This window comes from Hemicordylus capensis, chromosome 5 (genome assembly GCF_027244095.1).
Source record: "Hemicordylus capensis ecotype Gifberg chromosome 5, rHemCap1.1.pri, whole genome shotgun sequence".
Classification (NCBI taxonomy): Eukaryota; Metazoa; Chordata; class Lepidosauria; order Squamata; family Cordylidae; genus Hemicordylus; species Hemicordylus capensis.
In genome coordinates, this window is record NC_069661.1 from 169,832,891 (window position 1) to 169,902,951 (window position 70,061).

Consider the following 70,061-nt stretch of genomic DNA (forward strand, 5'->3'; position numbering starts at 1 on the left):
ATTCCCACTGAGCAACAAGAAAACATCATTCTGGTGTAGACTGCTCTTGAACATGGATATATATTATTGTTGAAATTGTATTCTAAACATATTGAGCACACCCCAGGGGGTGCTTGGGTGACACAGAGTGAGTGGTGGTGTATTGCACAGAGGGTGCCAACCACCCCCACTGGTTGCTAACCCACGGGGTATTGGGTTTTGTTGTTTCTGAGGTGTTCTGAGTGTAGATCCTCTAGTCGCATATGAGATTTTCAATGACAAACCATAAATCCTCTCTCATATGCTACCAGAGAATCTACATTCATAACACCTCAGAAACAACCAAACCTTGTACCCCACGGGCTTGTGGGTATGGGGTGGTTGGCACCACTCACTCCGAGCCACCCCAGTGCCCCCCAGCTGGAGTTATGGGGCTGCTGAAATCTCCATTATTCCTTATGGGGGGAAACCTTAAAGATGTGTGAACTTCAAAAAATCACCAAAACCAGCCCTTTGCCCAATTCCTTTGAAAAAATTGTGGTAGCTTCCTTGCCCCCACTGGGTACTACCACCCACCCTACTCTGCTCTGGGCCACTCCTTCTCCCCCACAACGTGAAGCTATACTTTTGCTGAAACAAAGATCAGTGTTGTAGCAGTGGAGCGTGGGGTCTGGGGATGCAGCAGTGGAGCGTGGGGTCTGGGGTTGCAGCAGTGGAGCATGGGGTCTGGGGATGCAGCAGTGGAGTGTGGGGTCTGGGGTTGCAGCAGTGGAGCGTGGGCTTCTGGGTTGCAGCAGTGGAGCGTGGGCTTGGAGGAGTGAGGGCTTATTGAAGTTTGCGTGTCTTTGTGGCAGATTTGGGGCAGAGCAGTGGGCTGGGCATTAGCACCCCAAGGGGTGCCTGCCCACCGCCCAGATTGCAAAGGAGTTAGCCAAAGGCCTGATTTTAAATTGATTTCTGAAGTGTATGTGTCTTTAAGGTTTTATCCCAAAGGGAACAATGGAGGTTTCAGCAGCCCCATAACTGCATTGGGGAGGGGAGTACTGGGGTGGCCCAGAGTGAGTGGTGGTGCACTGCACAGAGGATACCAATTACCCCCATGGGTTGCTAACCCATGGAGTACTGGGTTTTGTTGTTTCTGAGGTATTCTGAATGTAGATTCTCTGGCAGCATATGAGATTTTCAATGACAAAACATGAATCCTCTCTCATATGCTACCAGAGAATATATATTCAGAACACCTCAGAAACAACCAAACCCTGTACCCCACGGGCTTGTGGGTATGGAGGTGGTTGGCACCCTATGTGGACTACACCACCGCTCACTCCGGGCCACCTCAGTGCCCCCCAGCTGGACTTATGGGGCTACTAAAACCTCCATTATTCCCTATGAGGAAAAACCTTTAAAAGGCATAAACTTCAAAAAAAATAACCAAAAATCAGCCCTTTGCCCAATTCCTTTGAAAAAAATTGTGGTAGCTTCCTTGCCCCCACTGGGCACTACCACCCACCCTACTTTGCTCTGGGATACCCCTTCCCCCCCACCGACGTGAAGCTATACTTTTGCTGAAACCTCCATTATTCCCTAAGGGAAAAATCTTAAACTTCAAAAATTCACCAAAACCCAGCCCTTTGCCCAGTTCCTCTGAAATTGGGTGGTAGCTTTCACCCTTTGGGCACTACCACCCCCACCCACTAGTATTGTCCCAGGGCCATTTTTTAAAATACAAAATGTTTCTGATTTGGATTTTGCAATTTCGAACAAAGAACGACATGGGGGTGTTTCGGATTCGGGGAGAAAAAAACCCAGAAAAAAAACCCCAACCCTAGATTCTACCTACTATGTGACAACCTAGCCTATACCTATATTCCTCCTAATAGCTTCGGGGGCCCATGTGCCCTCGGATGCTGAACATCTCTGGCCGCCCTACCCTCAAAGGAGTACCTTAATCAGACCCTCACTCAGCCCCACAGGGCTCAAAGGGTTCTGAAGGCTGAGGAATGTGAGGATACTATTGCATACACACTCCAACTACTAGCTCCTGCTGAATATATTGCATTAGCTTCCTCTCTGTTAGGAATCCCTGGGTCCACTATTCGCTTGCACCAACTTGTAAATGGACTAGCCTGTCTTTTGCAGCAGACTGTCAACAGAACTTCTGAGGCTATATCACTTTTACTGGAAGAACTGGACCAGGTTAGAACTGGCGTGTTACAAAACAGAGTGGCCACTGATTATCTGCTGTTAAAGAACAACTACGGTTGTGAACATTTTCAAGGATTGTGCTGTTTTAACATTACAGATAATAAGGTCCCCATAGAAAGAAAATTGCAGGAGCTGAAAGACATTACCAAGCAGTTATCCACACATAAGTAGAGCTGGTGGGATAACCTTTGGTCTTGGTTGCCAGACCTCGCTTGGATCAGAAATCTTGTAGTTAGTATTATAATGATTATGTCCCTTGTAATAGGAGGATGCTGTTGTTTTCAGTGTTACTGTCATCTGATGACGATGTTATGCACACAGGTAGATCGCCCAGTTCCTAGCATTGTCACATTTCACCCCCAAGACATACAAGAAGTTAAACACAGGCTGGACGCCAAATACCAGGAAAGCGAGCCCTTAAAACAAATTGTTTGAAGGGGGGATTGTGGAAAAAATTTGAAAATGTGCTTAAGCAGCGAAAAGAAGTAGTCTGAATAAGTAGCAAGCTAGCTGAGATAGGTGGTGCTTTTCATATCTGGTACATTCTGTTCCTTACCTTGAAGGTGCTTGATTATGTCTGTGTGGATGAGAGAAGTCACACCTGAAACCATATGGGACCTTTTGAGTTATGAAATGCGCAAGTGTGGAATGTACTGTTATCTCAATATAAAAGAGACGTAGAAACTGCTAGAAGGCGCAGCCACCCCAATGAGCTTTGATTGCTAGCAAAAACTTTAATACAGCTCTGTTTGAAATGGTGATAGTGGTGCCTGGTGTAAATTACCCAACCAAAGAACAAACGTGGGTAGAATCTCTGACTCCCAACAGCGAGTTTATTATATTTGGTTTAATCTGTGATGGTGTAACTTCTCTCTCCTCCACAACTTTTCAAACTCAGGCCCTTACCCCTTTGGTAAAATAAATCACCTTTTGATTTTGTAACTGCTTAACATTCCATTCCACAATGAAGATTTGATGCTATTGGGTGGGAATGGCATGGGCGGAACTACCATTAGGCAAGGGGAGACAGTTGTCTGGGGGACCCACTGCCTTGGGGGCCCCCCAGAGACACCTCACATGACTCCCCATTGCCCCCTGCCCAGCCCCAGGTCCCCTCAGCCACTTGCCCAGTTCGCCCTCTCTCCTGTCTGTCCTCCTGGCCGGCAATATAAGCAGCAGGTGAACTGTAAAGAGCTCCTTTTCTCCCCGCCTCTCAGCTGATCGGTGAGTGGGTGGAGCTTCCAGGAAGGCCTCCCTGTAAAGCCTGAACTGGAGCCGGCTTGCAGGGAGGTCGCAAGCAAGCAAGCAAGGAGGCAGGCAGGCAGGCAGGCAGAGTGGCCCCCCACAGCTCTCTGCAGCAGACCCTCTGCCCAGCCCAGCCCAGCCCAGCATTTGCCAGGTAGAATGTGAACTCCTTTTTGTGGTCACCCCCCCCCCATATATAGGGATCTGCTTGCCATAGGGCTTTGATATGGGGGGAGGGAGAGACTGAGAAGTCTCTGAATATTTAATTTAAAACAGACTGGAAAATGTGCTGGCTTTAAAAACAAAAACTATCTAAAAAGCCCTATAAGTGGCTTGTTTCATGGCAGAAAATTATAAAAACTCCTGGAACAAACAATATTATATTTATTTTATTCATTCATTCATTCATTGATAAATGCATTTATGTTCAAGTTGTTTTGCAACCCAGAAGGTCTGAGTGAGAACTGTGAAGCATGTGTGGTGCTTTTATTTTATTTTATTTTTCTTGTGTGTGAACTGCTCCCCAATAAACTCGCTGACTTCAGGGTCAATCTGGCCATCCTGTGAATGCAGCACCTCCATTCCAGAGGAGAGGTGTGTTAAAGGGCTTTAAAAGCCTGGTGTGAAAAACCTCCTGGAATCAAACTTTACTAAATTGGTTCAGAATTCTGAGAAAACACACATAGGCTCACACTGCATGGTTGCAAGTCTCTGCTAATCTGCAGCGAGGCTCCCATTTTAATAATTAGTGTTTCTAGTGTGTTCTAGGCATTAAAGAAGCTCAAATATATAGTACTCAATGTATATCACTATATATTGTGAAGTGTGCGTGTGTGTATTCAGTGAAATGTATTTCCAGGCAGCATACTTATTTTGAAATATCAGACTTAAATCCTCGGGAGGCTGGGGTGTGTGGAGGCCCTGGACGGGGGGGGGGGGGGGGGCATTTTAAAATCTGGTCTCTGGGCCCACTCCAACCTTGCTACACCCCAGGGGAATGGTTTCTGGGATTTCCTTGCTGCACTTTTTTGGAGTTTTCTGGAAGCATGTAGCTGAAAAGAGGATGCTGGGATAGAGCAGAAATTCCCTTTCCAGTAGCATTTTTGATAATTGAATCTGCAATTCTATGTGCACATCTAGAAGGAAGTAAATTCTATTCAGTTCAGTGGTACTTGCTTCCAAATACATTAACAAATCTTATCCATTGTGGGATGCTGTGGCTAATGTCTGATTCCTTCAGAACAATCTGTGTGCTGGATGGGGTGGTGGTGAATTTATCTCACAGGATTTCAAAATTGTTTTCTGCTCACATTTTTAAAAGGACCTTACAATTATTCTCCCCTCCCCCAACACCATTGGGGGAGGGGAGAATAATTGAAGGAATGCCTAGTGCCTTTTTAATTTCAATGAGGCTACTTTGAGTAAGCCATTATCCTGTCAGCCATTAACCATTAGGTGGAGGCCTGAGGCTTAAGGGGAAGAAATCTACTCCGTCTAAGCTCAGAGGCAACATCACTTGTGTAGAACTTTTAAAATGTACTACTTTCTAGACAGAAGGAAAAGGGACAGACTCTAATAAGTATCATTCAAACAAACCACAGCTTTATTAAAAGAGGAAGCAGAGCAAAGGCCAGAAGAGCTCATATCAGCTCCTCAGGGCCCAAGTGCAGCCAGAGAACAGGCCCTGGCCTGGAAAGATGGGAGAAGGGCCATCTCCTGAAAGGCCTGTGTGGGAAGGAGAACAGGAAAAAGATGTGAGGCCTTCTTTAGGTTCCCATCCCATAAAAGAGTTTCAAGAATTGGGGCTGGGGGGCTTTTGTTCTCTAGGGGTCATAAAGCAGAATATGAGTAACTACATATGGTACAAAGGCACAATTCAGAGGGTTAAAGCCTACTATTTCAGTCAGATTGGTTTAAGGCCTACCACTGTTTCAGGAGACCGCATTGCTGGTATCACCATCCTGAAGGAAATTAAAATAAGCAGGAAAACTCAGGTTTGTGGGAAATATCTGGGAAGGGAATCTGTAGTTTTGGACATAGTCTAAAACAGTTGTTATTTATAATGATTGGTGTGTGTGTGTGTGTGTGTGTTTAAGAAAAAGTAAAGAAAAAATGAAGTACAGATTTAAAGTGAACACAAATTACATGCTTCTTGTTGTATCCTACTGAAGCTATCCCACTACTGAATAATCATAAGTTAGGATCACACACACTGCCACTATTATTGAATCCACTAATTTCATTTAATTGTGGGGGTTTCTTCAGGCGGAGGGAGCGTGACATAATCTTTATTGAAGGTGATACAAAATTTTTGGTGATCAACATCCAGAAGTTCTACCTTGTTGTTTGAACTCACATTATTTTATTTAGTAGGTAATTTACAGAACTTCAGTACTATCTGCTCTCAGATTAGAAGTAACAATTAAAGCTGCTAAGTTTTGTGAGGCAGCTAAGAATGCTAGACAACAGATGGTAAACCAGATTATGTAAACTGGAAACTGCTGATTAGGATGAGATAATATTGGATCTCTCTCTATTTATATTACTATTATATAATATGTGTATTATTATGTATGCCTTAAATTTTGGTCTATGACCGTAAATAAACATGACTGACTGACAGAACTTCAGTGAAAAGAGAACTTTTGAAAACTTTACAATTTGGATCCTGATCGTTCTGTTGGGCTGAGTGGAGTGTTGCAAAGTGAGGAGGCTTAAAATATCCTTTAATAACCGAGTTTGAAGATCAGTTCTGTGCCCTGCCCAGTTATTGTGGCCTGCAATGCTTTTAGTCTGGAGAAACATGGGTAGTAACTTCTGTCAAATCTTAGATACTACAGACCTTACAAAGAATACTGATCAAAATCAAAAGTTTTTCAACAGAAAGGAAATTTTATCCTCCAATTGTAGAGGGAGCTTCTATGGTGGAGAAAACCCCTTCCTAAGAACCTGAGTTGTTTCAGCATTCTAACATTATAAGCCCTGTATATTGTCTTGGTGATAAAATCTAAATTGTCTGCCCAATCTGCCTGAAAGTTTGCAGGCACTAGGGGACACCACCCCTTCAGATCTGGTTCAGAAAGTGGCTAAGATGCAGCAGTTAAAAATTAACCCTTAAACTCTAGAAAACAAGCGTTGGGTACTAGGACTGTTAATTGGCCACTGTAATCCCAATGAATCTGTATCCCCCTGGCACTGCTTTCACTGTGGCCATTTATTCCCAGTATGGGGAGTGTCTCTTCTGTGGAAGCAGAGCCCTTGGGGCTGGCTAAGAATTCACTCAGATACTTTGGGAAAGCACATGGAGAAATCTGGTAAATGTACTTCCTCCCAGTGCTTTTCCATGGCTGCAATAGAGTGGTGTATGAACTTGTGAGGAAATGCAAGGAGGTGGCAATGAGTTGGGGAAGCGAACTCCAGGTAGGGTGAATGCTCATGAGAATGCATAAGCTAGTGGCAAGGCAACAGGGGTCCTTTTCCTGGTTGTCCATGGTATCCTCGAAAGTCTTCTCCAGCACCAAAGTTCAAAAGCAACAATACTTTTTCTGTCTTGCTTCTTCAAAGTCCAGCTTTCTCATCCATAGAGTATCATGGGGAAAACCATTGTCTCAATGATTCTAATGTTGTAGAATCTCTACCTCTTGTCCTTCTAGGTATCTTTAATATGCATCATATATTCATGGTCCAGTTTTCAAAAGTGTTCCCTGTTTTGCAGGGAAATGTACAGTGAGTGGAAGTTATCAGAAAGTACTGTGCAGCCCAAGGCTAAATTCAGAAGCAGTGCAAGACCATGGTTTATTTTGAGCCTGTCCACAAACCATCGTTTGCTTGGGGAAAACAAACCACAATCTCAAACAATGGTTCAAATATATTTAGTACAACTCTGGCTTGCTGTTATGTCTGAATTCATAGACTTTAGGAAAACCACAGTTAGGGACCTTGCTCTGTCTTCTCCAAAAGGCTGCTGCACCATTGAAACTGGAGTTACTTTTCCTCAAGAGGCTGCTGTACCATGGTGACAGGCATTAACTGTGTCTGCAGCAGATGAGAAAGAGCAGCTGACAAGCAGCTCTAAATCATGGTTTGTGTGTTTCATATTTTGAAGTGCAAACATAAGAGTCCTGCTGGATTAGGCCAAGATCAATGTAATCCATCGTCCTGTTTCCCACAATAGCCGACTAGGTTCCTCTAGGAAGTCTACTAGAAGGAGATGAAGGTATATCCCTCCCCCACCATTGCTCCCTTCCAGCTGGTATTCAAAGGCATATTGCCTCTGAACCTAGAGGTAGCATGTAGCCATCATGATTAAGTAGCTATTGATAGAATTGTCCTCCATGAACTTGTCTCAACCCCCTTTGAAGCCACGAAGGCTCACAACCAGCACCACATTCCATAGATTAATGATGAATTATATGGGAAAGTACTTCATTTTGTCTGACCTAAATCTCCTGTCAATCAGTTTCATTGGATAACCCGATTCTAGTGTTGTGTATGTGTGAGGGGGTGGGCGGGACTTCTCTCTGTCCACACTTTTCATGCCAGCATAATTTTATAAGTATCAGTCGTGCCTCTTAATACTAACTTTCCTAAACTAAAATGTACCCCAAATGTACTTCTCATAAGTTAGGTGCTTCAGATCCCTGATCACTTTGGTTGCCACTATGGTTCACACAAACCATGGTTTTGTGTTAGGTCTAACCCAGCCCTAGACTCTCCGGTTCTCTCCTAAAATGTGAGTAAAGACTTGTGTGAGGCATGCTGAATAGTCATGTGCACGGACCGGTTCGGAGGCCATTCTAAAGGCCTCCAGACCGGTCCGGTCACGGGGTGGTTTTGGTTCGGGTGGGGGGTTCCAATTTAAAAAGGGGGAGCTTTACTCACCCCTTCCAGTTAAAAAGCGTATTTCTTGTAGTAATTGGGCGGCAGGGTGCCGCCCGCTTCAATCTCCGAGTCTGGCCGGCCGCGGGCTCCTCCTTGGTAGGCATAATCGGGCGGCAGGATCGCTCCAAGTCCCTGCCGCCCGCCCTCTTCATGCTGAGCAAGCCCCCCCCCGTCAGCTGGCGGCCGCCCCCTGTGCATATTAGGGGGTTCCCCCCTCCCCTCCACCCCCTTCTTGCCAAGTATCCCCCCCCCTCCATTACAGGAGGACGGCAGGAGAACTCCCTGCCGTCCCCCTTCTCCTTTGCCGGCTGGGCTGCAAATGGTTCCTAGGAAGCCTTTCGCGCGCGTGCGCGAAAGGCTTCCTAGGAGCCATTTGCAGCCCAGCCGGCAAGGCAAGCGGACGGCAGGGAGTTCTCCCGCCGCCCGCTCGCTAAAGTTAACGTTAACTTTAGCGAGCGGGCGGCAGGAGAACTCCCTGCCGTCTGCTTGCCTTGCCGGCTGGGCTGCAAATGGCTCCTAGGAAGCCTTTCGCACACGCGCGCGAAAGGCTTCCTAGGAACCATTTGCAGCCCAGCCGGCAAAGGAGAAGGGGGACGGCAGGGAGTTCTCCTGCCGTCCTCCTGTAATGGAGGGGGGGGGATACTTGGCAAGAAGGGGGTGGAGGGGAGGGGGGAACCCCCTAATATGCACAGGGGGCGGCCGCCAGCTGACGGGGGGGGGCTTGCTCAGCATGAAGAGGGCGGGCGGCAGGGACTTGGAGCGATCCTGCCGCCCGATTATGCCTACCAAGGAGGAGCCCGCGGCCGGCCAGACTCGGAGATTGAAGCGGGCGGCACCCTGCCGCCCAATTACTACAAGAAATACGCTTTTTAACTGGAAGGGGTGAGTAAAGCTCCCCCTTTTTAAATTGGAACCCCCCACCCCAGTGCCGGACCAGTTCCGTGCACACCCCTAATGCTGAAAACTGGAAAATGTGAATTGATATCAAAATAGAGCTGAAACATTTGACCCAACATGAAATTTTGCTGTGGTCTTTATATACTGTATTATAATTTGATAACATACCTGTGTATGTTTTGTTTCATATCTAATAAAAAGTCAGCCATAATCTAAATGTAATTTCAGATGCAAACACAACTAGAAAAAAACATAACCAAGGAACTAGACCAAGGTATGTTAGTAAATTGCAGATTAGCATTGTATAACTTACCCTGTTGTGCAATACTTATTAGAAGGCACTAATGAAGGTTAAAGAAACATAAGATTGACACCAGCAACAACCCTGGAGGCATGCTGTGCTGGGGATGGATAGGGTGTTGCTTCCCCCCTGCTAAATAAAGGGAGTCATCACTTTTAAAAGGTGCCTCTTTGCTCAGTTAGAAGAGGACTGGGGTATATTCAGCCTCAAAACCCTATGCAGTAGAACACGAGGATTGTTATTTTTAGAGGGGGAAGCTGAAGATCCAAGGCTACATATGGTGCCATAGCTCAAGTGGGATTTGAATGTAGTATATCCACTCTTTAGGTAATATTTTTATCTGTAGCTACCAGCCTGCATCAGAATTGCCATTCTGTTTCAGGTTAAAAAGTTGCCAATTAGCTGTCTTCTCTCCCATTCATAGATATAGATATAGATGCATGCACGCATGCAAACTTTTGAGACTGACATGTTTCCATAAACTAATAATTGTTTTCATGTTGGATTGATCACATGTTAAATTGCAGTATATACTGCACGTTTCTTACTACCAATTACCAAGTTCCAAAGGTTTTTGATATATATATTTGATATATATTTTTGATATACCAGGAGAGCTGGTCTTGTGGTAGCAAGCATGACTTGTCCCCATAGCTAAGCAGGGTCTGCCCTGGTTGCATATGAATGGGAGACTTGATGTGTGAGCACTGTAAGATATTCCCCTCAGGGGATGAAGCCGCTCTGGGAAGAGCAGAAGGTTTCAAGTTCCCTCCCTGGCTTCTCCAAGATAGGGCTGAGAGAGATTCCTGCCTGCAACCTTGGAGAAGCCGCTGCCAGTCTGTGAAGACAATACTGAGCTAGATAGACCAGTGGTCTGACTCAGTATATGGCAGTTTCCTATGTTCCTATTCTGCCAGTCTGCTCTGCTATATACAGTTTCTAGGAAATCCTGTTTAATATGAGAGAGACTGTATAGACCAGGCCTGCTCAACTTAGGCCCCCCAGCTGTTTTTTAATTACAACTCCCATAATCCCCAGCCACAGTGGCCAATAGCCAGGAATTATGGGTGTTTTAGGCTAACATCTGCAGGTGGGCCAAAGCTGAGCAGGCCTGGTATAGACCAACACACATACAGATGTGTGCACATAGTTTGCACAGTGTGATAAAAGCCTGTACAGTAGTACTTCCTGTTGTACTGCCCTACATTTGAAGGCCTGTACTCAGATTCACTCTTAAATGAATACATGTTCAATCATTCAAAAACAAGTACATGCCTACAGAATGTATATGCATGATCTAATGGCTGAATAGGGCTTTTGTGACTCGCAGATATTGGAAATTTTAACTGGAATTCATTTCTTCTGTACAGTTGTAGAACTGGAGTATCCTTGAAGGCCATCTAGTCCAACCCCTACTCAGTGTTAGGATAGCCATCTGGGAATGTTCTGCCTTTTGATTTCCTGCACTGAGTAGTAGTAAGTTTATTGCAGTCACAAACCAGATTAACAAACAATAACAATTAATAGCATTAATAAGAAAATTCACAAAATTTCAAAGTTTACAAAATCACAAACTATTCAAATTACTAATACCGTCTTTACGGAGCGTCGATGCCATGAAACAGAACTTTGTCACATTATCTGAAATCACAGGTTTAAAATTGGTCAGCATAATTTCCAAATAAAATTGGTCTGTGTGACCAGGATAAATGGCTAAAATAGGAGCAATAAATTTGGTGCGAGCATCCTTATAAAACTGGCAATAAAGAATAACATGGGTGATTATATCCCCTGAGCCGCAGGGGCAACAGCGCTGATAATAAGGAAGTTGTTTGCATTTACCATCAAGTACTGCCGAAGGGAGAACATTCAATCATGCAATTTAGAAATCTCCTAAATTTTGGTACCAAGATCTGGTCTAAATATTCAGCTGGTTTATAGTTAAAAGTTTGAGAACCTAAGTATATTCCCTTGGGTAGCCGTGCAGACTCCTCCTGCCAATCTATATCTCTGAGCTGTTGCTACACAAAGCAAAGCTCCTGCTCTAATCCTCGGCCAATAAGATCTTCTTGAGATGTGCCCAAGTGATGCAATTTTAATTTCAGAGCTGATTTCCATTTTGAAACAAAACTGTCTAATAACACTAAAGGGGCAAGACCAGCCAGAAGGAAGAGCAGGCTTTTTTTTTTTTTTTTTTGCATTTTAAATTTTTATTGGATTTTACAATAGCTTTTGCATTCAAATTACATTCATTTATCTAATTCTACACATAAGTAAATATTGACTTCCCACTTGCCTATCTGCGCAGTTCACAATAACTATACCTATAAACCATTGCTATAATAATTCAAAACATACATGCTCCACGATACTACTCGATTTTACTCAACCTGCTGTTATTACTATATTTCAAACCAGGCTTAACCAAAATTTAATTATGCAAAACCATACTTTTGCTTTCAGAGTGGTGATCCCTGCTTCCCTACAAAGGACGGCATTTGCTGTATCTCTGGGTACTTGAAAAATAGCCCTCAGGAATTTAGTTTGCACTGTTTCAAGCTGAGAGAAATTTTCCAGAGGACCGATCTACGCCCCATAAAGAATTTGGGGATATATCTTGGCCTTCAACAATTTTATAGCCCCTAGTATGAAAAAGGCACCCCTAGAGTAATAGAAGGACTTAATCACATTTACCGTCTGTTGAGCACCTTGGGAAATAGAATCAAGATGGGATTTACATGTTCCAGTTTGAACCCCCAAATACTTAAAAACTTTTAACCTGTTCAATACTATGTCTGTTTATTGTCCATATAAAGATTTTGGGGTGCTTTGAAAACACCATTATCTTGGTCTTAGAATAATTGATCTCTAAAGTCTCCTCCTCAGTATACTTACCTAAGGAGGTCAAAGCACTGACTGAGACCTATCCTCCTGGTTTGAGATAAAAGGGCTCCTGCACTGAGAAAGGGGTTGGACAAGAAGGCCTTCAAGACCCCTCTGATTCAATGACAGATTATCCTACTCCAATTAAAATTGCCAGATACGCCAGACATATTGCCTTTATCAAATTAAACTAGGATTGCTTTAAACTGTATATAGGAAAAGACTCCAACAAAGCACAGTAAACAATCAAAATTGCTTCATAGGTGGCAGCAAGGTGCTTCATCTCGTAACAGGAGCGAACGTTTTGCAAACAAGTTACTAGAACATTCTCAAAGATCTCTTATATTCTTTCACAGCAAGATAGGCAGTAATATTTTTTCATATTTGTTCAGATGACTTAGTTAATTTGAGAACTTCATTCTTATTGTTTTGGTGCCCTCAGTGTCAGATGAGTGGTTTCTATAAAACGAATATTTTTCATAATGGAAGCTTTTTTGTCTTTCAGCTACTGTAGAACTTGATTGATCAATTGATGAATCTTCAAAAACCTAAATGTGGGACAAGATCAAGTGTCAAGGCAATGCAGTTGTATCTTTTAAATAATGTATAATTTGAATACATTTGTAAATATGACTCCATTACATAACTTTACAATGGTTTAGTCAAGTCAAGTCAAGTTTTATTTACGGTCCTAGACCAAACAAGATGGTTTAAATATATGTTATTGTTGAAGTTGTATTCTAAACATATTGGGCATTTGTCTCTGGAGAAACTCTGCATATAGTGTCTTTATATAAGTTATGAAAGCCATATTTCTTTGATACGCTTGCCTTTTTATTTGCATGCTGCTCATATGTTAGCTGCTAGAGATGGCTCAAGTTCTGTCCTGTTATAGGCGGGTGTAATACCAAAGTATTTTCTGAAATATTTTTAACACATTTGTACTTTTGATGGACTTGTATGTTTTCAGGTAATGGTGAAAAGTCTCCTTGTAGTTCTCTTGCCCGTTTGTGTATTTTGAAACAACGGCACTGAACAAGGCTTTATTTTGGCTGAGATGCATCTGGCAATTCATCAGGACAGCAACTCCAGAATTGGAACAGGAGTGCACCATTGGATTCTTTATGGAATTGACTGATACCAGGATATCTGATTATGTCCTAGGCATGGACTAACTATTGGTGGAACTGTGAAGTATACATATTTACACTTTTTATTTTGTGGTGATTTTTTGCATCATCATTATTCAGTTGTCTGTTTCTCAACTGATGCCAGATGAGTGAGCAGTGTGGAACTTAGTCCCTTTTGTAATCAACTGTATGATTGTTTGTCTTTTCAGAGAGAGATATCTCAGCTCTCCTTTAGGGCTGAAAGCAGCAAAATTAAACTTTAGAACAGCTAAAGATCAGACTCATCATGGTAGGTAAGAAATTGTGCCATTAGATTAAAGGGTCATGGTAGTGCCTCTCTAGCTGAGGTGAGTGGCAAAAAAAAAATAATAAAAAGATTCAGCAGGGCTGGTCTTGTATTCTGAAGATCGAAAGTATCACTCTGTTAGATGTGACTATGCTTGGCATTCGGAGTCTGTCCTAGAATGTGACTGATGTCTCCCCATATGGACCCCTGACTCTTCTTTCTTGTCTATGGGGGTCTTTGCTTGCCTTCTGCCAGTTTGCTGTAGGATCTGCAACATGATAAATACAAACATTTCCATTAGATGTGGCTATACCTGCCATTAGTGTGAAGTATAGGACCTGTACAAGTGATCTCTTAATCAGGAATAAGAGAGACATTGCCAACAATGGGGGATGCCTACATATGTTATTTAATTGCTGGATGCACTGTTACTTCAAGAAACTCTGGATATTTTGTTTATTTAATAAATTTATATGCCAACTACTACAGAAGTCTCAATGCAGTTTACAAAAACCAAAAATTTTTAAAACAACATTAGAACATATATAAAATTCAAATTAAATAAAAAAATCAGTAAAATTCAACCAAAACCTTGGCTGAAGAAATGTGTCTTCAGTTGTCTCCTAAAAGCCTTCAGGGATGGAGCAGTTCTAATTTCAACAGGGAGTACATTCCACAGTCCCGGGACAATTGGTGGCCCCAGAACTGGGGGGGCACCCTCAGATGAACCTCCAACAGGTGACAGGGTTCATAATGAAGAAGGTGTTCTTAAATACCCTGGATAGCCTTCAGCTTTGATCTGGACACATCCATAAACTATTACAACATCTGCAAGTGCTGCACAAGAAATCACCCATGCAGGGGCTCAGTTAGTGGCAGTGGGGAGCCTGTTTGTAGCAGAAATGCAAGATATGAAGGTCGTTATCATGACTGTTAATGGAGGCAGGGATGGCGGGCAGTGGGGAAGGCAGGGTTGAACCTACTTTCCCCTCAGATGATTGGTTGTCCTCTGTGTGGCTAACATGCTCAAACGATCCATGCTGCTCTCAGTGGCGTGGATCTCTGGAGGTCAGGAAAATGAAGCCTGGCCTCTAGGTATCCCTACATGCACTGTGTGGGGAGTGCAGTGCATTGAGAGATTTCCCCTCAAGCCAGATGCTCTAGGCAACCGGCTCTGCATCTGCTCGGGCTGTGTGCAGCCGGCGCATACACATGTCCCTGTACCTGGGCAAAAGGGTGCCAGGATCGGCCTCGAAGGCAGCACCAGGTTTGGCCTCAATCCTGGTGCTTCACATGAGCAGCCCTACCCAGGTAGGGCTGCTCATGTGAACAACCTCATTGCCTCTTGGAAAAGATCAGGTATGTTTTACAGTGCGTTTGACACATTTCCAGTACCAGGGACTTTTACACACAAGGCTTTTAGCTCACATCCCCTGCGGAATGGAGGTTGTGAGTCTACACATCAGCTGGATTTATCCCACGAACTATCAGGGACCAGTACACCTGATTCTGCTTTCCCCCGAATTTCTGCTGCGCATTCTAGCTTGGCCTGAATTATGTCTGGTGGTTAAAAAAAATCCTCTATTTGCAGCAGCATTTGGGGGGGAAACCAAGCTTTCTGGTATGCCTTGCCACTTCTCCCATGATGTGTGTAGGGGCCATTGCCAGTAATTCAGCCCCCCCCAAAAAACCCCTTGCACTTTCACGTCTAAATGAAGGGGAATTTGACAGCTATGTTGGGTATGGTCTGCTCTGAGTAATTTTCAATTACGAGTGTTGGGTGGGGGGCAGGGAGTTGTGGCAGATTGGTTAAATTATTTGGAGGGAGTCTAGAAGGGAAGGGGGAGGAAGAAATTCCTGAGTTAAACTCCAGCCTTGCTACTGCTGCTACTCCAGTCTTTATGAGTCTCTGGCTTCATCTTATTGAATCCTGGTCACCATAGGAACAGAGGCTTTACATATACAGATGTTGTTGGAGGATGCCTGGAACTTAACAATAAAGACTCTTCAATGTAACCTGAGCCCTTTGTGTCTGAGCTGGTTCCATGAGGTTGCATTTTTCATTGCAGAGAGAAAGCAATGATTTCTACTTTAAACTTCCATGGCCTCTTAAATGGTTGTGGGGAGGTGGGGATGAGGTGATGAAGGTAGTCACAAAGGCAAGTTCATTATAAAAATCAGCAAAGATTTGGGTCAGATTCGGCAAGTTTCGGTTAAATGTTCTGTTGTTTGATCCGGCTGCTTGGCAACTTGTCTCACTGGTCTTCTACAACTAGCTGTCAAAATAACTAACTAACAACAACAACAATGGTCTCTTGCTTCCTCCTCTGAGATGTGATTGGTTGGAGAAAAAACCCAGAGGAAGCACACAGGAAAGAGATCCACAAGGAATGCTGACAAGAACCGACCCTATGTGAACGGCCCATCTAGTCACCCAAATTAAACAGCTGAGAATCTATTCCAAAGTAGATTCTCTCTGGATACCCTGAAGCATGAAGCCATGTCTAAATATCTCCCTGTCCATGTAAATGGTAAGTGTTCTTCCTTGGAAAATCCAGTTTTCTTTGTAGGTAGCAGCAGAACGAAAAGTGGGGAAAGAGATCAACTGTCCTGAAACTATTTCTCTCTCTATTGCTTTGCAACTGAAATGTTTTTAAGTGTGGAGTGCAAAACCGTGCTGTCTCCATGGTCCTACTGACATCTGCTCAGGAAAGTGGTCCACCAACAGAAGACTTATTCCTGGACTTCCTAAGACCCATTAAGCCAAGCAGCAAAGACCTAACTGCTCTTCCTAAAGTAGAAGAGCAGTAGAAGTCATGGCAGGGCAGAGTCAGTCAGTCCAGAAGCAGGTCCAAAGCAGCACGTGGCTGAGCAGGCTTTCAGGAGCAGGATAGGGATAAGGGTGTTGCCTGTAGAATCTATATATATATATTTCTCCTGGGTGTGCCCAGGAAAAATGCATCCCGGCAGCCCAGCTGATTGGCTGGGCTGCGGGGGCGCCTGATTGGTCCTGGCGCACCCAGGAGAATTGCCTGGCTGGGCGGCTGCGGAGGCAAGGTGGCGGGCCTGGCCGCGGTGGGCCAGGTGGCGGCGGCGGGCCCGGCCGTGGCGCAGGCCGCGGCGGCAAGGCGGCGGGCCAGACCGCGGCGGCGGGCCAGCTAGAGGCACAGATGCTCTGTGCCCGGACCCACTAATACCTTTATAATTGTTCTAGCTAGAGTTGGCATGAACTATGCCATCATAGATGTTACAAATGCAGAGAATTAGGGCCTGAGTCCTATGCCTGACCTGGTTCTCTGCATAAACACTTCTTTCATCACTTTCTCATGAGAACAGGCTCTTTCATGAGCAATTCGACTCTCTTTGATCTAAGTGGCAATATACTGTCTCTGGAATGTAAGGGTGGTAACAATGTCATCTGCTGTTTTCTTCTGACTATGGATTATTGTGATGTATCACAAGACTGCTTCCTCGCCTTTGATTCGTCAAAGGTGTGAAACTTGAAACGTTTTTGTATAAATGCTTTGTCAGCCTCCATTTTGGGGCTCTACCTTTTGACTGGAACTTGATTCCATGAGCCATGCTCTTTTTCACTCTGCAGAGGTAAATAAAGTTTTGAAATCCTGATCTCCTCTTGGAGTGATCAATTGCGCGCCTTGCACCAGGTAAAATAATCCGTTGGAATTATCAAGGGGTATGGAAACCTTTTGAGGACTACAGATCTATATCTGTATTTGCCATAGTAATAGGTACTCACCCTGTTCCTGTGAACTACAGTGAACATCTGAACTCTCTTGAACTGAGTAGTTGAGCCATTGGATTCGAATGACAATTGAGGCCATCAGTTGTTCTATTTTCCTTCAATTAATTGGATTGGGGCCACTCTACATAGAAAAATGAATAGTTCAAGCAATGGACAAAGTGCAACTTCTTGATTGTTCATCCTCATTGTTAGTTCAGCCCTTTAGCACATTCTTCTCCTGAAGAGAATTTCCACCAGTTGACATCATATGACCTCAGAAGATCCCTTGAAGCCAAGAAAAACAAGAAGGGGTGTGTGTGTGTGTGTGTGTGTGTGTGTGTGTGTGTGTGTGTGAGAGAGAGAGAGAGAGAGAGAGAGAGAGAGAGAGAGAGAGAGAGAGAGAGAGAATGAGCATCCATCCATCCAGTTTAAATCCTGCAGTTTATTATGGTGAATTGCTTTGAGACTGCTTTGGAGAGGAGGGTGGCTAGTTGGCCCCAGAGCTATCTCCTCTTTACAACAATGTGCCCTGAACAGCTAGGCCATGGGAGGGACTGGGGATTAGACATGCTAAACACAGAGCAGCAGTTACAAAATCAAAAGGTAATTTATTTTGCCAAAGGGGTAAGGGCCTGGGTTTGAAAAGGAGTGGAGGAGAGAGAAGTTCCACCATCACAGATTAAACCAAATATAATTAAGTAGCTGAACCCACACAGAGCATCTGTGCGCTAGGACTTTGCTGCTCTTCATGCCCCCCGCCACAGCCTACTTTATTGCTCAGTCAGTGGCCCCCTCCCTGCCTCTCACCTGCCTGCTCACCCCCTCCCCGTTGCTCACTCACCGGCTCACCCCCTCCCAGCCGCTCGGTTACCTGCCCTATTTACCTATTCAACATCGGCTGACCATTCTGGTGGAGGCTCACGTCAAGGTGCACACACACACACACACACACGCACAACCAGAATATCAAGGAGACTGAACGAGGCAGCCATATCTGTAAACGTGTATGAATGAGGCTGCCATATCTAACAAGTGTTTTGGGTTTTTTTAAGTGGAGGGAATGTTAGAAGAGGCATCTATCACGCGAGCTCTCACCTGCAGTCTGCGACCTGGAGAGATGCAAACTGAGGATACATCAAGAATAGGAAAGGAGGGTCTCAAGGCAGATGGTGCAGGGACCTCGCTCAAACTATGCCCTGCATGAGAACTGAGTGCCGGCACATTAAACAGTTGAGATATAAATGTACTAAATAATAATAATTGCAGTTATACAGTGGAGTTTTTTTTAGGGCATTTAAAACATTTCACACAGACTGTCTTGTTGTAATCCTTACAACTTTTGTAGGAACATAGGCAGCTGCCATATACTGAGTCAGATCATTGGTCCCTCTAGCTCAGTATTGTCTACACAGACTGACAGTGGCTTTTCCAAGGTTGCAGGCAGGAATCTCTCTCAGTTATCCTGGCGATTCTAGGGAGGGAACTTGTGTTGGAAGTTAAGGACTTTGCGCTGTCTCTTGTCTCAGTGACATAGGAGGACAGACTAGTGAGTCAGAGGGCTAGAGGGTCAAGATATTGGTCATCCCTTCTCTATTGCTCTGACACTATCCCTTTGGAATGTAGATTGCTACTCTCAGGGACTAACTAACTTCCTTCCTGCTTTGCACTTCCTCTCTCTCTTTCTCTCCCTGTTCCTTCTCCCTTGCAACATGCAAACTCCTCTCCCTGCACCATGTATAAAGAGATGCAGAATCCATCTGCATCCAGCTAGTTAGATAGATTAGAGATCCTAACTCCTCACTTTCCTATCTAGAATGGAGTTAATAAATGCCATATATATTGATCTGAAACTATGAACTGGCTCCAAGTTACTTTACCCTCAGCATACACGCATACCTAGCCAAATTCCAGTGTGTTGTGCCTCTGTGCACTCTGCTATAATGAAAAAGGGATTATCTTACCAGAGAGAATTCCCAACAACTTGGAACCTAGATGCTCTTCCCAGAGCAGCTCCATCCCCTAAGGGGAATGTATTACTAGTCTCACATTCATATGCAACCAGGGTAGACCCTGCTTAGCTAAGGGGACAAGTTATGCCTGCGACCACAAGACCGGCTCTCCTCCCACAGTCCTGAAAGGTAGGCTGGTATTCTGACTACCATATTGTGGATGGGGCTGAAAGTGAGGGAATAGCTAACTGTAAGTCATTAACTGAGCCGATAGCAAAAGTAAGATTTGAACGCAGAACTTCACTTCTTGGGTAATGTATTGCACCACTGCTCTTATGAGTGCCCTCTCACTTTCTGCAACACAGGAATAAAAAGGTGCCAGGCATAATAGTAAGAGGACCACAGGCTCCTAGATCCTGCGAGAGCTTGAGCCTTCCATTCAACAGTGGTTGGCTCTCACTAATGAGATACAGTGCTGGCAATTATGAATCCTGAAAGCCTAGCATCTTGGGCTTCCATTCAAACCCTGAAGAGATGTCAAATGGCCAGCTGGATTTGAACATGATTCTTGGGATTTTGCAATAGGTTTCTGCTTCTGAAAGTCATGATGGTTTGATGGATGGTAGGGAGTCTATGAAGATTGGTTGTCTACCAGACTGCATGAACTGAGTTTCCTTTCACTAACTTTCACTAACAGGAGTTGTGGCTCCTGCTCTGCTCTGCTGCTTTCTGTCATGATGTCATCTTATGGCCCCTACATCACAATCTCCAGGTTGCCATAGGACTGCAACTCATTTTTTGGCATCATCGCTATTCAGTTGTCCATTTCTCAACTGGTATCACAGCTGATAACAGTTTGGGAGTGTGTCTCTGAGACATTATATATCAGTTTGATATTTGAGAGTTTGAGAGAGTTCGTGTCTCATCATGGCAGGTAAGAACTTATACCGTTAGATTGAGTGGGCATGGTAGCGCTCCTTTAGTTCAGGTGAGTGGCCAAAGGGAGAAAAAAAGGTTCTGCCATCATGACCCTCAAAATTCTATTGCTTATAAACATGACAGCTGTTGAACTAATAACTTGAAACATGGCCTGTGTGGTCTGCTTGATGAGGTCTAATTAGATTCTGTTGCAGGCGCAGTGTCTGTCTCTTTAATGATGGAAAGTGACCCTTTAGGGAAGCGGGGGAGAGGGGAGACATATTGGGAAAGCCGATGGCTCTTTAGAGCAATGTGAGGAAGAAGCCGTGTGTGGGGTTATTTCGGAGTCGGCCTGTAGCGTCCTTCCCTTCCGCCTCCCAATCTTCTCTTGTCTGTCAGGCCGAGAATTCCCTGACACTGCTCTCAGTGGACAGTGCCCGGCTGCTCTCACTCCCCCCGGTCAGGATGGGAGGGACAGCAACTTCCAACACATTTAACTTCCTTAAATGTGTTAACAGTTAACACTGTTAACTTCCAACACATTTGACATCTCTTCAGGGTTTGAATGGAAGCCCAAGATGCTAGATGTAGTTTGCGGGAGAAACACAAATGCAACATAAATGAAGAAACGCTAACACAGATGCAAAGCACAAATGCACACAGACACAATACAAAAACATATGCAACAGCCTACACACACAGAGTCACACCACTGCTTGCCACACACAAACACAGAAACACACGCATAACACAGAGACGTGCAAATTCATAAGCACATGCACACAACAAACAAATGCATAAAAACACTCACAGAGTACCTAAACGTGCGCACATGAAAACAAGCACATCCACATACACATGCAACACATGCAGATGTATCCACACAGAAACATAAACACATGGATATTGAACACAAGCATACACACAGAAACTTGTAAATACAGTATATTTTTGAGAATGTTGTGTATTTATGGGGGGGAAATGGTCTTGCCGGTTTGTTTTTTTGTCCCGGTGGTCTTTGTTCTAATTCTTATAGCAGTCTTTTTGTTAGTTAAGAAGTTGATTAATGTACTGTGTTATGAAAGGAAATGCAAACAGCCCTGAGCTATTTTTGGAGAGGTGGTATAAAAATAAAATTAATTAATTAATTAATTAATTAATTAAATATTGTGGATGGGGCTAAGAGTGAGGGAGTAGCTTACCGTAGATCATTAACTGAGCCGATAGCAAAAGTAAGATTTGAACGCAGAACTTCACTTCTTGGGTAATGTATTGCACCACTGCTCTTAAGAGTGCCCTCTCACTTTCTGCAACACAGGAATAAAAAGGTGCCAGGCATAATAGTAAGAGGACCACAGGCTCCTAGATCCTGCGAGAGCTTGAGCCTTCCATTCAACAGTGGTTGGCTCTCACTAATGAGATACAGTGCTGGCAATTATGAATCCTGAAAGCCTAGCATCTTGGGCTTCCATTCAAACCCTGAAGAGATGTCAAATGGCCAGCTGGATTTGAACATGATTCTTGGGATTTTGCAATAGGTTTCTGCTTCTGAAAGTCATGATGGTTTGATGGATGGTAGGGAGTCTATGAAGATTGGTTGTCTACCAGACTGCATGAACTGAGTTTCCTTTCACTAACTTTCACTAACAGGAGTTGTGGCTCCTGCTCTGCTCTGCTGCTTTCTGTCATGATGTCATCTTATGGCCCCTACATCACAATCTCCAGGTTGCCATAGGACTGCAACCCATTTTTTGGCATCATCGCTATTCAGTTGTCCATTTCTCAACTGGTATCACAGCTGATAACAGTTTGGGAGTGTGTCTCTGAGACATTATATATCAGTTTGATATTTGAGAGTTTGAGAGAGTTCGTGTCTCATCATGGCAGGTAAGAACTTATACCGTTAGATTGAGTGGGCATGGTAGCGCTCCTTTAGTTCAGGTGAGTGGCCAAAGGGAGAAAAAAAGGTTCTGCCATCATGACCCTCAAAATTCTATTGCTTATAAACATGACAGCTGTTGAACTAATAACTTGAAACATGGCCTGTGTGGTCTGCTTGATGAGGTCTAATTAGATTCTGTTGCAGGCGCAGTGTCTGTCTCTTTAATGATGGAAAGTGACCCTTTAGGGAAGCGGGGGAGAGGGGAGACATATTGGGAAAGCCGATGGCTCTTTAGAGCAATGTGAGGAAGAAGCCGTGTGTGGGGTTATTTCGGAGTCGGCCTGTAGCGTCCTTCCCTTCCGCCTCCCAATCTTCTCTTGTCTGTCAGGCCGAGAATTCCCTGACACTGCTCTCAGTGGACGGTGCCCGGCTGCTCTCACTCCCCCCGGTCAGGATGGGAGGGACAGCAACTTCCAACACATTTAACTTCCTTAAATGTGTTAACAGTTAACACTGTTAACTTCCAACACATTTGACATCTCTTCAGGGTTTGAATGGAAGCCCAAGATGCTAGATGTAGTTTGCGGGAGAAACACAAATGCAACATAAATGAAGAAACGCTAACACAGATGCAAAGCACAAATGCACACAGACACAATACAAAAACATATGCAACAGCCTACACACACAGAGTCACACCACTGCTTGCCACACACAAACACAGAAACACACGCATAACACAGAGACGTGCAAATTCATAAGCACATGCACACAACAAACAAATGCATAAAAACACTCACAGAGTACCTAAACGTGCGCACATGAAAACAAGCACATCCACATACACATGCAACACATGCAGATGTATCCACACAGAAACATAAACACATGGATATTGAACACAAGCATACACACAGAAACTTGTAAATACAGTATATTTTTGAGAATGTTGTGTATTTATGGGGGGGAAATGGTCTTGCCAGTTTGTTTTTTTGTCCCGGTGGTCTTTGTTCTAATTCTTATAGCAGTCTTTTTGTTAGTTAAGAAGTTGATTAATGTACTGTGTTATGAAAGGAAATGCAAACAGCCCTGAGCTATTTTTGGAGAGGTGGTATAAAAATTAAATTTAATTAATTAATTAATTAATTAATTATTGTGGGTGGGGCTAAGAGTGAGGGAGTAGCTTACCGTAGATCATTAACTGAGCCGATAGCAAAAGTATGATTTGAACCCAGGACTTCACGGCTTCTTGAGTAATGTATTGCACCACTGCTCTTAAGAGTGCCCTCTCACTTTCTGCAACACAGGAATAAAAAGGTGCCAGGCATAATAGTAAGAGGATCACAGGCTCCTAGATCCTGCGAGCACTTGAGCCTTCCATTCAACAGTGGATGGCTCTCACTAATGAGATACAGTACTGGCAATTGAGTACCAGTTGCAGGCGAGTAACAGCAGAAGAGAGGGCATGCTCTCAACTCCTGCCTGTGGCTTCCAGCGGCATCTGGTGGGCCACTGTGTGAAACAGGATGCTGAACTAGATGGTCCTTGGCCCTGATCCAGCCGGACTGTTCTTATGTTCAGTTATGAAGCCTGAAAGCCTAGCATCTTGGGCTTCCATTCCAACCCTGAAGATATGTCAAATAGCCAGCTGGATTTGAACACGATTCTTGGGATTTGGGGACAGGTTTCCCCTTCTGAAAGTCAAGATAGTTTGATGGATGGTAGGGAGCCTATGAAGATTGGTTGTCTACCAGACTGCATGAACTGAGTTTCCTTTCACTAACTCTTTTGTGAGTTGTGGCTCTTGCTCTGCTCTGCTGCTTTCTGTCATGATGTCATCTTATGGCCCCTACATCACAATCTCCAGGTTGCCATAGGACTGTAAGCCATTTTTTGGCATCATCGCTATTCAGTTGTCCATTTCTCAACTGGTATCACAGCTGAGAGCAGTTTGGGAGTGTGTCTCTAGCAGTTTATCTCTTTGAGAGTTTTAGTGTTTATAATTCAGAGTTTGTGTCTCATCATGGCAGGTAAGAACTTATACCATTAGATTATGTGGGTATGGTAGTTCACGCGAGTGGCCAAAAAAAACAAAGGGGGGGGGGTTCTGCCATCATAACCCTCAAAATTCTATTGCTTATGAACATGACAACAGTTGAACTAATAACTTGAAACACGGCTTGTGTGATCTGCTTGATGAGGTCTAATTAGATTCTATTGCAGGCGCAGTGTCTGTCTCTTTAATGATGGAAAGTGACCCTTTAGGGAAGCGGGGGAGAGGGGAGACATATTGGGAAAGCCGATGGCTCTTTAGAGCAATGTGAGGAAGAAGCTGTGTGGGGGTTTTTTCCGGAGTCAGCCTGTAGCATCCTTCCCTTCCGCCTCCCCATCCTCTCTTGTCTGTCAGGCCGAGAGTGGCTGCTTCAGAATTACCTCACACTGCCCGGCTGCCGCCCCTCCCCCCGGTCAGGATGCTGACAGGAAAACTGCCCTTGACTTCTGCGATAGGAAGGTCTCCTGGGCTTCAATGGGCAGGGCTATGTTTCCTACACCTCTTTTCTATTTTAAAAAACACTGAGGCGATTTCATCGACATTTAACCTATTGTCTGCATATCCATCCCCAGCACAGCATCCCTCCAGTGGCCGTTGCTGGTGTCTATCTTATGTTTCTTTTTTACATTGTGAGCCCTTTGGGGACAGGGAGCCATTTTACTTATTTATTTATATCTATGTAAACCACTTTGGGAACTTTTGGTGAAAAGTGATCTATAAGTATTTGTTTTATTTGTATTCAGACCAGAAACGCACAAAAGTACACACACGACACTCACACACGACAGAAAGGCACACATGTAACCCAAATTGCACGCACAAAATACAAAACATGCAGAAACACACATAAACTCACAACGAAACAGCACACAAATACACAAATGAACAAACACAGATGCAACTAAACTATTTAGGGTAGTGAAATTCAAAACAAATTGTGAGGAGCTCCAAAGGGATCTTTCCAAATTGTGTGAGTGTGTGACAAAATGGCAAATCTGGTACAAATGTAATGCCATGTATATTTTATTTTATTTATTTATTGTTACATTTAGATACCACCTTTCGTTAAAGGACAACCCCAAGGCGGTTGTGTATGGCAAGCACTTGTGTGACTCTACGTGTGTAGGCTGTTGCATATGTTTTTGTACTGTGCCTGTGTGCATTTGTGCTTTGCATCTGTGTTTGTGTTTTTTCATTAATGTTGCATTTGTATTTGTTCCGCATATTGGGGCAAAACCCACTAACTTCACATATATTTGTATATATACTGATGGGGTCCGAGCTGTCCCTACGATCCATCAAATCATCTTTACTTTCAGAAAGGGAAACCTCTCCCCAAATCCCAAGAATCATGTTCAAATCTAGCTGACCATTTGACATCTCTTCAGGTTTGAATGGAATTCCAAGATGCTAGATGTAATATGCGGAACAAATACAAATGCAACATTAATGAAAAAACACAAACACAGATGCAAAGCACAAATGCACACAGACACAGTACAAAAACATATGCAACAGCCTACACACATAGAGTCACGCAAGTGCTTGCCATACACTAACGCAGAAACAGAGAAATACACACATAACACAGAGACATGCAAATGCAAAAGCACATGCACACAACAAATGCATAAAAACACTCATAGAGATACATAAACATATACACATGAAAACAAGCACATCCACAAACACATGCAACACAAGCAGATGTATCCACACAAAAGCACAACCACATGGATATTGAACACAAGCATACACACCCAAACATGTCTAAATACATAATGTATTTTGAGAATGTTGTCTATTTATAGGGAAATCTGGTCTTGCTGGGTTTTTTTGTGTGTGTGCTGGTGGTCTTCGCTCTAATTCTTATAGCAGTCTTTTTGTTAGTTAAGAAGTTGATTAATATACAGTGGCATGAAAGGAAATGTTTGATGCAAAAGTCTGAACTTTTAAATGCTTGTATCAAAGAAAGAGATGCCCTTAGCGCTGATCTTAAAGTATCTGTTAACATTGGCAAGGAACTTACCGAATCACATATTTGAGCAATCGTGTTCAGGAACTAGAAACTGTTAGATACCTTTTAACTAGTGAAAATAGTGCCTTTAAAGAAAAGTTTTCAGAGTCTAAAACTTACACCCAACTTTTAAAAACTCGATGCAGTCAGATGCTTGATTATGTAACTCAGAGAGAGAAAGGGACGCGAATAAGCATGCTGCTGTGTACTTTCTCAATCAGACCCACCTCACTGCTAGCATTGAGCATGCAAGTAATATATCAGCAATCTCTAATCAGCTAGAGGCCAAGCCTGAGTCTCTCCTGGCATTTGAACCTCCAGTTTCCCCTTCACCCCCATCCAATTCAACCCTCCTCCTTTGCCCAGGATTAACGCAGGGAAGGAGGCCCCTAGCAAAAGCAACTCACAGTCCAGTCTAACTTTTGCCCTCTCCCTCTTGTATTGGTCATGTACCAGGGTGCTGTGCCAACAGGGGCAATGCAACAGGGGACACATTGTTGCATCCTGTGGTGACAATAGATCCAGCCTTGCCAGCAGGAGTGGAGGAAGTACCTAGCTACCAAGTAGAAGAAGTAAACATTCCCAAAGTGGCTAACCCAATAGTGCCTGTGGTCTATAGCCACACAGAAACCATAGTTAATGGTGGCCAGCCTAATGTAGCAGAATCTGCTAAAACAAGAGCCTGTACGGCAACCAAAGTCCAATGGAAGTCTTTAACAAGGAGGACATGGTGTCCTGGTTCGCTGCTTTCATGTCCCTCAATCCCCAATCCACAGGGGCTGGCATAGATCAAATAGGCACGCTAGCTGCCAAAGGAGCAGACAAGTTGACTTTAAGACATGGCATCAGCCAAGCTACCAGGTTTAGTATGTCTCCAATTATCTGGATGAGAGAAGCCCTGCACATCCTTCGCCCAGGGGACACATATACCAAATCGACCACAATGAAAAACAAGGTCCCACAGAACCATTGGATGCTTATGGCCTTGAAAGCACTTCAGGAGGGCAATAAGCCTGGCTCTCTGGCTAGATCCAGGTCAGGGGTCTCTGGGTGTTCCTCTCCTGGATCAAAATCTCCAAGGCTAGCTAGTCCTGGGGAACTCCGAGCAATGGGTCCCCCACATCATTCAAAGTTAACATTAATATAATAGCAATGTAAACCTCTGAGACTTGCCTTTGACCAAAAATGTATTTAAAATGTGTAAAAAAAAAATTTAAAAATGAAATCAAGAATTCTTTCTTTCTTTCCTTCCAGGGGCAGAAGACGCAAGAACAAACAAGAGCAGGCCCACCAGCTCCAGCAGCCACTTGGGGGACCGGAAGCTGCTGCTGTCCGCCCTGCTGCAGCAGCCTGGGGCTGGTTCTGAGAAAACCACCCTTTTCTTGGGTGATCCCGCACCTGTGGCGGGATCACCCAAGAAAAGGGTGAAGTATCCAAAAATATCTACCAGCCAGCCCCAGGCAGCAAGCTGCAGCGAGGGGAAGCCGCCACAGGAGGGCAGACCACCAGCCCTCCTGGGGAAGATCCCCCAAGCCGGTCTTCGTCTGGGCAATGCCCGGGCCGGGAGTGTGCCTTCTGGGGTGAAACCCCTTCCCCACCTGGGGGAGGGGAGACACCCCAGAAGGTTGCTGGAGACCACGGTGGACCCTGAAAAAGGATTGATATCTATCCCCAGGAGCAAGGGGGCTGTGGACCTTGGGGGGGCCGGGCAGGGCTTCTTCTCCCTGGGGGAGAGCCATTTCTCTGGCCGGCCCAGTGAGATGGCTCTTCCCCAGATCGCGTCATCTGAGAAGAAGACCCTGACCCCAATGGGGAGACCTCCGCCAAAGCCACTGCCATCAAAATGGCAGGATCCATCGGCTCGGCGGAGAGTCGAACCATTGCCAGCGCTGACAATCAAAGCGCTGGGGCCCCCCAAGATAGGGCCACCCCCTTGCTACTGGGGACGTCCACCGATGGTCTCCAGCTCCGTGGCCACACCAACGCCACCACACTCCCGGCCAAATCCACGCCCTTGGGAAAATCTATCTAACCTTTCCCAAGGGCCGTGGATTCAGGGGCAGCCCTTACGGAGACCGGCTGATCTTCCGGCGGCAACCCCTCGGAGGTGAGACAGCAGCAGTGGAAGGGACCCCCCCCCAAATACCATCACCTGGCTGCTGGAGCACCCCTGCTACCTCTTGCTGATTCATTTCCTATTATCTTGGCATTCAAATAGAAAGAGGAGAGGAAGTTACCTTCTCAACTGGAAACAGAAGATAAAGGATCTACTAGAATGTCAGATGCCACTGAGGCCAGTACACAAATGGAAACAAACTTCCTGAAGCAAGATCAACATAGTTGCCAGACAACAGTCTATACAGAAGATCAATTGGGAAACTTCTGTACATAGCAACAGTCACAAAGGCAGACATAGCTGCGGCAGTCGGAATTCTGAGCAGAAGAGTAAGTGCACCAATCAAGAACGACTGGACTGCAGTCAAAAGACTGGGAAGATACCTGAAGGGTACAGAGCACTTCAAACTTATTATACCAGCAAGCAGTAACCCCAGACAAGTGGGATACATAGACACAGATTGGGCCAAGGACAGAACTGATTGCAAGTCCACAAGCAGACACCTGTTTTACTATGGAGGCGGAGCCATCAGTTTGACTAGCCCAAAGTAGTCCATTGTGCTTTCATCCAGAGAAGCAGAATACATATCAGCTGGCCAAAGAAGCCACATGGCTACACAAGCTACTGTTAGACTTTGGATCTGATGAGCCAAAAATGTCTGAGGACAACTGAGATGTCTGAGGACAACCAAACGTGTATCCAACTTTCTCTGAGGGAAAGGACCATGTCTCAAACAAAGCACATAGAAGCAAATAACCACTATGTTTGAGGGCACAAGAAGAATGAGCTAATTAAGCTGAAGTATTACCCCACTCAAGACCCCACTCAAGACAGCAGATGGGCTGACCAAGCAGCTACCATGAGAAAGGTTCCAGAATCTTCGAAAGAAGTTGGGAGTTGTAGATCAGTGCATGAGATGATGAGAAGGGGTGTTGGAGATGCAGCTTCTGATGCCATTAACTCTTAGGACCAGCAACCCTATTAACATCTAGGGGCACTGAGGTAGAGATAATGAGCAAAGGAACCCCTTCTCTGACTATGCTTTCTCTACCCTACTTGCCTTTTGTTGGACTGATAGTCTCAGGTTTCATTCTATCACCTGGAAAGAGAGAGAGACTTCTGTGTTCTCCCTTCCCCTCTTCCATTATGTAGTAACCAGTCAGGCTTATCTATTTATCTGATGTATTTTCTAAATAAACTACTTGACTTAGAATTTTAACTCCATGTCTCCAGACAAAATTATTTAGCAATGTTCTCTTTACCAGTGCACTTCTGCGGCAGCTGGGGTAGATAAACTAATCTCCCCTCCAAGCTCACTAACATGTTGAACATGTATTTGTCAGCAGAAATTGTTTTAACTTGTGAATATGATCACTGTGACATGCATGCAACATAGTAAACCGGTACTTTATGCATGCTATTTCCAATAATTGTTTAATTTGACAATCTAGTGGATAGACACATTTTCTTATTTCTGTAAATAGAACTTGTCTTAAAAGATGAACATTATTACTTTGTCCAAGCACATTTTTTTTACTACAAAGAAACAAAGCATCCAAACACTCCTGCTGTTGTAGCCTCTTCTATCCTAGAATTAGTGGAGTAGAATTTCTAGAGTGTAAATCAGTTAAAATTTGAACATGCACAATGAACTTGGTTGCTCTGATACCATGACTTTCACATGCCATGCATATTTCATAAAGCAGTAGTTCAATATAAAGAGATGTTTGGAGGGCCAAAGCAGTTCCCAGCAACTTCCATGATTTGTCACCAAACATACCTATTCCAAGTCAGTTCCTCAGTTTCCTTATCCTGATGCCCACTGTCCTATGAGAAGACGTTCACTACCTTGAATATATCCCAATGATTGATTGAGTGCTGTCAAGTCTGTGTCGACTCTTAGCGACCACAGATATAGATTCTCTCTAGGATGATCTGTCTTCAACTTGGCCTTTTAGGTCTCTCAGTGGTGCATTCTAGTGATGTGCATGAAACCGTTTGGAGGCCCTTTTATGGGCCTCTGGAAAGGTTAAAACACCAGGCGGTTCAAAGGTTTGAAGGCGGGGGGGCGTAACTTTAAGGGCAGGGAAAGGATGCACTTACCCACCACCACCACGTGTCTTCTGCTGGCGCTTGCTAAAAAACCAGTCCGATGGGGTAGCAGTGTACCTCCCTGCCTACCCGCCCTCTCTTCGAATTGGAAGTAAGCAGAAGTAGCCTGTGCGTGTGTGCATGTTGGGCTTGCTCATGTACACGTCGGGTTTGCTTGCATGCACGTGGGGGGCATGCGTGCCGACGTGCTTACGTGCACGGCTACTTCTGCTTAATTCTGGTCTGAGGAAAGCACGGGGCATCAGTGAGATACGCTGCTGCCCCGCCAGTCTGGTTTTTTGTGAGCACTGATGGGGGAAACGTGGTGGGGGGTTATAAGTGCACCCCCCTGCCCTTAAAGTTATCCCCTCCCCCACCTTCAAACCAGCCCCTGCTGGTTCTATGTACATCTCTAGTGCGTTCATTACTGTCATAATTAAGTCCATCCACCTTGCTGCTTTTCTTCTCCTTTTCTTCTCTTGCATTGTCCTTTTCTTCTCTTTCCTTCAACTTTCCCCAGCATTATAGACTTCTCAAGAGAGCTGAGTCTTTGCATAATGTGTCCAAAGTATGATAGTTTGAGCCTGGTCATTTGTGCCTCGAGTGAAAATTCTGGATTGATTTGTTCTATTATCCATATGTTTGTTTTCCTGGCTGTCCATGGTATCCTCAAAAGTCTTCTCCCGCACCAAAGTTTAAAAGCGTCAATATTGTTTTGTTCTGCTACTTCAAAGTCCGGCTTTTGTATCCATAGAGTGTCATGGGGGAAACCATTGTCCGATTTCTAATCTTTGTAGGTATAGACGGCATCTAAATATCCTTTCCAAAGTCTTCATTGCAACCCTACCAAGTGCTAGTCTGCGGCGTATTTCTTGACTGCTGGATCCTTTACTGTTGACAGTCAATCCTAAAAGGCAGAAGCTAACCCCTGCTTCAGTGTCTTCATTCTCAATGCTGAGGATGGTTGCTGTACCCGTTGTTATTAGTTTAGTCTTCTTTACATTTAGTCATAGTCCCATTTTTTTCACTGTGCTCCTTGCTGTGCTACTAGAGCTTGCAGATCATCTGCATTCTCAGCTATCAGAGTAGTGTCATCAGCGTAGCACAGGTTATTGATGTTTCTTCCTCAAGCTTTAAAACCATGCTCATCTTCTTCCAGTCCAGCTTCCCTCAGTATATGTTCAGCATATAAGTTGAATAAATAAGGAGAAAGTATACAACCTTGTCTTACTCCTTTGCTGATCTGGAACCAGTGTGTTTCGCCATGTTTTGTCTGGACTGTGGCTTCCTGTCCTGTGTATAAATTTCTTATGAGAACAATGAGATATTCTGGGATGTCCATTTTCCTAAAGATATTCCACAACTTGACATGGTTGATGCAATCAAAGGCTTTTCTGTAATCAATAAAGCACATATTGACATATTTTTGATATTCTTTGGCTTTCTCAATTATCCAGCATGCATCAGCAATAAAGTCTCTTATTCCTTGGCCTTTTCTAAAACCAGCTTTAACATCCGGCATTTCCCTTTCCACGGAGGGCTCTAATCTGCATTGGATGATCGCGAGCATTATTTTGCTAGCATGTGAAATTAAGGATATTGTGTGATGGTTTGCACAATCTGTTAAGTCTCCTTTCTTTGGTATTGGTATGTATACTGACTTCTTCCAGTCTGATGGCCACTGTGGTGTTCTCCAAATTTACTGGCATAGTTTGGTTAGAGCCTTGACTGATTCTTCTTCTGCTGCCTGGCATACTTCTATAGCTATTCCATCAATTCCTGTAGCCTTCTGACTTGGTAATGACCAGAGTGCTGATCTAACTTCATCTTCCTGTACTAGAAGTTCTTGCAATACGGAATATCTTCTAGAGTATCTTGGATGTTGGCATCCCTGCTATACAGATGTTCAGTATACTCCTTTCTTCTCTGTTTGATCTTCTCTGAATCAGTTACTCTCTGTCCTTTGTTATCCAACATACCCATTTGAGGTTGGAACCTCCCTCTGAGTTCAGAGATCTTTTGGAAAACTTGCCTTGTTTTTCCATGTCTATTTCCATCCTCAAGATCTTTACAGATGTCATTGTAGTATTGCTCCTTGACTCTTCTAACAGCTTTCTGAAATTCCCTATTAAGTTCCTTCCTGAGGTCTTTGTCTTTCTTGACTTTGGCTTCTCTCCTATTCTTGGCAATTTCCACCTTCTGTTCTGATATCTATTTTGCTTTCTTCTGTTTCTTGGTCTTTGGCAGTCTCTTTTCACATTTGTCCTTCATAACTTCTTTGATTTCACAAAAAGTCCTTAAAAACAGGATCCACTGTAAAATTCCACTTCCTCATGTGTTTAAGCCTCTCTAATGCAAAGGGTACTGACTTCATGCAAACTTACCTTCAGGGTATCTGGCGACTTAAAAGGCAAGCTGAGAACAGTTCAACAGTGGTGAATAAATACCATAGCCTGCCATTTGTGGCTTGGCCCTGAAAATGAAGAGTTGCACTATGCCATGAACAGCATGGGGATCCCAAAGGAAATGCCCACAGCCCTGTGTCTGACTACCCTGTTTAAAGGGTGGTGTTTTGTTGCTGTTTTAATGTTTGTGGCATTTCCCCGCTTTTTAAACAAGGAATGCATAATAAATGCAATTGGTTATAACAATAGGACTAATGGGACCATGTTCTGAATGCAGAATGTCCCAGGTGCAATTCTTGGTACCTCAAGGTAAGACAAAAAGATCCCTGTTTAGAGCCATGGAAAGCCGCTGCCAGTCACTGTTGACAAAGCTGACCCCAATGAACCAAGAGTCTGGCTCAGTATAAAGTTTCATATTCAGTAAAGTAAACTGAAATCTTACTGATAGACTGCAATTTCAAAAGCATTCTAAATATCCTTTTGAAAAGTAGGAGTGTTATGTCAATATTATTGTTCATTTTGCTGTACTTTTAAAATGACTGATGAACACTGAAGGAGCCTCTAAACAACAACGCATGTATTCATGTTTTTAAAAAGCAAACATGCGGATATGATTTGTCAGAACAATTCCTATAGAACAAATTATAGCAACTATTCATTAAAGTGACACTCTTTATTTTCTTTCAGATTCACAAGCATTTCTCCAACCGGTTGTCAGATAATAAGGGTTGCAAGATAATACTATAGATGTGAAATACCTTGGGCTACTTCATTTATACATTTTGCTGCCATAATTTACAATGAAATGTTTTTGTGGGCTAGGATACCAGTTCCTCTATATATGATTTATAGAATGCTTATAAACGAGTCCTTTTAGCAAATTGCTGCATATATTTGTACAGTTTCTGCTGTGATAATTTATATGCATTCTCAAGTGGTTGCTTTTTTATTTTAATCTGGAATCCACTCTTATGTTTAGGTCATCATCAATAATAGAGATATGCTAATTTAACCATGATAATTTTTGTGTGCAAAATTCAATATAAAATGGTAACATTCTTTTTAAAATCTGGATGGTATGTAGAAGAAATTCAGTTGATTCTTCATGAAAATGGCCATTTTCCTATTAGCAACAATAATAAGGATGGCAAAGTAAGGGATCAGAAATGTCAAGCCTACTTATCCAATGCTACTAGAGGTGAATTGCAAAATCTTCAGACCAGTAAATTTGATGCCAGTGTTAAATACATCAGTTAGATGTAATATTGAAAGTTATAAAAGGTTAATAAAATAGTAGAAAAAACATACTTTTCCTGAAGAGGAAAATAATTTCTGTATTATCTGTGGTTGTCAACATTGTGGTTAGTATAACATTTCACAGAAGAAAATTATAATATCCATGTTGTAGACATTGTTCAGTCTAGCAGTTTGTTCATTCAGCATGAAGAAACCCTGAGTAAAAAAAAAAAAGAGAGAGAGAGAGATTTGCAGCAAAAAGGACAAGGATAGATAGTCCTGCTTGGGCAACCCTTTCCACTTTCCTGTGAGGCTTCTTCCCAGGCGCGTAACAACGATAGGGCAAGGGGAGACAGTTGTCTGGGGGCCCCACTGCCTGGAGGGGCCCCCCAGAGGCACCTCACGTGACTCCCCATTGCCCCCTGCCCAGCCCCAAGGCTCCTCAGCCACTTGCCCTGTTCGCCGTCTCTCCAGCTTGTTCTCCTGGCCGGCAATCGAGCAGCAGACACGCTGCAAAGAGCTCCTTTTCTCCCGCCTCTCAGCTGATCGGCGGGTGGGCGGGGCTTCCACGGAGGTCTGGTGTAGGCCTCTGTGAAGCCTGAACTCCAGTAGGGCCCAAGCAAGCCAGGAAGGAGGAGGCAGCCAGAGAGGCCTCCACTGTTCTCTGCAGCAGAAGACCCCCTGCTGCCAGGTAGAGTGTGAACTCCTTTTTGTGGTTACCTTCCCCACCCCCCCACCCGGATATATAGGGATCTGCTTGCCATAGGGCTTTGATATGGGGGGGAGGGACTGAGAAGTCTCTGAATATTTATTTTTAAACAGCTTGGAAAATTTGCTGGCTTAAAAAAACTATCTAAAAAGTCCTATAAGTGGCTTGTTTCATGGCAGAAAATTACAAAAACTTCTGGAAGAAACAGTATTATATTTATTTTATTCATTCATTTATAAATGCACTTATGTTCAAGTTGTTTTGCAACCCAGAAGGTCTGAGTGAGAACTGTGAAGCATGTCTTCTGCTTTTATTTTATTTTATTTTTCTTGTGTGTGAACTGCTCCCCAATAACTTGCAGGGACTTCAGGGTAAATCTGGCCAACATGTGAATGCAGCACCTCTATTCCAGAGGAGATGTGTGTTAAAGGGCTTTAAAAGCCTCCTGTGAAAAACCTCCTGCAATCAAACTTGACTGAATTTGTTCAGAATTCTGAGAAAACAAACATAGGCTCACCCTGCATGGTTGAAAGTCTCCTTTGCTAATCTGCAGCGAGGGGCCCATTTTAATCATTCATCTTTCTAGTGTGTTCTAGGCATTAAAAGTAAAACAAATGTATAGTACTCAATGTATATCACTGTATATTGTAACGTGTGCGTGTGTGTATTCAGTGAAATGTATTTCCAGACAGCATACTTATTTTGGAATATCAGACTTAAATCCTTGGGGGCCTGGGGTGTGCGGAAGCCCTGGACTTTGAGTGGGGGGGCCCCATTTTAAAATCTTGTCTCTGGGCCCACTCCAACCTTGCTACGCCCCTGCTTCTTCCCCAGATGCAGCCTTCCTAAATTAGCAGTTATTGGTTTGAAATAAAGCCCAAGATTGTGAGTGCCCACCCAAGATTATTGCCTTTTTCCAAAGCAGAACATTTTGTAATGTATCTTCAGTTATGTCACCACAGATTGTTTCAGGCTTTACAAACTCTGTGGGGAAGCTGGTGGAAACACACTCTGCATGGTAGCTTCCAACACTTGGCAGCCAGTGGAGAATTGAGGGAAGTAGAAATACTAGTGAATCCCAAAATGATCCCAGATATAATTGGATGCCTTTTAAACAGACAAAAGGATTTTAATGTTGAAGCATCTAGAGGAGCAATTCAAATGAAAACCTCTCACACACAATTAGAGGACAGGCCAAGAGTGTGTTGGCACGTCTGCCAGTGACGGCACTGCATATGGTTGTTTCTGTGCACATATTGTGTTTGGGTTGTGTGTATGTGTTTCTGCATGTACTTTTGTGTTCATGCATGTGTATGTGTGCATGTATTTCCCTTTGTATATGTTTGCATGTGTGTGCATATGCTTGTGTGTTCATAGGTGTATGTTTGTATGCATCCATGTGCATATGTTTATCCATGTGCACATATGTGTGTTTGTGTTTGCCTGGTTATGTGTGTTTGCCTGTTCATATGAGTACATGTGCACTTGTTTGTATGTGTGCATGTGTTTGTGAATGTGTGTGTGTGTGTGTTCACTTGTGTGTGCATGTGCATGTGTGTTTTGTCATGCTTTGTGCATGTGTTTCTTGTGTATGCTTCTGCATGTACACATGTGTGTTTCTGTGTATGCACATGTGTTGTGCATATGTGCACGTATTTCTGTTGTGTGTTTGCGCATGTGTGTGTTTTCTACGTATTTTTAATAGGCATTGCATTTGCAATAGAATCCACTAGCTGTCTCACCCTGCCAATATCAGAGTAGTAGCAAATGTGTTAGCATTCTGGCTTCATTGTCAAACTGGCCACTTTCGGACATAACGGTTCTGTCCCCCACCTCGGCTTTCCCATCCACATTCAGACGAAATGGAGAGCGCTCTAGCTGCAGTCACGCTGACTGTAGAGAGGAGGGGGAATTGGCTGCTGGGGCTTCCTTCAGTAATAAAGGACAGCCCTGACCGCCATTGGCAGTCGGAGCGAGGGAGGAGCTTCCTCCCTCAACTCTGGTTGCAGAAGGGGGAAACTGTAGTGCCAGCATTCAGATGTAATGCTGACACCACACAACCAGAGTTAAAGGTGGCAGAAATCCATTCTGAACCCAAGGTACAGATTGGAGTTCAGGGAATGAAACAGCAGATCCATTTTCTGTCTTAACTCCAGTTGCCTGCATTCGGTCTTATGGCTACGAAAACTGGAGGAGAAGGGACTTCTGGTTTCATGTTACGTGCAAATGTGGCCCCTATTTAACGTCACAAGCACTTTCTAGCCATAGGCTTTAACAGAGCAGGGAAATGACTTTGGAACGGCTGCTGAAAACATCACCAAACCAGTAAAAGGCACCTTTTCCTATACAAGGCTGAACAGAGTACATCAGGCATTTTCACCAAATTTGGAAGTACACTTGTCCAAAGATTGGACAAAAAAGGGCCAATGGGTCAGTTTTCAACTCTTTGTAGCTTGTATTTGTGGCAATTTCCCCCCAGATTGCTTTGAAATTAGGAAATTTGTAGACTTGTCTAGTAAATCATGCATGCCAAGTTTGAAGTTATTAGCTCAACAGATATCATATTTATAAATAAGACAACTTAACATGACAGAACCTTCTCCCCCTTTTGCTACTCAACTAAAGGAGCACTCTTGACTCCTTTAATGCCACACTGGCAATCTGGGACTGAAGGACAACCTGTAAATTGACAAAAATAAATACATCTCAGCGGCGAAGCAGGAGTTTAGAGCACTGGCAGCTGCAGCAACAGAATTCCTCAGCAAACCCACATCTTTCCATTTCTTTCTAAAAAACAAATACAAACCTACCTGTAGATGCTGATCAGGACAATAGACCTCACCTTTCCAGAAATATGATTTTCATAAAAAGAGAAGGGCACACAGTTCTTATACCATGTAAAGTGCTAGGCACTGGCTTCATCCAACATTATGTTTTACTAGTCTATTATGCTTCTAAAAGGTGATGTTTGGAATTGTGTTGGTGTCATTTAAGAATGTCAGATTCCCTGTTTAGATACATGTTCTTCATATTGAACTTGTTTTTCCCTTCCTAAACGTTCACCTGCAAAATGAAATAGATAGTACTTAAAATATATGTTGTTGCTTAAAAAAAAAAGCACCATCAGAAGCAGCCACTAGCATTCCCTATTAGAAAAACCAAATGTGCAAGGTGTCTGATTTATTATAAGGTATAAAAACAAAATAAGGTCTTTTTAGTGTAAGAAAATACCTATATTATGTTTCCTGCTGTTATGAATAATGCAGCTTTTACTCCTTCAAAATTGTCATGGAAATTTCATAGAGCTGGCACTGAATTTAGTTAGCATTGCTGCAGAAATTAGCCCTGAAGTGCTGTGGATTCCTGCAGCCCCTGATGACAGTCTGAATGTAAATGTAATATACGTTTTTATTCCCCCAGCTGTTTTGCTTAACCACCTGGTATTATGTAAGGTAATGAGAATCAGATTTCAAATGAGAACGCTCATCATTGACACAGAATTGTGATGAGAAATCTCAGTGCTTTCATGCCAGAAAATGTTTAATTTAGGACTTTATTGAGTACTGAATACATTCTATAGTCTCCCTCTTCATCCTGACTTTTCTTTGTCTGGCACCATTCCTGGAGGACAATTTTATTCTAATGTGTAATATTTTTTACACAGGAGTACAGGGACTTAGGGTACAAAACAATAGTTCTGCCTTGTTCTCCTGCCTCCCAGGATAAGTAATACAACTCCAGACTAAAAAGGGGTGTGCTGAAAAAAATACCTAAAAAGCAAGTATGCAAAGATTCCATGTGCAACAAAAGCCAATATAAAACCAATAAATTATTTAGTTAACATTGAAACGGTACCCAAGATTTCTCCTCAAATTATAAAGTCGTTGGTCTTCAGTCATTTGAGAACTTGCATTGGCGTCTTCATAGAATTAGAATGTTAAGGCTTAAGAAAGTTCCCAAAAGTCATTTATGTGACACTAGAGATCTTACAATCAGTGAGAAGAGCTTGTAGGCTGTCTGTGCAGAAGGAGGGTTAAGCTTACCTTACCTGCAGATGATTGGCTAGCAGTCCCTGGGCAGGCAGATTGCCTTCTCAGACAAGCAGTGGCTCGCCCAACAGCTCTGGGGTTTGGGGTGCCAGGAAGCACCACCGGAGTCCAAATGATGCACCACACAAGTGTGTAGTGCATTACTGGGACACACACACACACACACAGGTGTGCCCGCCGTGGCTGCAAGCGGCCGCAGCAGACACATGATCCAAAAAATGAGGTTAAGTGAGCACTTGCTCCCTTAACCTCATTTTAGAATGAGGCTACTTTGGTGGGTTTGCTGCTGTGTAACCACCAGGACTGGGCGTGATCCCAGTGGTTCACATGAGCATGCAAAACCGAGCTGGGCTCCCTTAGCCTGGTTTTGCACGCTCGTGTGAATAGCCTCAAAGTCAAAACCTGGATAGGTGTAAACATAAGGGATCCAAATCTGAAAGCATAGAAGTCATGGGGATTCAGGCAATCCAATTGTCATGAGCAATTTGGGCTGGAAAAAAGTAGAGAGCTTTGTTAGAATGTCAACCTACGTTTGCAACATTTCAATCAGCAATGAAAGATAAGGAGGTCATTCTCACAACCAGCTCTACCTGGGTAGACAGCTGTACCCTGGGTAAAGCTGGTTGTGTGAACCACCAGGATTGGAACCAGTCCCAGTGATCCTTGACTGGGTAGCCTCTCCAGTCATGTGAATGCTCGGGCTGCCTGCAGCCCAAGCATCCGCAGAGCTGGGTGGCTAGAGCATCTGGAAGTGGGGAAATCCTCCAAAACACTAGAATCCTGGAGCAGTGCATTGTGGGCTGTCAGAGGACTTCCTCCTCCAGCTCCCAGTGCTGCTGATCGCTGCCATGCTACTCATGTGGGTGCACAACTGGCATAGTAAAGAACAGCTGCCACTTGTCTGGGAAGAGGCAGGCTCATCATACCTGCCTCCCTCACGCACCAACCCCCAGCCTTGCTGTTTGGTCATGTGCATGTCCTTAAGGAATCTGCAGAGTTCATTGAGCTGAACTGATATTTTACCCAGGCCCAAGTATATTTTTCTGACCATTGTACCATCTAAACTCATTATTTTTACAAATATTTATATATTGATTTTTAACAAAAGAATAGTTCACAATGCTGTTTGTATAGAAAAACAAATAAGAAGGCTCAGAGGTGTCCCTTTTATGAGGCGGGATGAGATGGTTGCCTCAGGTTTAAGCAGGAGGAGGGGCACGGGGTGGCAAGTGCTGATACCATCAGAGGTGCGTGTGATGTCCATGGGCCTCCCTCCTGCTCGCTGCCACCACCTATCCTTAACCCACTGGGGCACAATGTTAATTTGCCCCTCCTGCTGGGAAACATCTCTTCTTTCATATCTTCCCCCCTGATGAGAGCTAGAAATGCTCTCACCAGCACAGCCTGACTCCGTGGCATCATTTGAAAGTGCTTGTGTGCCACCACAGCTGCCGTAGCAGCATGGCCTGACATTGCTGAGCACCCACCCACCATGGGGGCGGTGGTGGATGTATCCTTTCCTTCACCTCATACAGCAAAATATCTTGGTCATCCCTGGATGGTTCCCTGTCTCAGTATGCTCAGCTATATCCATGTTCTGTATTGGTCTTCTCCCTTCTTGCCTTGTGCCAAGCCCAGCTTATGGTATCCTGCGCTTGGCTAGGTCATAATACCTCCATAAGAACATAAGAACAGCCCTGCTGTATCAGGCCCTAGGCCTATCTGGTCCAGCATCCTGTTTCACACAGTGGCCTACCAGATGCCTCTGGGAAGCCCAGAGGCGAGAGCTGAGGGCATGTCCTCTTTCCTGCTGTTGCTCCCCTGCAACTGGCATTTAGAGGTATCTTGCTGCCTTTTAGGCTGGAGGTGGCCTATAGCCCTGAGACTAGTAGCCACTGATAGACCTATCTTCCATGAATTTATCTAAACCACTATAACGCCATCCAGGCTGGTGGCTGTCACCATAAGTTGTGACAGAGAATTCCGTAGGTTAATTATGTGTTGTGTGAAAAAGTACTTCCTTTTGTCAGTCCTAAATTTCTAGGCAATCTGTTTCATGGGATGACCCCTGGCTGTAGTGTTATGAGAAAGGGAGAAAAAATTATCTCTATCCACTTTCTCCACACCATACATGATTTTATAGACCTTTGTCATGTCTCTCCTCAGTCATCTTTTCTCAAAACTAAAAAGCCCCAGGTGTTGTAGCCTTGCCTCATAAGGAAGGTGATCTAGGCCCCTGATCATCTTGGTTGCCCTCTTCTGCACCAGCTCTAGTTCTATAATGTCATTTCTGAGGGATGTTGACCAGTACTGTACACAGTACTCCAAGAGTATTTTGCAAGAAAAAACATGCTGCTTTCGTATTAGATATTTATTATACTTCTCAGTCTAGTCCTCACCAAACATTTAAGCCCTTGAGCTAGCAGAATACTGATGTGTGTGATTAATTTTAAGCATGAGAGTAGTTCCATTGAAATCAATGACATTATTAATTTGCCTATTAGATGCTTCCAATGAAAAATAAAGCCCCCAAAGAGGCAGAGACTCTAGGCTATAAGAGAAACACAAAAGTCTGCTCTCAATCAGAACAATCAAAGATTACTATAAATTCTGCACAAGGAACATTCTCTATTACCTGGCATATCATTATTTAAACAAAGCACATATAGTGTAGCTAAAAGGAAGAATGAATTATTTAGATATCTCTCATTTTACAAATAATGTGGTGATTTAACTTACGTACCAGAATTACATTAATACACAAGAAGCTTGTGACTGTTAATCTTGCCAAAATCTTTGCAAATTTCAGTTTCTTTCAGGATTTTCAGCATAAAAGCTGGCCATTGTGTGAAAATCATCAACTCAAATTCACTAAGCATAGAATGTTTTGGTTTATTTTAAAAAAAGAAATCTATCCTTCCCACTTTCACCAAGATTGGCCTTCAAGAAGGCTCTCTAAGCAATACAGGGATAAACACTAAAACCAGTTTAAAACACTATAACCTTAAAATGCAACAAATATATAAGAACACTAGTGAGCTGCAGTTAAAAAAAACCACAAGCAGTCCTTGTTATTTTTGCCATTAAACGTTTGGGAAGACGTTTAACATGGCACCAAAAAGATAACTATGTCAGCCCAAGGAGAATGTTCCTGGGGACGGAGTTCTACATTTCAGGTGTTGCCACAGAATGATAGCTTTGTTGCAAGGTCTATGTATAAACATACATCAATATTTGGAGCCAAAATAATCTGAATTCCACACCCATAAAAGTGTGGAATACAAATTAAGCAAATTTCATCCCAGAATCAATGCTGGATTGTGGGCAGCAACTGGAGAGTAACCTGAAATCAGGGCCAGTTGGTAGGCCCGAGCAGAGAACCAGGAAATGGGGTCAGGAAGCAAGCCGTGAGTCAACAGCAAAGCAAAGGGTCAAAGCGGAGCAGACAAACTAGGAACCAAGATCGGGAGACAAGCTATGAGTCAGAACAGAAGCCAAGGGTCAAAGCCAAGCAGACAAACAAAATCCAGGAGTGGAGGCCCAATTGAAAGTCAGAGGCCCTATTCGCATATAATGCAAAAGCCAAGTTGAAGGGGTCACAGGTTGAAATTTTTGTATGTCTGAATGTGTGCAACTGCAGTTCGTACCCCAAAGCAAACTGAGGTTTTCTTCCTGAGACTCCAATTTGAATCTTCAGTTTGTAGTGGGTTTTGCTGCCCTTAACTAAAGTTTGGTGGTGCCAGCATTACGTGTGAACGCTGCAACACTGTCCCACTTGGCTGAAACCAGAGTTAAGGGAGGAAGCTCCTCCCTCACTCTGGTTGCTATTGGCTGCTGAAGCTGTCCTTAAGTCAGGACAGAAGCCCACTCAGGCAGTCCCCCCTCCTCACTGCATTCTCCTTGACTGCAGAGAGCCTCCTGTCCATTACATGCGAATGCAGTCCGGGCAAGTCCATTGGTCCCACGGTTCCACATTACATGCAAATGTGGCCAGAGCCAGAATCTGAAATCAAGCCAAGTAGGAACTATGATCAGGAAACATAACACAGCAGGACCAAAGACACCATGACAGTGAGGCAAAGTCTGAACTTAGACCGGAAGCCTTTATATCCTTCCATACCAGAATGATCCAGTGAGCAGTCTGACTCGGTAGAGTCAGTCCAGGGCCTTAGAAACCTTGCCTGGTAAGACTGCTGCTGTTCACATGGCTGCTACATGGAGTAGTGGGATGCAGGTTCTCCTTAGCATACTTAGGTCCTGACAAACTAATTCTGCTAATTGTGGAGAAGAACAAAGCAGTCTGCAAAGTCTATTCAGATCTGTGTGGGCACTGATATCATCATCATAAGCCCTTCTCCTGGTGCCCCAAACATCAGAAGTGAAAACAAAATAGTGAAAGGGCCAGATAGGCAGTGGTGATAGGGCCTTTTCAGTGAGGTGGCACCCCACTTGTGGAATGTCCTTCCTACATTGGTCTGCCTGGAGCTGCCTTTGTCAAATTTTAAGTACCAGCATAAGACCTTGCCATTTAGCCAAGCTCTTTAGAGCTTTTTAGCTTTGTTAGTAAACAGTGAACTTGATTTTATGTGCCAAGAACATTTGCATAGACTGTTTTTATTCTGTTAGGTGCTTTGCTTTTATTGTGTTTTATTGCTAATACTGCTATTATTCATCAGACCTGCTGCTATGGGAACTGATTTCATTTGTTGTTAGCTGTTAAAGTATTCTTTTTTGAATAAAACTAAAAACCTGATACTGATTCTTAGCTGCCTTGAACATTTTTTAAAAATGTAAACGCAGGATCAAGATTCTTAAAATAAATAGAAATAAATAAAGTTCTATGCCTTGACACCTAGGATGTCTGCTTAGTCCTCCGTTTGGCTTCTGAGGTTTTACCAGCTTTGGCCCAAACTCTTTCAAGCTTATCTTTGCAGAAACAAATGCTAAAAATCAAAGTGCACTTTTCTGAAACGCCCCCCCGCCCCAAGTAAACAGATATTTAGGATGCCAAATTCCATTCCAAATTCTATCCACCATGAGATGTGATCAAAATATACCAGAATAAACGCGCACTCACTCACTCACTCACTCACACACATATTGCTTTCCTCTCTTGAGACACCATTTTATTGGATTAAATTGTAGTGTCTTCTGAAAAAAGTTGACAAATATCATGAGGAAAAATGACCATTTCCCCTCCTTTGATTTTTTTTAAAAAACCACCCCTTCTCTTTACTTGGAAGCCTATGAAGCATTTTGCCTTCCTTTCAAAAATGTCACTGAAAATAAAAGGTATTTCTTTCAGCAACTGCATTTGATGCCTGATGGGCCCTATATGTATTCTGAATTTATATTCCTTTCTACTTGCACATCCAGTGATTTTAGTATATACTCAATGGGATAAGATCACATTGTATAAGGCTTTTATCTTCCTTTGTTTATTGAGCCATTTCCCCCCCAGTGTTTGGCATTTTCATTTCTCTCTCCTAAAGAGGTAACTTTGTTCCATTGGTGCTACAGGTGAGTATTGATTAGATTTTGGGTCATTTCAAGGACTAACTATTTAACCAGCACTCTCGGTTCTAAAATCTATCTACCCTTTCAGTGAATGTATTTGATGAGTGTTACATTATTGATACATGAAATCCTGTGGTTCAATTGTTGGAGATGAACTTCCAGTGCATCGACCTTTTGCACCAACTGTCCTAATGACCACTAGGGGCACTGGGAGTAGAGATAGTGAGTCAGGGTCTCCCTATCTGTCCCTACTCTATGACCCCTGAACTGACTCTGCAGCACTTCCTGTGCTGCGTCACAATCCTTCCTTTCCTCCTAGAGAGCAGATGGAAATATCTCTCTCTCTCTCCTTACCTATCCACTATGTTGTCCTTTAGATTAGAGATAGGTCTTTCCTATCTAAGTGTATTTAACTAATAAATATTTAGTGTTTAGTCATACAAGGATCTCCATGTGTTTTCTCTAAACAGCTGCAATATCCAAGCCATCCTCTGCTACCTACTCTGTAACTGGAGTGTGTGCTCATTCCTTAGTGCTCTGCTATTTTACCTATTGTGGGTAAAAATCAACAACCTCTAACATCAATAACTGTGGTCAAATTTAAATACATTTAAGTTCATTCATTCCCTTCCCCCCATAAACTGTCATTTTCCTTGCGTTCCTCAGTTTATATGTAAGCTTTTAGAATTGATCGGGCCCCTTGACATCCATTTTGAACACTGGGGAATCCTGTTCTTTACAGCTTCTGCCTCCAATTTCCCAGTGGCTGACTAGTCTCTTCAAGTCTCTTCCCATTCCATCCTCTGAAGGAAATAGAAATCTTAAAGCAGTTCCTGCACAATAGAGCTCACTTGCCTTACACACAGTATGTAAACCAGAATATGTACTGCCTTCTCCTGCTAGACAACAAAGAGAAGAGAAAATCTCAGCCTTATGGCTCAGATCTGACTCTGAGAATTATTCTCTCCCCTCTCAAGTGCCTTGTTCCTGGCCCTAGTCTTGTTTTATTGAGAACCCAAATTATGTAGGCTTCTAACGGCGTGAGAAGCTGCTTGTGTGAAGCAGCTGCCCATGTGAATTATTTTAACTATGCTGGAAAGGGCACTCCAAAATAAGGAGTCTGTGTGTGGTTAAATCCATCTGAGCTATGTTGGAACTCTCTCACTCAAACAACATAGCTCATGGGAGGTTCTTTATGGCATCCACACGGCCAATATCAGAAAGAATGGGCCCAATGATAGCTGAAAATCTATAATTCCGTTCTACACATTTGAAAGTACTGAAGAATGCTATCAGATATTCAAGCTCTGACCTGTTTATGGAGTTCCTGTCTGAACATGGTTATATTGGCATATAGCATAGTAAATATGGGTTACTGGGATCTGGGGGCAACTAAAAAAGTCAATAAAGATTTACATTCAAAAACATTGGACACTTTTGGGATCAGAAGTGGTCATTATTAAATTTGCTTCTTCAAACTACTTCAGTAGTTAACACTTAAGATTTATTTATTTATTTATTTATTTATTTATTCGATTTCTATACTGCCCTTTCAAAAATGGCTCAGGGTGGTTTACACAGAGAAATAATAAATAAATAAGATTAATCCCTGTCCCCAAAGGGCTCACAATCGAAAAATAAGCATAAGACAGACACCAGCAACAGTCACTGGAGGTACTCTCACCAGTTACTCTCCACCTGCAAAATAAAGAGAATCACCATGTTAAAAGGTGCCTCTTTGCCAAGTTAGCAGGGGTTATTTATTATATTATTTTTGCCAAGTTAGCAAGTTATTTATTATATTATTTTTGCCAAGTTATTTATTATTTATTATTTATTTATTTATTTGATTTTTATACCGCCCTTCCAAAATGGCTCAGGGTGGTTGAGTCACCCTGACACATTTAAGTCACAAAACAAATGTCTGTTACTCTAAATTCATGAGAATTCCTAAACTTAAAACATGGCTACCTGGCTAGCAAAATAGGGGAAGAAGAAGGTGGTGGTGGTGGTGGGTAAATGATTCCTGCCAGCCTTTGTCTTATGATGACTGTTGGCTCATGATGGGGTATATGTGCATTCACCACACCAGTGCTTACTTTGACATCAAGAGGTAGGAGGATACATTAGTTTGCTACACTAGACAGAGGCAGCTGAAACAGGAGCAAGACAGCCAAGTTCTGCCAGGGCCAAAACCAGCCCCTGCCAGACTAAGAAATCATTGTAATTTGCCCCTTCCTGTCACAAGCAGTGTGCTGTTCTTTTATTATTGACTCTAACTCTCAAATATCCCAGTCATGGATGGAAAATTCAGGGTCAATTTACAAGAGACACATTTTCTACATGGAAGTTTCTTCTGTGCAGGTGTTGTGCAGAAACCCATGTGTAGTGACCGCCAGGGGCATAGCAAGGTTGGAATGGGCCAAGATGAGATTTTAAAATGGGCCCCCAGCCCCTCAAAGTCCAGGGCCTCCACACATCCCAGGCCCCCAAGGATTTAAGTCTGATATTTCAAAATAAGTATGCTGCCTGGAAATACATTTCACTGAATACACACATGCACACTTCACAGTATATAGTGATATACAGTGGTCCCTCGACTTACGAAGTTAATCCGTTCCGAATGCACATTCGTAGGTCGAAAAGTTCGTAAGTCGAAAAGCGGTTTCCCATAGGAATGCATTGGAAACGGATTAATTCTTTCCAGAGCGTAGGAAAAAGACCCAGACACCCAGTTTTATGTGCAAAACTCTTTATCAAGTGCACTTTAAAGGCATGCAAAATGCAAACTCCGCAAACTCTGCAAACTCCTGCAGAGCATTGCTCGCCATGGGGCAACGGCCACATTATCAAAATTCGTAAGTCGAGGAAACCGCATCTAAAATTCGTAAGTCGAGGAAACCGCATCTAAAACCGCCAACGGTTTTCCGTTCGGATGTCGAAGAATTCGTAAGCGTGCGGCCACTTTTTCCTTTCATAAGTCGAAAAATTCGGATGTCGAGTAGTTCGTAAGTCGAGGGACCACTGTACATTGAGTACTATGTATTTGTGCTACTTTTAATGCCTAGAACACACTAGCAACGCTAATTATTAAAATGTCCCCCTCGCTGCAGATTAGCAAAGGAGACTTTCAACCATGCAGAGTGAGCCTATGTTTGTTTTCTCAGAATTCTGAACAAATTCAGTAAAGTTTGATTCCAGGAGGTTTTTCACACCAGGCTTTTAAAGCCCTTTAACACACATCTCCTCTGGAATGGAGGTGCTGCATTCACATGTTGGCCAGATTTACTCTGAAGTCTCTGCAAGTTATTGGAGAGCAGTTCACACACAAGAAAAATAAAATAAAATAAAATCACAACACATGCTTCACAGTTCTCACTCAGACCTTATGAGTTGCAAAACAACTTGAACATAAGTGCATTTATAAATGAATGAATGAATGAATGAATGAATATTTGTTCCAGAAGTTTTTGTAATTTTCTGACATGAAACAAGCCACACTTATAGGCCTTTTTAGATAGTTTTTGTTTTTAAAGCCAGCACATGTTTCAGTCTGTTTTAAATTAAATATTCAGAGACTTCTCAGTCTTGCCCCACCACCCATATCAAAGCCCTATGGCAAGCAGATCCCTATATATGGGGGTAACCACAAAAAGAAATTCACAGCCTACCTGCAAAAGCTGTGCTGGATGGTCTGGTCTGCTGCAGGGAGGGTCTGCTGCAGGGAGCTCTGCCAGCCTCCTTCCTGGCTTGCTGGGGCCTGCTGAGTTCAGGCTTCAGGGAGGCCTACTCGGAGGCCTCTCTGGAAGCCCCGCCAACCCGCCGATCAGCTGAGAGGCGGGGAGAGAAGAGCTCTGCAGTTTGCAGGCTGCTCCGATCTAGGCCTTGCCCGATCCTAGGCCGGAGCTGGAGGCAAGTGGCTGAGGGGCCCTGGGGCTGGGCAGGTGGGCAATGGGGTGGGGGTGGCAGGAACTGGCATGGCGCCCCCCCCAGTGGTGCCTAGGGCACGTGCCCTGCCTGCCCCCCCTAGTTCCGCCTATGGGTAGATGTAGGAGTCACTCGTACTTCTACATATGTAGAAAATTGTAATGTACTAATAGAAAACACATGGATCACATCCAGTTCTGATTTACATACTAAAATGCAACCATAATAAAAAAAAATCAAGTTCTCCTAAACCAGGCACAGAAAACAAACTTGAGGGGGACATTATAGTCCACCTCAAATGGGAGTGAAAATGCTCCAAAATCCAAAGTCAGAAAAGAATTACTTGCTTCCATCACCCCATCTGATAGAGGTGTGCACAAAACCGATTTGCCCAGTTCGGTTCAAGTCCAAAATGGACACAGACAAAACTAGGCATGTTCGATGTTGTGCCCACAAAACAGACCCCCCAGCTCAGCTCAAATTTGAGCTGGTGCGGGGGTTCTAAGATTAAAAAAATCTTTTTAATGACTCCCCACAGGGTTTGGGGGTGCTGCCATGGGGAATGGGGGTCCCTGCTATCTTCCCTGTTCCAGTCCTTCCTCCAGTGGCAGTGACAATTTGGGAGGCCACTGAGCATGTGCCCTGGCCCCCAGGCCATGCAAATAGCCAGGGCGCATTAAATTAACCTTAGGACCCCCGAACCAGCTCCAAGCTGGCACAGGGGGTTCAGCTCAAGGTCAAGCCGAACTGGGCCCAACCCTCGAGCTGACCTGGTTCAATGCCGAACCAGCTTGAACACGTGCTTGTTCACACATCCCTACCATCTGAACCCTATCTAGATGGGCTTAGCAAGACAGTGAGGGAGCAAGTAAGCTGTCCAAACCCCACCTAGACAGAGCCAGACTTAGTGAGGGAGCAAGGCAGCTAGGTAACATGGCAACAAAGCAGCATGGCAGCAAGGCAACTCCGTAGCTAGGCAACTTAGTCACAAGGTACTTCAGTGGCACAGCCCAGCAGGAATGTTGCACTGGCAGTGGGTGCAGAGGCATATCTAGGGAAAATAGCGCCTAGGGCAAGCACTGAAATTGCGCCCCCGTCCAAACATCTGACACTCATCTTTCAGATAACTTTACCATATCAGCTGAAAAATACAAGTCAGGCTCGTTAATCTTTTAATATTTCAAAAATAATTTAGCAGTGGATGTAGCCAGACCAAAAAATGCTCGAAAACTACAAATTTCAGTATGCTGGGGCTCATGAAATACCCAAATACTATGTGGAGGTGTACTTGGAAAACTAAACAGAATTGCCTGTCTATTTCTCTACTATGCATTGTAGCATCACCATTACATAAGTTTTAAAAATAAATGGAGAATTTGGCTTTTCCTAGATACTATGAAAATAATTAAAGGCTATGCAGAGTAAACTGTGTCACTGCTTGGAGTATATTCTAGTATTTCAGGAAGACAGTTAAAATGAGAGAAAGAGAGCAAGAAACTCCCAGTGGCCTTAATACTAAGGATTTCACACTGATTCAAAGACAAACTCACCATTAATAGCCATATTATTAAGACATCATATTTAACTCACTTATCATAAGGAGCAAAGTAAGAGCAAATGAATACAATCCTAGCTCATAAGCTTCAGTTCAGTATTCACAAGCCCTGATTCTCTGTACATAGTGCCAAACTGAATATGTGTACAGTGACTTTATATATATTTAAAAAATTACCTGTAGCCCCTTCGGGGGGCTTCCTAAAGGCTGTGGGGGGGGGTCTGCAAAGGTTCCCCCTCCCACCGCCGGCCTCTTAATTCACTGCCACAGCCTGTCCAGGGCTGATTTTCAGGCCTGTTTGGGCCTGCAAAGATCGGCATGGTGGCCATTTTGGAGGCTGCCACGCATGCTCAAATGGCCTCTGTGAGGTCTGGCAAGGCCTAGGGCCTCGCAGGGACCATTTGAGTATGTGCGGTAACCATTTTTTAAAATATTTTTTTAAAAACAAAATGGCTGCCAAAAACAAAATGGCCACAGTGCATGCTCAAATGGCCTTTTGCGAGGCCTGGCATGGCCTGGGGCTTCACAGAGGCCATTTGAGCATGTGTGGCAGCCATTTTATTTTTGGTGGCCATTATTTTTTTAAAAAAATATTTTTTTTAAATGGCGCCCCCTTCAAGTGGTGCCTGGGGCACATGCCCTGCCTGCCCCACCCTATATATGCCCCTGAGTGGGTGGCTAAGACTGAGGTGGTTAAATAGGAACCAGTAAGTCTCCACCTATCTCCTGCTTCCACTCAGTCTTATCCCCCATAGCTGAGCTGCCTCTTCCTCACACGACCCCTCTTCCCGAGACCAGTCTGGGATCTGTCTGCATGCTTCCAGATGAGTGTTCTGTTGTCACTGCTGCAGCTGGGCTTGGGCTCAACTGATAGTAATGCTGGTTGTTGCATGGAGCCTATTTTTGTATTAATCTTTAATATTGTTTCTTCAATACGATACTTTATCACTAAAAATATTATACTATACAATCTGTCCACAAGGAGGATGCTCAAAATGCACATGACACCAAATTCCCCCCCTCAAATAGATTAAAATGGCTGCAGCACCCCCAACCCCGTGATTTCCTGTTGCTGCATGAACAGCCTTTTGTTTTTTGTTTTTTTCCTGCTTAGCATGATTTACCAATACTGCATAGCAAGGGAGCCTCGCAAACCATTTGTGATATAGTATACAGCAGGGGTTCCCAACCTATGATACTTCAGATGTTGCTGAACTACAACTCCCATCATTCCGACACCATAAATTGTAGCTGGGGATAATGGGAGTTGTAGTTCAGCAATATTAGGAGTATCACTAATCACAATATTAGGAGTATCACAATATTAGGAGTATCACTCGCTAAAGTAAGCTAAGGTGCTTACTTTAGCGAGCGGGCGGCGGGAGAGCTCCCTGCCGTCCGCTCGCCTTGCCGGCTGGGCTGCAAATGGCTTCTAGGAAGCCTTTTGCGCACGCGCGCGAAAGGCTTCCTAGAAGCCATTTGCAGCCCAGCCGGCAAGGGGGAAGGGGACGGCAGGGAGTTCTCCTGCCGTCCTCTGGTAATGGGGGTAGTTCTGGAAAGAAGGGGGCGGCGGGGGGCCTCTGTGGAGCTTCAGGGGGCGGCCGCCAGCCAAGGGGGACTTAACTTGGAGGGGGCGGCAGGGACTGGGAGCGATCCTGCCGCCCCGATGGATACGAGCCGAGGAGCCCGCACCAGAGGAGATTGAAGCAGGCGGCACCCTGCCGCCCGATATCTTCAAGAAATACGGGATTTTACTGGAAGGGGTGAGTAGAGCCCCCCTTGTTTTGAATAGAACCCCCCACCCCAGTGCCGGACCGGTTCCGTGCACACCCCTAGGGCTCCCAACATGTGGTACTCCTAATATTGCTGAACTACAACTCCCATTATCCCCAGCTACAATTTATGGTGTCGGAATGATGGGAGTTGTAGTTCAGCAACATCTGAAGTATCATAGGTTGGGAACCCCTGCTGTATACTATATCACAAATGGTTTGCGAGGCTCCCTTGCTATGCAGTATTGGTAAATCATGCTAAGCAGGAAAAAAACAAAAAACAAAAGGCTGTTCATGCAGCAACAGGAAATCACGGGGTTGGGGGTGCTGCAGCCATTTTAATCTATTTGAGGGGGGGAATTTGGTGTCATGTGCATTTTGAGCATCCTCCTTGTGGACAGATTGTATAGTATAATATTTTTAGTGATAAAGTATCGTATTGAAGAAACAATATTAAAGATTAATACAAAAATAGGCTCCATGCAACAACCAGCATTACTATCAGTTGAGCCCAAGCCCAGCTGCAGCAGTGACAACAGAACACTCATCTGGAAGCATGCAGACAGATCCCAGACTGGTCTCGGGAAGAGGGGTCGTGTGAGGAAGAGGCAGCTCAGCTATGGGGGATAAGACTGAGTGGAAGCAGGAGCCCGCGCCAGAGGAGATTGAAGCGGGCGGCACCCTGCCGCCCGATATCTTCAAGAAATACGGGATTTTACTGGAAGGGGTGAGTAGAGCCCCCCCTGTTTTGAATAGAACCCCCCACCCGAACCAAAACCACCCCGTGCCCGGACCGGTCTGGAGGCCTTTAGAATGGCCTCCGAACCGGTCCGTGCACATGACTAGGGAGCCCCTGGTATAGAGGAGTGGTCTGACTAAAAAATGTCAAGATATCCCAGTGAACATGTGTGAGCAAGAAGGAGAAGGCCTACTGGAGAAGGCTTTAAGTAGTTGTTTGGATCTCAGCCACTGCAACTAAAATTATGCCCAATATACTTTAATCATTATCCATCATCTGGAAATTGAGGGGTGGGGGGAACTTTCTACATTAATTCTCTGTGACTTAACTGAGCCACCTGGAGTCTTGACTTGCTGAAGTGAATAAATACAGCTGTACTCAAGAACTACTCATAGCATTGTATAAATTATGTTGAATAAAAATATATAGAAAAAAATTGATTCAGATTTTAAACCATCAATATTTTCTCACATTTGAATAAATTAATTAAACCAACTAAGCTATAAATTTTAACAGTTTCAAATAGCCTTCTCAGTTTTATGGATTTTACAATTACTGAAATGGTTGCTATTAGCAACAGATCCCATTTAAAACCATAACAAGCATCTTAGAAGCATTTAGAGAATAAACTCAATTGAAATCCTAGCCAAAAATAAGATTTGGCTTTCCAAAATTGCCTTCCAGAGTGGTACTTACTAAATCTCTTTACAGAATACATAGTTACTCATCATTTGATTAAGAAAATGGTATTTGTGCTTACTTAATAAATGGCATGAGTTCTCAAACACAATCCTCAACTGTAATTAAGTGAATAATATTTATATCACATTCAACAAGGAAAATTCCTCATAATTTCAAATTTGGAGTCCGAGAACGATATAGGCTCACTATATCAGGATAGAATTACGTATTTCAAACTTAATCTTGTAAATGTTTCAAATCATATCCAGATCAAAAACTGAGTTCAAGCTACTTTTTGAAGATTTTTCTCAGGTTATCTCATGTCATGCTCTGGACACACTTTGAACTATTCACAGGAATGTTTTCAGCACATACTGTACATATCTACCGACCAAATCAGTAAATAAATCATATTGCTCTCAGCTGATTTTAAAAATGATCAGAGCTTCTCTGTGGCCCATGTAGTGTGCACCTTGCCCATCTGGTCAGAAGCCTGTCAGGAGGGAAGTTGCTAATCAGATGGGAGATCTGCTGTACGTATAGTTGAACTATCTCCAGATATACCACATCCCTGTGAAACAGCACCATGGAGATGAGGCTCATGCGTGGTTTTCTGTGTGTCAGGGGAGAGGGAGAGAAAGAAGTGCCACAAGAAGATTCTACTAATTCCTAATTCTCATCTGGCCTATAGATTCATAGAGGCTGTTCACACACGCAGCCTAACCCAGGCTAGGGACACCCAGCCTGGGTTACGCTGCATGTGAGAACCTCCAGGATTGGGCCCAATCCCAGTGAGCCAGTGCTGCTTAGCCTGACTATGGACAAGGGAACAAGCGCCCCCTTAACCCAGACTACCAGATTTGCTGCCTCCCATCCCCTGGAGGAATCCCCCAAAGCATTGCATGTGCCTCACAGTGCATTGTGATTACCAGAGGCTGGGAGATGCAGCACTGCTCGTTTGGGAGCACGGTCCTCACTCTCAGCAACAAGAACTTGGTCGTCTACGGGGAAGGTGAGCTTAGCAAGTCTTCCTACCATCCACCCGCCGCCCTGCCACCCCGGTTGTGTGAACAGCCTCATAGTCTTTTATGTACTAAATAAATAAATAAAATAAAATTTGCTTCTGTTTTTTCAGCACACCATTCCTTGCAGTTCTGTTGTTTTAGATGTGTCTACATTTCATTCTTTGTGTGTCCCCATCAGCATTTACCCAGTAGGAAACGCTGAAAAGGATTGTTTAATTTTTTCTGGTTGCTACTTGTTATCATCTCCTAAACTAGAGATTTTGCTGCAGCTCTGAAGGTGGTAGGAATATAAAGGGATCTTTTGTGGAAATGAACATGGAAAGGGATGGGCATATTTTGTTCTATATTCCTTCCTAATCAATGAAAAAAATGATGTCATTTCTTCATGCTTGCAAAAGAGAGGTTGTTACTATTGTTGTCCCATAATAGGTAAGGAAGAAGGTGCTATTACAGTGGCACAAAGAGAGCAGAGGAGTAGGAGGGAGGAATCATTCCTTGCTTCAGAAATTTTACTAATTAAACATTTTAAAGAGTTTTCTCTCACTCAAAGTTGTCTTTAATAACACTCCCAACCATCTAAAGTTTCCCATCTCCCTCAGGGCTGAAAACAAACTTCTAAACTGAGCTACTAAACATATCAGCTGACATGATGGACAGGTTTTAGCCAATGGTAGGGGCCCACTGGGGCTGCTGCACAACCTTAAAGTGATAGGGCTAGTGTAGAATGTCTTGAAACTGCTTCTGGGCAGCTGCTTACAGCTCCTTTCCACTGGAAACAGCAGAAGTTGCCTCTGTACTGCAGCTTGGGAGCAATTTAAAGTTATTCCACAACAGCCCTGTTGCTATACCATCATGGCTGCCATTCAGGTTGCACAGAACTCTGGCAGATCCTTACTATTGGCAGAGGGCTGCCTGTCATGTTAGCTGGTATCTTTAGCAGCTCCTTTTGGAAGTTTGTGTGTGGCCTAAGGCAAATGGGAATATTTTGGTGAGTGTTGTTATTAAAGACAATTCTGAGTGAGGGAAAACTCTTAAAAATACTTATTTAGTAAAATTTTGAATCACTGCAATTTCTGCCATACATATCAGACCATAGACCCATCTAACTAATTTTCACTGATGTTTACTCAACATTGAGGACTTTATTCACCTGATCATTTGATAAGATGCAATAAGGGGAAAGACATTTCTGTGTGGTTCATCTTAAGTACCTACCTAAAATGGCTCCAGATTGTTTCTGGGGATGTTGATCTAGAACCTTTTATTTATGCTTACTTGAACTCAAGAACTTTCTGAATCTTACAAAATAGGAAAATTAAGATTTCAAGGCAGATTACACACTAAGAATGTACATTAAATTGAAAGCTCAGACCATTCAAAGGTACCTGCTCTGGAGAAGCTAGGTAAACCTTTGCTATCAAAAACAAAATTGAAAGCCATTGACAAAATGCCAAGAAGGAACTCTTCTCAGTTTATACAAGCCTTATACTTTACACTTTATACAAGTGTAAAAAGCAAAACAGAACACAAGTGCTATTGATAAAGCCAACTGTAATGCAAATGAACCAAAAAACCAAACCAAACACACACACACATCAAAAAGAAGGCACTTGTTATACTGTATAGCCCTGCTGAAACCTGAATCATAGCCTTAGACCTGAAAAATCCCTGCTCTGAAGAGAAGTTATGAGCCCTGGAGATTTAATTCAAAGTTGGTCAATAGGAAGCTCACCTAGGTTTTTCTGGAATACATGATCTGCACTGGAAAAACTACATCAGAGAGGCTAAAGAAACTATTGATTTAAGTAAACACACTCGCTGACTTTCTGGGCAGTGGTATGCCAGAGCTAGGGATTCACCGGGCTGCTGTGTGATGTGAAAGGCAGCCCTGTCACACGGCTGCATGTCAGGGTAATTGCACAATACCTTGAAACAGCATCTGCTAGTTGTGCAGTGCTGCATGGAAAGTCAGCCACTTCCATTTACACACTTATAGTTAATAACCTTATCATACCTCTGGCTTTTTTGTATTGGACAGAGGTAATTTTGGAGGTGATTTTGGAGCCTGGACCTAAAGGACTTTGGAGTCCCCCACTCGCTGCAAGTTAAGCATTATCCACCTACACACACACACACACACACACACACACACACACACACACCCCTTGACCCACACAGTATTTTTCAAACATGGGTTCTTGAGTGCAAAAACAGCAACTGAACTCACAGGAATGTAAGAACATAAAACAGGTATATTTATGCAAATATGCATTAACACACAACTTCCCATCCCACATGTTTCTTTCCCCACTCCCCACTCTGTCTCTAAAGCAGAGCAGAGGTCACGCTTGTCCGCCCAGCGCAGGTCACAGTCACACCCAGCTGCTCGGTGCCGTGCGGGCCAGCAATATGGTGTGGCGACCACACCACCCAAGACAGTCAAAAGAGGATGGGGGGGGGGCAGAAGATGTGGAGGCCCTGGACTTTGGTCCAGAAGTCCAGGGGTAAGAGCACCTGTGATACTGGGCCACATGTTATTGAGTGGAAACCAGAGCCATAAGCATAAACATAGCTAGGGAAAGGATGTCACATCATTATTGCAATATTCTTCTTGTTGATCCTGCTGCTGCTATTCTTAAACCTCTTCACTCTGTCCTAAATGCTGCTCATCATTCTGACCACATTTCTTCTTTGCAATATGGTGTGAGTCCTTCACAGGCTTGCCCTTAGTTCTCATCTTCATTCCAGCTTTTAGTACTAACCTGCAAATGTCTCCATGGTCTTGCCCCTCTAGATCTGTCTCCTCTTCTGTGCTTTTATGGTGCTGCTGGGACTCATCACTGTACCAATCTTGCTCAGCCTAAGATTTCTCTTTCTTTCCCCTTTATGTGTCCTTTTCCTATGCAGCTCCCTTTCACCTGACATGTTTTTTTACCATAAGCAAAATGCCCTCCGCACAACCTCACTCCCCTTTAACAGTGACAAATCTGAGGGGGGCAATTTCAGGGGATTTAGGAGGCAAGCAGGGCAAAATTCATGGTGGAGGGAGGATCTACTAGCTAGCATCAGTGCTTCTCCTTACTGTGTTTTGTTAGACTGTAGAGCCGGTGGGCAGGGACTGAGTTTAATTACTGTACAACATTTAGAAATTTTAGGTGTAATAATACTACTTCTATTAGCAATAATATTGGCCGACATTCAACGCAGTGGAGCACTAGCAGAGGGACCCAATGTGAAAGACAGCCCCAGTAGTGTTTTTTGAATTGGGAAATTGCACAATGACCTAAAACAGCACATAGGCACTTGCTCGGCATTGCTTCCATTGTATCATTGGGTATTTCCATTGTGTCACATTACTTTCATTGTTTCAGTGGATACTTCCATTGGGGGTAGTACTTTGGAAGTAACCCGCATACTGTTTTAGGTCATTGCACAACTTCCTGCCTCCACAACACACCAGGGCTACCTTTTACATCACTCAGCAGCCCCAGCAGGTCCCAAAGGCCAGCATTCCCCTCTGGGGAATGTCAGCCACTATTTTTTTTATTATAACACTCATAAGAGTAATGTCAGGACTCAGAGGATGAGCAGGAATACCTCAGATCTCAAAACACTAAACGTTTCTGAGATTTTCTGTGACTAGCTGACTGGCTCAGGAAAGCTGGCATGGCAGGCAATTTCTGATCTTAGTTTTGTACTCACAGGATCCCAAAGATAATTTTTCTGGAATTATCAGCTGCTGGAGGCCAAGAGGTCTGGGGGAAGAATACCTTGATGGCATTTGGAAATAGGGAGCAGCTTCCTTTTAAGCAGTAGCTATATAATAGAAATCTGCTGTGTAGGACAGAGAGGTAGCTGTGTGACCGAAACAGTTATGCTTATAGAAGAACCCATTACAACAGCCTAAATCTCAATCCAAACCACTGGAAAGAGACTTAACTGCCTAAAGCAACCATTTGCAATAATAATTACAGGAGACTGAAATTGTTATAATGGATAAAGGTCCATTCTATGAGATTATTAGAATGGTAAACAAATGCAATTTGTCCTTAATTCCTTAGGAATAGGAATCAGAATAGGAATAGGAACAGGAATAGGAATATCTTTAGGAATAAGAAGTTACACTCATGTTCTTCTAATCTGTAATAGTTTGAGTTTATTTTATCATAAAATTGTTCACTCATGTCCATCCACCTTTTTCTGTTACTTGGATCTATTAGTGTGCATGTGCACACACACACATACCCAACGGAATATTATTGCTTCATTACTGTTGAGGAGTTCAAGAGATATTTCAACAAAGTAATGAATGAATTTTGCATGAAATGGAATTTCCATTTCTAAAACCTTTATATAGTCATTTGGTGTCATTAAGCTTTCCGAAAGGTCTTAAAATGGCTACAAATCATGTCGGTCATTTTGGAAAGTCACCTGGTAGATCTATGCTAGAGATTCAATCACATAATAGCTTTTAAGAACAAAATATTGCATGAAGATAGACTTTTTTTTCCAACTGGGGAAAATTTGTTTTTAACATAATTCTATTTTAATAAATTTGGAGTTGACCTTCTAAAGCAATTAATTACTCATTCTAAAATATCCTCTGAAAAGGCTTTCCTAACTCCCTCTTGGCTGATAAGCAAAGGCCACTACACCGTATCCAGTTATAGAAAAAGATTTCAGCTCTGCTGTGAGTGAAGATGATCAAATTCTCTTTGGATTCAGAAAAGTTCAGTAATCAGTTGAATGCTGATTGGTTCAGTTTTGGTTCATGAGGTGAAATTTAAACATTTGCATTACAATGCTGATTTGTGTAGTTGATAAGGTGATTCATAGTCAAAGTAATGTGGTATTCTAATTATATCATATGAGAAATATGCTAGTCAGAGAATTGTATAGAAATTTATATAAGCATTTAAAATATAAAGGAGGGCAAGGAAAACAGAGAAAAACACATAGGAAAAGGTTGCAATGACTGTGAATTCTTACTAGATATGTGAGAGGAAACCAGGTTTATACAGTTTATATAAATGAATATATGTGTACGTAGGCAACGTCCTTATACTGAGTCTGACTATTGGTCCACTAATTCAGTATTGTCTACACTGACTGGCAGCAGCTCTCCAGAGTTTCAGATAGGAAAATGCTTGGGATTGAACATGGGACCTTCTGCCTTACCACTGACCTACAGCCCCATACCTGAGTACATTGCCTCAGGAGGAGGCTCCTCCAGATTCACCGAATACTATGCTTCAGGTGAAACTGCAATTGCAACTTAGAGATGGATTAAACAGTCAACATTTCACTAACACTGTCAACTTTGTTTAACTTCCTTGAGAGTTCTCAAAGAGACTTTGCCTGACAGATACTTCAACATACACCTGGGATTTGATCTATCTGAATTTTGATGGCAATATTGTCCAGAGTGGTCTTAAGGCCCATCATGTAGCTCAGCAATATCAGACCACCTGAAATCATAAACAAGTGGCTTTCTATGACTTCTTTGGTGGAAAAAGAGGTGGCAGGTGGGGGGGGGGGGAGGGAAGAAACGTTGTTTCTTTGTAACGTAATTGTTACAAACTACATGCTGCACCCAAATACTTGGCTAATCTTGGTGACTGTCATGGGAAGAGACTGGATACAGCACTGTTCTTCATTGCACAGCCTGTGGGCCAGTGGGGGCCCTGGCAGACCCCAGTGGCAGTACCTGGCTTGTCTCTCCCCCTCCTTCTCTCACCTCTAGTCCCTTTGGCCACCACTCTCTCTCTCTCTTGCTCCCCTCCTGCCTCTGCATGCACTCTTTCACTCCTGCCCCGCCACAGCCACTGCACACTTTCTCTCTCACTCCCCTCCTCCTGCCTCCACATGTGCTCGCTTTCGTCCTCTCTCTTTTTGCTCCAGCCCGATCATTCAGACAACATGGCGGGCGAACCTGAGGTGAGTTCGCCTCAGATTCCACACTATGTCCGAAGGCGGCACTAGACTGAGATTTGCCAATGATTCTTTACTCTGAACTGATTAGCAGAATTGTCGAGGCATATACCCCACAACATTGCAGAAAAATTAGATGAAGACAGTCACATTATTAACTTTTGTTGAAGCAGAGACCTGCTGGGGCTGCTGTATAACTTAAAAGGCAGCCCTAATGGTGTAGCAATGGGTTCACTGCAAAATAGTTTTACAGCATTTCCAGGCAGCAGTGCAGCACTCCTTTCCACTAGCAACAATGGAAATGAGTTCTGTGCTGCTTCCTGGAAATGCATTGAAGTTATTCTGCAGCAAATCCACTGCTACACCATTAGGGCTGCCTTTGAAGTTGCACAGTAGCCCCAGTAGGTCCCTACTGTCGACAAAGAGTTGCCTGTCACATTGGCCAGTCCTTCTAGATCAGGGATCCTCAACGTTGGGCCCCCAGATGTTCTTGGACTTCAACTCCCATAATCCCCTGTCCCAGTGGCCTTTGCCTGGGGATTATGGGGGTTGAAGTCCAAAAACATCTGGGGGCCCAACGTTGAGGATCCCTGTTCTAGATGACTTGATTAGCAAACCTACCTGCTTCCCAATGCACAGAGCAAAGGGCCAGAGGGCTGACCATCATGGTGCTGGCTGAAATATTGCACACTACCTAGTTTGAGCAGCACAATTTCTGCAGAATATAGAAATGCTGAAAAAACCTTGCATCTGTAGGTAATAGGTAAAACAAAAATGCCTGTTTTGTCTAGCCATTATTGCATTCATAGAAGACCAATCTTAAACTGCGTATACTGTTAGAACAAGGTATTACTTACAAAGTTAAGCATCACTTGTACAAGGAATGCTAACACCAAATTGGATCAATATAAATAAGTGTGGTATCTTCTTACAGCAGTAGGTTATTTACAGAGTTGAACTGGGAGTATTTGTGCCTCAAAAGACATTACCTCTACAGGTACTAGTCAGTTAAAAATGCTGACTCACTATCTAATGTGTACGCATATTAACTCTTGGAGCAAGGACCCTGGCAGCACCAGCTCTCAGCTGCAATGTCTCATAGTGACCACTGGGGGTTTTTAGGGTCATGGATAAAAGTGCTAGACTCCTTCCCTCTTTGTTCTTCCAGTGTTAGTGTCCATTTTGTCTCTCTGTTTGGCCTACGGCTGCAATGAAATAACTACTACTACTACTACATTTTGTCTCTCCAGAGATGGCTGTTTGTTTTGGTCTTTCTCTTCAGCCATGAGCTACCGCTGAATTTAAGCTGCAGGCTTTTTCACATTTGTTTGTAACCTTTTCTTTAAATAAATCCTTGCAGTTCTTCAATACTAAAGAACTGTCTCAAGACCTCTTGCTTTGCTGCTTTCTCACCACACTGGTTTTGCTTTGCTATTTGGGGACTGAACTGCCATTCTTCCCCTAGACTAACCAAACTAAATCTTCACAGAGACATCTACAGTGCTTACTACTTTCAAAGGGGAAAGTACAGGGAGAGTACCCTTTGGCCACCTGTGGATGTAACATGGAACAATGGTTCTGCACTCCCTCCACCCCCTCCCATCTGAATTCAGACCTTCAGGAAAGCTCCCTCTCTGCAGTCTCAGTTCCTGCAAGAGGGGGAACTGGCTGTCTGGGCTTCCTTCTTTACTGAAGGACAGCACCGGCAGCCAATAGCAACTAAAGTGAGGGCGGAGCTTCCTCCCTCAACTCCAATGGCAAAGCAACCAGACTGCAGTGCCGGTGTTCGGACATCATGGAACGGGAGGTCCAGGCAGCAGACCTCACTATAAGCCGAAGGTACAAATCACAAACCTGGAATGGAAACTGCAGGCCCATTTTCTTTCTTAACTGCAGTTGCTCGCCCTCAGACACCCAAAAATTGAAACAAGACGCCCCTTCACCTCCAGTTACATTTTAAAGTAGATTATATTACTGAAACACATGCTACATAAGGCTGTCCCTTCAGTCTGTTGTTAGCAGAAGGTGTTTCTGCAATAATCCTGCCTAATTATTGACAGACATAAATAGAAAGATAACATCATCCTTTTTATTTGTTATTATTTTATTATTTTACATTTTTTTATATCCTGCTCTTCCTCCAAGGAGTCCAGAGTGGGGTACTACATATTTAAGTTTCTCCTCACAACAACCCTGTGAAGTAGGTTAGGCTGAGAGAGAAGTGACTGGCCCAGAGTCACCCAGCAAGTCTCATGGCTGAATGGGGATTTGAACTCCGGTCTCCCCAGTCCTAGTTCAGCTCTCTAAGTTTGTTTGGTGGTCCTGAGAGTGCTGGTTTTGGCTTTTCAATCTCTATATGGTTTGGGACCTAATTATCACAATAAGTTTCTTTTCCTGATATCTCTGCCCCACCCTACTCCCCAGACAGACATTTACAAATGATCCTCTATTTTGAGTAGATAGTAGAATTGGCATATACCAAAAGAAAAGGGGGGGGGGAGGCAGAAAAAATGGGATGAATACAGTCATGTGACTAACTTTGGTGGGAAATCGAGCATGCCACATAATCTTCAGCAACAATTTTTTTAAAAAAAATGCCTCCCATGTTCAGCACACAGTGGATACAAAAACGGAATAACAAATACAAATTACCGTATTTTTCGGACCATAAGACGCACTTCCCCTCCCAAAAAAGTGGGGGGGAAATGAGGGTGCGTCTTATAGTCCGAATGCTGGGGGTGGGAGGTTCCAAAAAAGGACAGGGGGGGCTTTACTTACCCCCCCCAAGAACGGCCCCCTCTTGGCGCGGCTCGTCAGCTGGCTCCTCTTGAACTCTTTCAAATTCTCAATCGGGCGGCAGGGTATCTCCCAGTCCCTGCCACCCGGCTCTTCAATGCCCCTGCTTGGCTGGCGGCCGCCCCCTGCGCAGCCCCAAGACCCCTGCCGCCCCTTCCCTTCCCATTTCAAGGGGTCGGCAGGAGAACTCCCCTGCCGTCCCCGTCCCCTTTGCCGGCTGGGCTGCAAATGGCTTCTAGGAAGCCTTTTGTGCACATGCGCAAAAGGCTTCCTAGAAGCCATTTGCAGCCCAGCCGGTGAAGCGAGCAGACGGCAGGGAGTTCTCCCGCCGCCTGCTCTCTAAAGTTTGAAACTGCTCCGCTCTTGCCCGGCTGAGCTGAGAGGCTTGTTTGTTGGCGGAGCCCACCTCTGAAGGAGATGCCACTTGCTGCCCTAGTGGCTCGACGGAATAGGTGAGGGACATCAAAGGCGGGAAATGGTGGCGGCAGGTGCCTCTTGAGTGTGCTGCCTGCTCAGGGGCGCGTTCCAAAGGTGGCTGCACGGACTGGGTCTGTCCCGGGTTTGTCCCACACCCGTCTCAAAACTAAGCTTGACATCCCTGCTCCATTTACCTGCAGACATTTCCAGGCGGCTGAGGTGCCAAAAGGCAAAAGGAGTTGCTGTGGCACCTCAGAAACCAAGCTATACAGTATTTTTGCTACACACGGGTACTGCTTGCATGTCAGAAAGAGCACTATAGCCCTATCCAGACGACCGCTGAATGCGGGGCAGAGGTGAGGGCTTGCTCCCGTTGGTCGCATTCTGACCTCTGCCTGTTCCCCTGATCTTCTTTCCAGAGGATGCTGGACTCAGGCTGAACCTGTCCCATATTGCATGGACTCTCTCCAAGCTTCCTGGTACTTTTCCAAGTTCAGTCAAGGGTCTAAGCGCCGACACAACTTGTAGACACCCATAGCTTCAGATAGACGTGCAGAGATGGGGCGGTGACAGCGAATTGGGAGGGGGCATTCGGGCCGGCCTCCCTTACCTTTTGTTCCCACTCCCTTAGGTACTGTCCTTAGGAGGCTATGGGGAGGGGATGTAATGTGCTTAAATTTGGGGAAAGTCAAGGGATGGGACTTGTGAATTTCATTAAGGGCCCCTCTACCCATTACGCACAATCTGAGCACAGGTGCAGCAGGTATGAGCCTGATCCCTCTCCCAGTCACGTTCAGTGGTTGTCTGAGTAAGGCTTATTTTGCCCTGTGCATGTGTCACTGGAGGCCACTGCTCAAATAGTGTATATACTGCCATCATATATGAGATGTATATGATTGCCCTACACAGAAGTGGCAGAGCAATAGGTGTGAACTGTTGTTGCCTTGTGACATGAGCTTTTGTTATGAAACACCCAACAACAGCATACACAGAATTTTAGATTGTAAGTACTCTTGGGACAGAGAAGCCATCCTATTAATTTGTTGTGTATTTTTCTGTGTAAACTGCTTTGAGAACTTCTATTTAAAAGTGGTATAGAATGAAGTGGACTTATAGAAGCTCAAGCCCTTGGGTATACTAAATATTTTAGTATACCGGTATATTTGGTTCAGAATATTTTTTTCTTGTTTTCCTGCTCTAAAAACTGGGTGCGTCTTATGGTCAGGTGTGTCTTATGGTCCAAAAAATACGGTACTACCCTGAATTTTCATAAAAATATATATTGATTATTAACATGTCCTTTAAAAACTGTGAAAGCTAAGGAGTCTTTGAAGCTATTCTCACAAGCAACAAAAACCTGGCTAGGGGAGCCCAGCCCGGGTTTCACTGCTTGTAAGAACCGCCAGGAGTCACGCGGCTCCTGGCAACAGTGTGGTGGCAAACCCTCCTAAGTAGCCCAGTTTGGCCCTCCCCCAAACTGTTTCAGTGCTGAACCTGTGCACAAACCTCAGTTCGTGCACATCCCTACTGATTAGCTTATCAAAAAGCCGAGCCCAAAGTGCAAAGTGCTGGTTAGCTCAGAAAGAAGTTGAGCTGCATGTCACCGTGTTAAGTGGTTTACTCATGTTACAAACTGATATTCTGTCCCAGGGCAGCCCTAAGCACTCCTAAGGAAGTTGGTTGTTTGTAACTACTATTTGATACAGATTGGATGTACACAGAAAACCAGTATAGGCACCTGGAATAAAGTACTATTCTACCAGATCAATACAGCTGCAGGTTATACGGTATTTGGTCAATAATACTGTTGGTCTCAATGGGAGATGAACCCAGGAAAAGTAGTACTTGCGTTAGTGTAACAGTTTTGCTATACAAGTTGTAAGTTAGCATCCAGCTCCTTACATGATGACTGTGCTTCTTCACTTTCTTCCCTCACTTTCAAGGGGGGGAAACCATCCAACTCAGAACACTGAAGTTTACCAATTCATTTCTACATAGTCTGAAAAGTGCTGGTGAATGCAGATGGTTCTGGCCCATTGCATTTGTAATGTGACTGTTAAAGTCTGACTCCTTACAAAGTGAAAGTACAGTTTATTGACAGCAGTGCAGTAATTTAAGTTTTTATTCTTTAAAAAATAATACAAGTACAAATTGAATGGAAGTGAGCTGGAACAAGAAAACAAAAGACAAACCCTCTTACATTTAAAAAAATTGGTAAGGTTTGATATTACAAAAAGATTTAATTTTAAAAATTTAACTAAAGTCCAGCTTCTCCATGACAAATGATGCTTGTCACAGTAGTACAAATTGTACTGACCATGAGACTTAGGCTACATTCTAACAACCACCTTGTCTTGGGCACAGAGTAATCCAGGATTGCTGAGACCTGCAGAGCTGGTTATGAGAATGCAGATTTCCTAGGCAATTCTGGTCAAACCACAAACCACATTTAACCAGGATAGATAATTGAGATCTGACTCTTTAACCAGGATCACTGTGATTGTGAGAATGCAGCGTTACTGTCCTCATGTGCTGAATGCCCATGTTTCCAACCAAAATCATTATTCTCAGGAATGTGGAACAGGATGTGAAGCCTCCGTGACAAGTGGTGTGGTGAATAATTCCAAAACTTATTCCTGGGACATAAACCACTTGCAATAGGTGGGCCATTTTCAGTGATGTACATGTGTGCTCCAGACCTAAGACTAAGAAGAAGATAAACCTAATGCAGTAGTCATTTAGAATGTGGGTTTTGGCCTTCCCTTTTTCTGCGTACTGGTGTGACGATTGATTTCAGTGAAACATCACACAGTTTATGGTACTCAGGCACAATTGGCTGAGAAGGTTCAGTCCACATTGGAGGAGGAAATACATTATAGTCCCATTCATCAGATAATGGATAACACAGAGGATTGTTTATTATTTGAGAACCACTGCAAACCTTCCACAAGTTGCAGGCATGTATGTGGTAAACCACTGAGTATCCAATCATTTGGTGAGGTGATTTTTCCGTGTCTTTCTACTCATTTTTGAGTGGTTGTGAAGAAGTGGAGAAGTTACCTCATCATGCGGACAGCGTTTATGGATGACTAAACTGTATGCAAAGCAAAACCAGTTTGGTGAGAAAGCAGCAAAGCAAGAGGTCTTGAAACAGTTCTTTAGTACTGAAGAACTAAAAGGATTTATTTTTTTAAAAGGGTTACAAACAAATGTGGAAAAGCCTGCAGCTTAATTCCAGCTGTAGCTCATGGCTGAAGAGAAAGACCAAAACAAACAGCCATCTCTGGAAAGACAAAATGGAGACTAACATTGGAAGAATAAAGAGGGGAGGAGTCCAGCACTTTTATCTATGATCCTCATCTCCGTTCCACCTGTGGTCACTATCAGACATTGCAGGTGAGAGCTGATACTGCCAGGGTCTTAGCTCCAACATAAACTTCTCACAGAGCTCTATTTCCCTCACTATGGAATGGTTCACACAATAAATTTAATGTTAGTTTGATGAGAAACAGAGATTCCTGCTGTGCATGCGCTCCTGTGGAATGTGCTGCATGAACTCAGGATTTTTTGCCAATCTCTCCTTGGCAAAACACCAACCCAACATGGAACCAGCATGAAGCTGAGATCCATAATCAGGATTTGAAGCCATCTTGACAATGTTAGGCTGGCTTATCGCCAAGTGGAGATTGGCAAAAATTCTGAGTTCACATAACATGATCTACGGGAGTGCATGCCTGATGGGGATCTCCAATTCCTGTCAGTCTAGCATTAGATTCATCATGTGAACCGGCCCTATGAGTCTGTAAGTAATAGTGTTCTGTAGGTTATAATATGTAATGCAGCCATAGCACTTTTAAAAACAAGATATTGCATTTTGCACTATTAGTTCTGTGCTAATATGCCAAACCACAAGAACTGGAATCTCTTCAAACATGCTGAAATAGTACACTCTAGGTATGTTAGTAGACTTTTGTTTCCATAACTTGTGATTCACAAATCCAAATGGTTACCTTGATTTATAGGATGACAGGAGGGTTGCCAAAAAGCACATAAATACAGTTCATGCAGAGACTTTGGAAGTCAGGGTCAATAAGCAATAATTACAAGATCCATTACAGCCAGTTGGCTCATCTGGAAGTCTTTCTCACTGTCCAAATATTGTTACCCATCTGGGCAGTAGTCTTGACCCTTGTTGTGATTACCAAGACCTAACACATTTTTTCTAATATTTATATCCCCAAGTTATATCAAGTGATTGATTATTCCTTAGATTTATTTAGCCCTCCCAACAACAGCTCTAACCAAGCATAAACAGAAGAAATCTTTCATTACTTTCTTGGGATGTTCTAGGTGGGCAATACGCAGTGACACTTGTTTTATTTTAACTCTGTGTTCTTGGCACTGAAGATATTCTTTGTAATCAAAGTATGGTTTGTATTATTCTATTGCTTACATGAAGGCTGATTAAGAGTAAGAGGGAGTTATTATTCGGGTGCTCAAACTTAACCTAGTTTGGTTGTTTGGCTAACAGTAGCTTGAGATTGTGTAGCTAGCCTACGGATCTGGCTAAAAATGCAGCCATCCAGGCAAATATAGGCTTCCCATAGGCCCAGGAAGTGAAAAATAGGAGGTCTGTCCAGCACCGGGGGGCAGGTGAGTGTATTTGGCCTTAAGGAGTCACAACCTGGATAAAGCAGTATAATTAAGGAGGTTATTTTAAAATTATGAGCATATGATAAATACAGAAATCATCAACACACATTCTGATTTTCAGCAAATCCTGACAGTGGGAAGCCAAAGTGGATGAAGCAAAATTCCAAGGGGGGGAACCCAAAGAACAACATCCAAACAGATGTCAAGAAGTGCGTTATCACACAGAGAATTATAGAAGTGTGAAGTTGCCTCTGAGGCAAAACTATTGAGGCAAAAACTCCAGAGTCATTAAAGAAACAATTACATGCCGTCATGGGGAAATGGTATACTAAGGAAAATTAACTTTAATAAGTCAATTGTTTCCTTTACTAATTTGCTGTAAGACTTTTCTCCTCTTAAATCATATTTATTTGTTTAGGCTTGGGGATATGGTGCTTGCTTGCATTGTGAATGGGGGAATAAGAAAAGCAGTGAATATATAGATATAGATGATTATAGATTCTCCCTGTCTAAACATTTTATTCCCTATGAGTACCATCACCCATTCAGATCATCGGCAGAAGTTCGTCTCCAGTTGCTACCAGCTTGTCTGGTGGCTACACAAGGATGGGCCTTCTCTGTTGCAGCCTCGAGTCTCTGGCATGCGCTCCCTGGAAGAGCCTCCCCATCTCTGACAACTTTTTAAAAGTCGCTAAAGACAGCAGGGAAGCAAACTGTCTAGAGAGCAGGGAGGCTGTTGGTTTGAATCCCTGCTAGTGTGTTACCCAGAATATGGGAAACTCCTATATCGGGCAGCAGTGATATAGGAAGGTGCTGAAAGGCATCATCTCATACTGCACGGGAGAAGGCTATGGCAAACCACTCCTGTATTCTACCAAGAAAACCACATGGCTCTGTGGTTGCCAGGAGTCGACACCGACCCGACAGCACAACCTTTCCTTTCCAAAGACTAATTTATTCATCCAAGCTTTTTAAATATTTATTATTTCTCTGTGTAAATCACCGTGAGCCATTTTTGGAAGGGTGGTATAGAAATCGAATTAGTAGTAGTAGTAGTAGTAGTAGTAGTAGTAGTAGTAATTTTAAGGTTTTAATTTCTGCTTTAATTTGTTTATGTTGCTGTAAACTGCCCAGAGATTGAAGTTTGGGGTGGTGCCACCTAATGGTGCAGCAGGGAAATGACTTGACTAGCAAGCCAGAGGTTGCTGTTTCAAATCACCGCTGGTATGTTTCTCAGACCATAGGAAATACTTATATCTGGCAGCAGCGATATAGGAAGATGCTGAAAGGCATCATCTCATACTGCATGGGAGGAGGCAATGGTAAACCCCTCCTGCATTCTACCAAAGTTGACCACAGGGCTCTGTGGTTACCAGGAGTCGACACTGACTCAACGGCACATTTTACCTTTAAAATAAAATAAACATATGGGCTATGTTTCATTTACCCAGTGCTGAAATGACAGCTGATATAGACCGAATTACATTATAAGTTATAGACCTTTCTACACCCTCCCCACCCATAAGAACAGAAGCATCAAGAACATAAGCCCTGCTAACTTGGCAAAGAGGCACCTTTTTAACGTGGTGATTCTCTATATTTAGCAGAGAGAGAGCAACAGGCCCTATCTACCCCCAGCACAGTACCTCCAGTGACTGTTGCTGATGTTTATCTTATGGTTCTTTTTAGACTGTGAGCCCTTTGGGGACAGGGATCCATCTTATTTATTTATTATTTCTCTGTGTAAACCTCCCTGAGCCACTTTTGGAAGGGTGGTATAGAAATCGAATGGATGGATGAATGAATGAATGAGAACAGTTCTGCTGGATCAGGCACAAGGCCCATCTAGTCCAGCATCCTGTTTCACACAGTGGCCCACCAGATGCCTCTGGGGAGCCCAAAGGCAAAAGGTATGTGCATGCCCTTTCTCCTGTTGTTGCTCTCCTGCAACTGGTATTGAGAGGCATCGTGCTTCTGAGGCTGGAGATTGCCCACAGCCATCAGACTAATAGCCATTGATAGACCTGTCCACCATGAATCTGTCTAAGCCCCTTTTAAAGCCATCCAAGCTGGT

At 43.6% G+C, this 70,061-nt stretch overlaps 1 protein-coding gene and 2 long non-coding RNA genes across 5 annotated transcripts; 2 read left to right on the forward strand and 1 right to left on the reverse strand.

Annotated features, from left to right (window-relative positions):
* The first annotated feature begins 3,455 nt into the window (after positions 1 to 3,455).
* LOC128326430 (uncharacterized) lies at positions 3,456 to 14,290 on the forward strand. The gene is made up of 2 exons (XR_008308045.1): positions 3,456 to 3,583; positions 13,362 to 14,290. It is a non-coding gene; the product is annotated as an uncharacterized LOC128326430 (long non-coding RNA).
* Positions 13,945 to 34,921, reverse strand: LOC128326429 (uncharacterized). Its single transcript, XR_008308044.1, has 3 exons — positions 34,289 to 34,921; positions 17,565 to 17,691; positions 13,945 to 14,075 (listed from the first exon to the last, which is right to left on the reverse strand). It is a non-coding gene; the product is annotated as an uncharacterized LOC128326429 (long non-coding RNA).
* LOC128326426 (WAS/WASL-interacting protein family member 1-like) lies at positions 16,162 to 29,697 on the forward strand. 3 transcript variants are annotated; one of them, XM_053253207.1, is made up of 2 exons: positions 16,162 to 16,338; positions 27,623 to 29,697. In XM_053253207.1, the coding sequence occupies exons 1-2, from the start codon at positions 16,308 to 16,310 to the stop codon at positions 28,477 to 28,479; spliced, it is 888 nt and encodes a 295-aa protein (XP_053109182.1). In that variant the 5' UTR covers positions 16,162 to 16,307; the 3' UTR covers positions 28,480 to 29,697. The 3 variants fall into 3 exon arrangements, with proteins under 3 accessions (XP_053109182.1, XP_053109184.1, XP_053109183.1); XM_053253209.1 differs by lacking the exon at positions 16,162 to 16,338 and adding an exon at positions 21,911 to 22,303; XM_053253208.1 differs by lacking the exon at positions 16,162 to 16,338 and adding an exon at positions 23,821 to 24,328.
* Positions 34,922 to 70,061: the final 35,140 nt, after the last annotated feature.

Excerpts from the sequence above, each read along its gene's own strand:
- LOC128326426 (XM_053253207.1), top strand. The coding sequence starts at position 16,308 with ATGTCTAAATATCTCCCTGTCCATGTAAATG. Across the intron at positions 16,339-27,622 it reads TCTCCCTGTCCATGTAAATG|GGGCAGAAGACGCAAGAACA; the intron begins GTAAGTGTTCTT and ends CTTTCCTTCCAG.